General features: G+C 44.0%; 2 protein-coding genes across 3 annotated transcripts; one reads left to right on the forward strand and one right to left on the reverse strand.

Moving 5' to 3' along the window:
- The first annotated feature begins 34,480 nt into the window (after positions 1–34,480).
- On the forward strand, positions 34,481–36,809 carry LOC125534106 (desmethyl-deoxy-podophyllotoxin synthase). The gene is made up of 2 exons (XM_048697403.2): positions 34,481–35,402; positions 36,104–36,809. The coding sequence occupies exons 1-2, from the start codon at positions 34,503–34,505 to the stop codon at positions 36,722–36,724; spliced, it is 1,521 nt and encodes a 506-aa protein (XP_048553360.2). The 5' UTR covers positions 34,481–34,502; the 3' UTR covers positions 36,725–36,809.
- A 2,493-nt stretch (positions 36,810–39,302) lies between these two features.
- Positions 39,303–52,064, reverse strand: LOC125528618 (ABC transporter C family member 2). Of its 2 annotated transcripts, none has more exons than XM_087544929.1 (29): positions 51,810–52,064; positions 50,451–50,838; positions 49,872–50,053; positions 49,738–49,777; positions 49,235–49,397; positions 49,001–49,115; positions 48,839–48,919; positions 48,712–48,736; positions 48,528–48,584; positions 48,293–48,358; positions 48,083–48,157; positions 47,404–47,511; positions 47,137–47,271; positions 46,437–46,543; positions 46,254–46,347; positions 45,816–45,983; positions 45,402–45,542; positions 44,867–45,073; positions 44,685–44,783; positions 44,361–44,513; positions 43,419–43,813; positions 42,956–43,136; positions 42,534–42,857; positions 41,691–42,447; positions 41,397–41,518; positions 40,816–41,061; positions 40,342–40,443; positions 39,842–40,163; positions 39,303–39,729 (listed from the first exon to the last, which is right to left on the reverse strand). In XM_087544929.1, exons 2-29 carry the CDS (start codon positions 50,781–50,783, stop codon positions 39,635–39,637), a joined length of 4,893 nt encoding a protein of 1,630 aa, XP_087401055.1. In that variant the 5' UTR covers positions 50,784–50,838; positions 51,810–52,064; the 3' UTR covers positions 39,303–39,634. The 2 variants fall into 2 exon arrangements, with proteins under 2 accessions (XP_087401055.1, XP_048549023.2); XM_048693066.2 differs by lacking the exon at positions 51,810–52,064 and adding an exon at positions 51,440–51,622.
- Positions 52,065–71,415: the final 19,351 nt, after the last annotated feature.

Consider the following 71,415-nt stretch of genomic DNA (forward strand, 5'->3'; position numbering starts at 1 on the left):
AACGTGGTTCACTTGTCCCCTGTTGAAAGGGTTCGGCTTATTCCCAGAGCTTCCATTGCCATTACCATTCTGGGATTCAGGACATTCATTGGCAAAATTTCCGGTCTTCTGGCACTTAAACCAATTGACTTGGCTCAGGTCTCTCTTGGCTGGGGTCGATGGGTTGGTGCGGTTCTGGCCGTTGCTTCCTCCATTCCCATTACCATTCTTGGTGCTGTTGTGATTGTGCAAACTACCTCCTCCATGGGTATGCTGAAAATGTCCTCCCGGTTTAGGGGTAAAACGTGGCTTCTGCTGGGCTCCTGAATTGTGCTTTCCTTGTCCATACTTCCTCTTGCGGTTCTCAATCTGCTGCTGCTTCCCTTCAATCATGAGAGCACGATCAACCAACTCCTGGTAGTTGTTGAAGGTGGCTACCATCAACTGCATGCTCAACTCATCATTCAGTCCTTCCAAAAACTTCTCCTGCTTAGCTGCATCCGTAGCAACGTTGTCTGGGGCATAATGTGCTAATTTACTAAAGTCCTCCACATACTGGCCAACAGTCCGTCCTCCTTGGCGCAAGTTGCGAAACTCTCGCTTCTTTATGGCCATAGCTCCTGCTGAAACATGGGAAGTTCGAAAAGCCTGCTGAAACTGGTCCCACGTGACAGTGAAATTCTCCCACCATGATGCTGCGGGTCCTTCAAGCTGATGTGCGGCAAACTTCACCTTTTCCGCATCTGTGCATCCTGCTGTGGTCAACTCTCTAGCTATCTTGCGGAGCCAATCATCTGCTACTATCGGCTCGGTGCTACTGGAAAACACCGGCGGATTCAGCCTAAGAAAATGGGCTAAGTGATCAACATGTGGTGGTGGGTTGTTGTTGTTGTTCCCCTGATTCTGATTCTAGACTAGCAACTGCATCAACGTGTTCTGCTGCTGGATCAACTGGGTGAGCTCTGGTGGGAAGGTAAATCCGGGGTCACATCTCGGAGGCATCTGAGGGTTTAGAAAAGATGAGATTTAAGAATAGAGAGGGGTCTAGAGAGAAAACACTACCCATATGCACATGAGGCAAAAGCAAACAATCCACTTCATTCAATCAATCAAACAAGGGCATACAAACGATCTAACTATCGCAAAAGTCATCGGACTACTATATTTACATGATGGACTACTACTACTGATGAGGTGGTCTACTAGAAATATTCTTCGGTTGCAGACTCCATGATATCTGCTCCTGCTTCATCAACATAGTCATCATTGCTATCATCTGGATCCGAGTCGGTGTCGTCGATGATGATGTAGTCTTCCGGGCGAATCTCCTTGGGTTCTTCGTCTTCTTCTACTGGTGTAGGGCCTCCCATGAGTATTCCAATCTTCTTGATCAGATCGTCATTTTTCTCCACTAGTACTTCAATTTCCTCTTCATAATCTTCACATGTAGCCTTGAGCTCTTCCTCCAGTTCCTTGATTCTTGTCTTTGCCTTCTTCAGGTCTATCATGTCGGCGCACATCTGGTTCTCCTGACGTCGAATGTGCTGGTTTAACTCCTGGATAAACGATGCGACTGATCAATCCTTTCTGGTGCTGATCATCTCCCAGTGCTCATCTCGGCGCCCACAAATATGGTAAATCGTATCCTTGAGATCATTGCGATAGACTTCTCCAATGCATCCCATGGCGATGTGAGCTGCCATGCTCTTTCCTAGACTCCAAGTTGGTGCATCAAATGAAAACTCTATGGGCTCAGTGACTGGCATGAACGTTCTTCCTGGAACTTGAACTTGAATCATCCAGCGCTCTTCTTCAGGTAAAGTGGCGTTGTAGGTTCCGGTGAAGCTTGGTACTCCTATGTTTAGGTATCTAGTGACTTCCTTCAAGTGACATCCAAAGGGTGTATCTTCATCCGGTTGCGTGAACTTGTTCCTTGCATCCGCCATCCTAAAAGAGTAGAAAAGACGAGAAGTCAGAAAGAGAAGAGAGTGAGTAGTGATCTAGGTCTTTAGCTTAGTGGTCGTGTCCTACAGTCAGCGTGTCCTCTGATACCATCTTGTAGCGACCAGACCTCAAACGGTCCAATCTCTGTGCTCAGGTGTCATCCCTGGATCAGTAATGCTGACACCACACAGTACTTGAAGGATTTATAACAGAGTAGCAATCACACACTTATTACATCGAATGTCTCAAAAGAGAACTTATTACAATAAATATGGCCTAAGGCAATCTAATAACGATAACGGCGGAAGGCTTGGAAGATAAGTGAGTCCATCAACTCCAACGGCATCACTGAGTATAGAACCACGACCTAAAACTTCTTAATCATCGTCTGAAAAGTCTGCAACATTAACGTTGCAGCCCGAAACGGGTCAGCACATGGAATATGCTGGCAAAGTAACACATAGAGAGTAATGGAATGAAACAGCTATTCTATATGCATATTTGGTTGGTGGAAAGCTCTATGGTTACAGTTTTGCGTAAAGCCAATTGTTCCCTACTGCAAAGGAATAAATTTATTTAACTATCATGGTAGTTGTTAAACATTGAGAATGGTTGACAGCATTCTCAATCCCAATTAAGCATCATCATTAAACAAACCCAGCAAAATTAATTTTAGAGTAACATGTTGAGATTCACATGATAATCCAGGTACTAGATACTCAAAATGTCCATAACCGGGGACACGGCTAACCATGATTAGTTTATACACTCTGCAGAGGTTTGCGCACTTTTCCCCACAAGACTCGATCGCCTCCGTTTGGATTCTCGCACTACATGGTGTTTGAGAAACGGATGACCGAGACATAGCCTTTCAGAAGCGCTAGCACCTTACGATCGGGTAGACCGTTACACCTACTTTCCCCTACATCTGCTAGTCCACCACTGTAAGAGTTCGCACAACTTAGTCAACTATGCTAGAGCCCATAATAGCTTGTGGCTGCACACGGAAGTTTCTAGTATGAATAATCTCATGATCCCTTTGAGCCTGGGTGGCGGTCCATAAAAAAAACAGGCAATCCTGGAATACCCAGGTACCTCAATCCACCGAAATGTGTATTTAAGTTGCCACCTTAAGTAAACCATTAATTAACAATCTCACATCTGTCATGAAATATTCTCAAACCCAACCACGTCTACGAGCATAGCATGGCATAAGCATAACGTAAAAGTAACTCCCAAAGATTTGATAATAACAGGTAATAGGTACTACCTCAACTACTTCCCAAACCCACAATTTAATTAGATCCTAATCATGCAATGTGTGAGGATTGATCTAATGCAATAAAACTGGGTAGAGGGAAAACATGATCAAAGTGTTACTTGCCTTGCTAATGGTCCGGAAAACCTAGCGATTCGAAGTAGCAAGTGGCGCACTCCGGGTACTCTATCGCAAACAAACAAGCATACAATAAGTACTCATCTAATGCACAGGTAAAACTCAAATAAGAGATCTAACCAGAAAGTTCAACTTAAGAACTCCGGTTGGCAAAAAGAATCAAATTGAACGAAGCAACGAAAGACAAACGGCAAAAGAAACAGGCTTCATTTACTATTCTGGATCTAAGGCAATTTTTATAGTGGAAAAAACTTGTTTAAGTTGGTAAATCGGAAAGAGGGTTTCGAGATGAAACTCCAGGCACTTGAATCGCCTGATTCCGATAAACGAGCAAAAAGTTAGACTAAAACGAAAATCACATCAGAGATCGCGATCTAAAAAAATCGCGGATTTAATCCGAGAAAAAGAAAAATGATGAACGTTCGTTAAAACGAACGAACGGACGAACGCTCGCTATTTAAATAAACCGGAAAACCGATTTATTTAAAAAAACCGAAACTAAAAAATGAGCAAAACCGTCGGAAACCGAACGTTTTTTCTAGAAAAGCCGGAGGCGAAAAAAAAACTACCTCTGGCAACTCCGGCGACGGCGGCGGCGGCGGTCCGGCGGGTCCGGCGGCGGCAGGGCGGCGAGGCGGCGGCGGGGTGGCTAGGCAGCGACGGGGCGGCGAGTCGGCGGCGCGGCGAGGCGGCGGCGGCGGGGCGGCGGCTAGGGTTAGGGTTTTGGGCTCGGTGACTTGGGCTTCGGCCGGGGCGGGGCGCGGTTTATAAGAGGCCCGGCCGGGAGAGTCCTGGCCGGTTACGGCCCAAGGTCGGTTCGGATGTTTTTTTTTAAATAGTTACGCTCGGAAAAAAACAAAAGAAATAATAAACGGACTCCAAAAATCCCGAAATAAATTTTCCCCGGCTTCTAAAATCAAGCCGCACTGGATGAACATTTATTTGGGGCCTAAATGCGACTTTGAAAAACGCGCATTTTTCCTAAATTCAAATAAAATAGCAAATAAAACCAAATAAAATCTTAAATGATTTTTTATTAAATCCTCAATATTTCTTTATTTTGGGAAAGTCATTTTATTACCTCTCTCTTATTTTTGTAATAGAAATAATTGAAGATAAAATAAATAAAATCAAATGATCCTATTTTCAAAATTCGAGACAACTCAAATATGAAAATAACGAAATCCCCAACTCTCTCCGAGGGTCCTTGAGTTGCGTGAAATTTCTAGGATCAATCAAAATGCAATAAATATGATATGCAATGATGATCTAGTGTATAACATTCCAAATTGAAAATTTGGGATGTTACAGCTGTCCAGTGTTCCATGTCGGGATTACTTTGGTACCTTCCTACCAAACTTACGGCAAGGTTTACATCAGGTCTGGTACACAGCATGGCATACATGATAGACCCTATGGCCGAGGCATAGGGGACGACACTCATCTTTTCTCTATCTTCTACCGTGGTCGGGCATTGAGCCGTGCTCAATCTCACACCTTGCAATACAGGCAAGAACCCCTTCTTGGACTGATCCATATTGAACTTCTTCAATATCTTGTCAAGGTATGTACTTTGTGAAAGACCAATGAGGCATCTCGATCTATCTCTATAGATCTTGATGCCTAATATATAAGCAGCTTCTCCAAGGTCCTTCATTGAAAAACACTTGTTCAAGTAGGCCTTTATGCTTTCCAAGAATTCTATATCATTTCCCATCGATAGTATGTCATACACATACAATATGAGAAATGCTACAGAGCTCCCACTCACTTTCTCGTAAACGTAGGCTTCTCCATAAGTCTGCGTAAACCCAAACGCTTTACTCATCTCATCAAAACGAATGTTCCAACTCCGAGATGCTTGCACCAGCCCATAGATTGAGCGTTGGAGCTTGTACACCTTGTCAGCATTCTTAGGATCGACAAAACCTTCTGGCTGCATCATATACAATTCTTCCTTAAGGAAACCATTAAGGAATGCCGTTTTGACGTCCATTTGCCATATCTCATAATCATAGAATGCGGCAATTGCTAACATGATTCGGACGGACTTCAGCTTCGCTACAGGTGAGAAAGTCTCATCGTAGTCAACCCCTTGAACTTGTCGATAACCCTTAGCGACAAGCCGAGCCTTATAGATGGTCACATTACCATCCGCGTCTGTCTTCTTCTTAAAGATCCATTTATTTTCTATGGCTCGCTGATCATCGGGCAAGTCAGTCATTGTCCATACTTCGTTTTCATACATGGATCCTATCTCGGATTTCATGGCTTCCAGCCATTTGTCGGAATCTAGGCCTGCCATCGCTTCTTCATAGTTCGAAGGTTCACCATTATCTACCAACATAATTTCCAGGACAGGGTTGCCGTACCACTCTGGTGCGGAACGCGTCCTTGTGGACCTTCGAAGTTCAGTAGCAACTTGATCCGAAGTTTCATGACCATCATCATTAACTTCCTCCCTAGTCGATGCAGACACCTCATGAACAATTTCTTGAGCTGTGCCACTCTCCGGTTCAAGAGGCAATACTTCATCAAGTTCTACTTTCCTCCCACTTACTTCTTTCGAGAGAAACTCTTTCTCTAGAAAGGATCCATTCTTGGCAATAAAGGTCTTGCCTTCGGATCTAAGATAGAAGGTATACCCAATAGTTTCTTTAGGGTATCCTATGAAGACGCATTTTTCTGATTTGGGTTCGAGCTTTTCAGGTTGAAGTTTCTTGACATAAGCATCGCATCCCCAAACTTTCAGCGACAGCTTAGGTTTCTTGCCAAACCACAATTCATACGGTGTCGTCTCAACGGATTTCGACGGAGCCCTATTTAAAGTGAATGCGGCAGTCTCTATAGCATAACCCCAAAATGACAGCGGTAGATCGGTAAGAGACATCATAGATCGTACCATATCCAATAGGGTGCGATTACAACGTTCGGACACACCATTACGCTGTGGTGTTCCAGGCGGCGTGAGTTGTGAAACTATTCCACATTTCCTTAAGTGTGTGCCAAATTCGTGACTCAAATATTCTCCCCCATGATCTGATCGTAAGAACTTGATTTTCCTGTCACATTGATTCTCAACCTCACTCCGAAATTCCTTGAACTTTTCAAAGGTCTCAGACTTGTGTTTCATTAAGTAGACATACCCATATCTACTTAAGTCATCAGTGAGGGTGAGGACATAACGATAGCCACTGCGAGCCTCAACGCTCATTGGACCGCACACATCAGTATGTATGATTTCCAATAAGTTGGTTGCTCGCTCCATTGTTCCGGAGAACGGAGTCTTGGTCATTTTACCCATGAGGCATGGTTCGCACGTGTCAAATGATTCATAATCAAGAGACTCCAAAAGTCCATCTGCATGGAGTTTCTTCATGCGTTTGACACCAATGTGACCAAGGCGGCAGTGCCACAAGTATGTGGGACTATCATTATCAACCTTACATCTTTTGGTATTCACACTATGAATGTGTGTAACATCATGTTCGAGATTAAATAAGAATAAACCATTGACCAGCGGGGCATGACCATAAAATATGTCTCTCATATAAATAGAACAACCATTATTCTCAGATTTAAATGAGTAGCCATCTCACATTAAACGAGATCCAGATACAATGTTCATGCTCAAAGCTGGTACTAAATAACAATTATTGAGGTTTAAAACTAATCCCGTAGGTAAATGCAGAGGTAGCATGCCGACGGCGATCACATCGACCTTGGAACCATTCCCGACGCGCATCGTCACCTCGTCCTTCGCCACTCTCCGTTTATTCCGCAGTTCCTGTTTTGAGTTACAAATATGAGCAACTGCACCGGTATCAAATACCCAGGAGCTACTACGAGCGCTAGTAAGGTACACATCAATAACATGTATATCACATATACCTTTGGTATTGTCGGCCTTCTTTTATGCTAAGTACTTGGGGCAGTTCCGCTTCCAGTGACTGTTTCCCTTGCAATAAAAGCACTTACTCTCAGGCTTGGATCCATTCTTTGACTTCTTCCCAGCAGCTTGCTTACCGGGCGCGGCAACTCCCTTGCCGTCCTTCTTGAAGTTCTTTTTACCCTTGCCTTTCTTGAACTTAGTGGTTTTATTCACCCTCAACACTTGATGTTCCTTTTTGATTTCCACCTCCGCTGATTTCAGCATGGAATATACCTTGGGAATGGTCTTTTCCATCCCCTGCATATTGAAGTTCATCACAAAGCTCTTGTAGCTAGGTGGGAGCGACTGAAGGATTCTGTCAACGACCGCATCATCCGGGAAATTAACTCCTAGCTGAGACAAGCGGTTATGCAGCCCAGACATTTTGAGTATGTGCTCGCTGACAGAACTGTTTTCCTCCATCTTACAATTGTAGAACTTGTCGGAGACTTCATATCTCTCGACCCGGGTGTGAGCTTGGAAAACCATTTTCAGCTCTTGGAACATCTCATATGCTCCGTGTTGCTCAAAACGCTTTTGGAGCCCCGGTTCTAAGCTGTAAAGCATGCCGCACTGAACCAGGGAGTAATCATCACTACATGTCTGCCAAGTGTTCATAACGTCTTGTTCTGCAGGGAAAATAGGTGCTTCACCTAGCGGTGCATCAAGGACATATGCTTTCCTGGCAGCTATGAGGATAATCCTTAGGTTACGGACTCAGTCCGTGTAGTTGCTGCCATCGTCATTCGGCTTGGTTTTCTCTAGGAACGCGTTGAAGTTGAGGGCAGCATTAGCGTGGGCCATTTGATCTACAAGACATATTGCAAAGATTTTAGACTATGTTCATGATAATTAAGTTCATCTAATTAAATTATTAATGAACTCCCACTCAGATAGACATCCCTCTAGTCATCTAAGTGATACATGATCCGAGTCAACTAGGCCGTGTCCGATCATCACGTGAGACGGACTAGTCATCATCGGTGAACATTTTCATGTTGATCATATCTTCTATACGACTCATGTTCGACCTTTCGGTCTCCCGTGTTCCAAGGCCATGTCTGTACATGCTAGGCTCGTCAAGTCAACCTAAGTGTATTGCGTGTGTAAATCTGGCTTGCACCCGTTGTATGCGAACGTTAGAACCTATCACACCCGATCATCACGTGGTGCTTCGGAACAACGGACCTTAGCAACGGTGCACAGTTAGGGGGAACACTTTCTTGAAATTACTGCGAGGGATCATCTTATTTATGCTACCGTCGTTCTAAGCAAATAAGATGTAAAACATGATAAACATCACATGCAATCAAATAGTGACATGATATGGCCAATATCATTTTGCTCCTTTTGATCTCCATCTTCGAGGCGCCATGATCATCGTCGTCACCGGCATGACACCATGATCTCCATCATCATGATCTCCATCATCGTATCTTCATGAAATTGTCTCGTCAACTATTACTTCTACGACTATGGCTAACGGTTAGCGATAAAGTAAAGTAATTACATGACGTTTATGTTGACACGCAGGTCATAAATAAATTAAGACAACTCCTATGGCTCCTGCCGGTTGTCATACTCATCGACATGCAAGTCGTGATTCCTATTACAAGAACATGATCAATCTCATACATCACATATATCATTCATCACATCCTTTTGGCCATATCACATCACACGGCATATGCTGCAAAAACAAGTTAGACGTCCTCTAATTGTTGTTGCAAGTTTTTACGTGGCTGCTATAGGTTTCTAGCAAGAACGTTTCTTAATTACGCCAAAACCACAATGTGATATGTTAATTTCTATTTACCCTTCATAAGGACCCTTTTCATCGAATCCGATCGGACTAAAGTGGGAGAGACAGACACCCGCTAGCCACCTTATGCAACTAGTGCATGTCAATCGGTGGAACCAGTCTCACGTAAGGGTACGTGTAAGGTCGGTCCGGGCCGCTTCATCCCACGATGCCGCCGAATCAAGATAAGACTAGTAACGGCAAGTAAATTGACAAAATCAACGCCCACAACAACTTGTGTTCTACTCGTGCATAGAAACTACGCATAGACCTAGCTCTGATACCACTGTTGGGGAATGTAGCAGAATTTTAAAATTTTCTACGCATCACCAAGATCAATCTATGGAGTCATCTAGCAACGAGGGAGAGGCGAGTGCATATACATACCCTTGTAGATCGCGAGCGGAAGCGTTCAAGAGAACGGGGTTGATGGAGTCGTACTCGTCGTGATCCAAATCACCGATGACCAAGCGCCGAACGGACGGCACCTCCGCGTTCAACACACGTATGGTTGGGAGAGACGTCTCCTCCTTCTTGATCCAGTAAGGGGAGAGGAGAGGTTGATGGAGATCCAGCAGCACAACGGCGTGGTGGTGGAAGCTGCGGGATCTCGGCAGGGCTTCGCCAAGCACCAACGAGAGGGAGAGGTGTCACGGGGGGAGAGGGAGGCGCCAAGGACTTGGGTGCGGCTGCCCTCCCTCCCCACCACTATATATAGGGGCCAGGGGGCGCCGGCCCCTCTAGATCCCATCTAGATGGGGGGCGGCGGCCAAGGGTGTGGCTTGGCCCCCAAGCCAGGTGGAGGCGCCCCCCACCCCTAGGGTTTCTAACCCTAGGCGCAGGAGGAGGCCCATGGGGGGTGCACCAGCCCACTAGGGGCTGGTTCCCTTCCCACTTCAGCCCATGGGGCCCTCCGGGATAGGTGGCCCTACCCGGTGGACCCCCGGGATCCTTCCGGTGGTCCCGGTACAATACCAATGACCCCGAAACCTTCCCGGTGGCCGAAACTGGACTTCCTACAAACAAATCTTTACCTCCGGACCATTCCGGAACTCCTCGTGACGTCCAGGATCTCATCCGGGAGTACGAACAACTTTCGGATTACTGCATACTAATATCTCTACAACCCTAGCGTCACCGAACCTTAAGTGTGTAGACCCTACGGGTTCGGGAACCATGCAGACATGACCGAGACAACTCTCCGGCCAATAGCCAATAGCGGGATCTGGATACCCATGTTGGCTCCCACATATTCCACGATGATCTCATCGGATGAACCACGATATCGAGGATTCAATCAATCCCGTATTCAATTCCCTTTGTCAATCGGTACGTTACTTGCCCGAGATTCGATCGTCGGTATCCCAATACCTTGTTCAATCTCATTACCGGCAAGTCACTTTACTCATTCTGTAACACATCATCCCGTGACCAACCCTTAGTCACATTGAGCTCATTACGATGATGTTTTACCGAGTGGGCCCAGAGATACCTCTCCGTCATGCGGAGTGACAAATCCCAGTCTCGATTCATGCCAACCCAACAAACACTTTCGGGGATACCCGTAGTGCACCTTTATAGTCACCCAGTTACGTTGTGACGTTTGGCACACCCAAAGTATTCCTACAGTATCCAGGAGTTGCACAATCTCATGGTCTAAGGAAAAGATACTTGACATTAGAAAAGCTCTAGCAGATGAACTACACAATCTTGTGCTATGCTTAAGATTGGGTCTTGTCCATCACATCATTCTTCTAATGATGTGATCCCGTTATCAATGACATCTAATGTCCATAGTCAGGAAACCATGACTATCTGTTGATTAACGAGCTAGTCAACTAGAGGCTTACTAGGGACATTTTGTGGTCTATATATTCACACATGTATTACGATTTCTGGATAACACAATTATAGCATGAACAATAGACAATTATCATGAACAAGGAAATATAATAATAACCATTTTATTATTGCCTCTAGGGCATATTTCCAACACCAATAAGTTCTACAGCTGCAAGATGGAGGAGAATAGTTCTGTCAGTGAGCATATACTCAGAATGTCTGGGTATAACAATCACTTGATTCAACTGGGAGTTAATCTTCCGAATGATAGCGTCATTGACAGAATTCTTGAATCACTGCCACCAAGCTACAAGAGCTTCATGATGAACTATAACATGCAAGGGATGCATAAGACGATTCCCGAGCTCTTCACAATGCTAAAGGCTATGGAGGTAGAAATCAAGAAGGAGCATCAAGTGTTGATGGTCAATAAGACCACCAGTTTCAAGAAAAAGGGCAAAGGGAAGAAGAAGGGGAACTTCAAGAAGAACAGCAAGCAAGTTGCTGCTCAAGAGAAGAAACCCAAGTCTGGACCTAAGCCTGAGACTGAGTGCTTCTACTACAAGCAGACTGGTCACTGGAAGCGGAACTGCCCCAAGTATTTGGCGGATAAGAAGGATGGCGAGGTGAACAAAGGTATGTGTGATATACATGTTATTGATTTGTACCTTACCAGAGCTCGCAGTAGCACCTGGGTATTTGATACTGGTTCTGATGCTAATATTTGCAACTCAAATAGGGACTATGGATTAAGCGAACACTGGCCAAGGACGAGGTGACGATGCGCGTGGGAAACGGTTCCAAAGTCGTTGTGATCGCCGTCGGCACGCTACCTCTACATCTACCTTCGGGATTAGTATTAGACCTAAATAATTGTTATTTGGTGCCAGCGTTGAGCATGAACATTATATCTGGATCTTGTTTGATGCGAGACGGTTATTCATTTAAATCAGAGGATAATGGTTGTTCTATTTATATGAGTAATATCTTTTATGGTCATGCACCCTTCAAGAGTGGTCTATTTTTGATGAATCTCGATAGTAGTGATGCACATATTCATAATGTTGAAGCCAAAAGATGCAGAGTTGATAATGATAGTGCAACTTATTTGTGGCACTGCCGTTTAGGTCATATCGGTGTAAAGCGCATGAAGAAACTCCATACTGATGGACTTTTGGAACCACTTGATTACGAATCACTTGGTACTTGCGAACCGTGCCTCATGGGCAAGATGACTAAAACGTGGTTCTCTGGTACTATGGAGAGAGCAACATATTTGTTAGAAATCATACATACAGATGTATGTGGTCCGATGAATGTTGAGGCTCACGGCGGGTATCGTTATTTTCTCACCTTCATAGATGACTTAAGCAGATATGGGTATATCTACTTAATGAAACATAAGTCTGAAACATTTGAAAAGTTCAAAGAATTTCAGAGTGAAATTGAAAATCATCGTAACAAAAAAATAAAGTTTCTACGATCTGATCGTGGAGGAGAATATTTGAGTTACGAGTTTGGTCTACATTTGAAACAATGCGGAATAGTTTCGCAACTCACGCCACCCGGAACACCACAGCGTAATTGTGTGTCCAAATGTCGTAATCGTACTTTACTAGATATGGTGCGATCTATGATATCTCTTACTGATTTACCGCTATCATTTTGGGGTTATGCTTTAGAGACGGCTGCATTCACATTAAATAGGGCACCATCGAAATCCGTTGAGACGACGCCTTATGAACTGTGGTTTGGCAAGAAATCAAAGTTGTCGTTTCTTAAAGTTTGGGGCTGCGATGCTTATGTGAAAAAGCTTCAACCTGATAAGCTCGAACCCAATTGGAGAAATGTGAAGGAAATATGCCCTAGAGGCAATAATAAAGTTATTATTTATTTCCTTATATCATGATAAATGTTTATTATTCATGCTAGAATTGTATTAACCGGAAACATAATACATGTGTGAATACATAGACAAACAGAGTGTCACTAGTATGCCTCTACTTGACTAGCTCGTTAATCAAAGATGGTTATGTTTCCTAACCATGAACAAAGAGTTGTTATTTGATTAACGAGGTCACATCATTAGTTGAATGATCTGATTGACATGACCCATTCCATTAGCTTAGCACCCGATCGTTTAGTATGTTGCTATTGCTTTCTTCATGACTTATACATGTTCCTATAACTATGAGATTATGCAACTCCCGTTTACCGGAGGAACACTTTGGGTACTACCAAACGTCACAACGTAACTGGGTGATTATAAAGGAGTACTACAGGTGTCTCCAAAGGTACATGTTGGGTTGGCGTATTTCGAGATTAGGTTTTGTCACTCCGATTGTCGGAGAGGTATCTCTGGGGCCCTCTCGGTAATACACATCACATAAGCCTTGCAAGCATTGTAACTAAGATGTTAGTTGTGAGATGATGTATTACGGAACGAGTAAAGAGACTTGCCGGTAACGATATTGAACTAGGTATTGGATACCGACGATCGAATCTCGGGCAAGTAACATACCGATGACAAAGGGAACAACGTATGTTGTTATGCGGTCTGACCGATAAAGATCTTCGTAGAATATGTAGGAGCCAATATGGGCATCCAGGTCCCGCTATTGGTTATTGACCGGAGACGTGTCTCGGTCATGTCTACATTGTTCTCGAACCCGTAGGGTCCGCACGCTTAAGGTTACGATGACAGTTATATTATGAGTTTATGCATTTTGATGTACCGAAGGTTGTTCGGAGTCCCGGATGTGATCATGGACATGACGAGGAGTCTCGAAATGGTCGAGACGTAAAGATTGATATATTGGAAGCCTATGTTTGGATATCGGAAGTGTTCCGGGTGAAATCGGGATTTTACCGGAGTACCGGGAGGTTACCGGAACCCCCCGGGAGCCATATGGGCCTTAATGGGCTTTAGTGGAAAGGAGAAAGGGGCAGCCCAAGGTGGCTGCGCACCTCCCCCCTCCCCTAGTCCTATTAGGACTAGGAAAAGGTGGCCGGCCCCCCTCTCCCTCTTTCCCCCTCGGGGAATCCTAGTCCAACTAGGATTGGGGGGGGGAGTCCTACTCCCGGAAGGAGTAGGACTCCTCCTGCGCCCTCCTCCTGGCCGGCGCCCCCCTCCCCCTTGGCTCCTTTATATACTGAGGCAGAGGCACCCCAGAAACACACAAGTTGATCCACGTGATCTATTCCTTAGCCGTGTGCGGTGCCCCCAGCCACCATAGTCCTCGATAATACTGTAGCGGAGTTTAGGCAAAGCCCTGCTGCTGTAGTACATCAAGATCGTCACCACGCCGTCGTGCTGACAGAACTCTTCCCCGACACTTTGCTGGATCGGAGTCCGGGGATCGTCATCGAGCTGAACGTGTGCTCGAACTCGGAGGTGCCGTAGTTTCGGTGCTTGATCGGTTGGATCGTGAAGACGTACGACTACTTCCTCTACGTTGCGTTATCGCTTCCGCAGTCGGTCTGCGTGGGTACGTAGACAACACTCTCCCCTCTCATTGCTATGCATCACATGATCTTGCGTGTGCGTAGGAAATTTTTTTGAAATTACTACGAAACCCAACAGTGGCATCCGAGCCTAGGTTATTTATGTTGATGTTATATGCATGAGTAGAACACAAGTGAGTTGTGGGCGATATAAGTCATACTGCCTACCAGCATGTCATACTTTGGTTCGGCGGTATTGTTGGACGAGACGACCCGGACCAACCTTACGCGTACGCTTACGCGAGACCGGTTCCCCCGACGTGCTTTGCACACAGGTGGCTTGCGGGCGACTGTCTCTCCAACTTTAGTTGAACCAAGTATGGCTACGCCCGGTCCTTGCGAAGGTTAAAACGGAGTCTATTTGACAAACTATCGTTGTGGTTTTGATGTGTAGGTGAGATTGGTTCTTACTTAAGCCCGTAGCAGCCACGTAAAACTTGCAACAACAAAGTAGAGGACGTCTAACTTGTTTTTGCAGGGCATGTTGTGATGTGATATGGTCAAGGCATGATGCTGAATTTTATTGTATGAGATGATCATGTTTTGTAACCGAGTTATCGGCAACTGGCAGGAGCCATATGGTTGTCGCTTTATTGTATGCAATGAAATCGCGATGTAATGCTTTACTTTATTACTAAGCGGTAGTGATAGTCGTGGAAGCATAAGATTGGCGAGACGACAACGATGCTACGATGGAGATCAATGTGTCGCGCCGGTGACGATGGTGATCATAACGGTGCTTCGGAGATGGAGATCACAAGCACAAGATGATGATGGCCATATCATATCACTTATATTGATTGCATGTGATGTTTATCCTTTTATGCATCTTATCTTGCTTTGATTGACGGTAGCATTATAAGATGATCTCTCACTAAATTATCAAGATGTGTTCTCCCTGAGTATGCACCGTTGCCAAAGTTCGTCGTGCCCAGACACCACGTGATGATCGGGTGTGATAAGCTCTACGTCCATCTACAACGGGTGCAAGCCAGTTTTGCACATGCAGAATACTCAGGTTAAACTTGACGAGCCTAGCATATGCATATATGGCCTCGGAACACGGAGACCGAAAGGTCGAGCGTGAATCATATAGTAGATATGATCAACATAATGATGTTCACCATTGAAAACTACTCCATCTCACGTGATGATCGGTTATGGTTTAGTTGATTTGGATCACGTAATCACTTAGAAGATTAGAGGGATGTCTATCTAAGTGGGAGTTCTTAAGTAATTTGATTAATTGAACTTAAACTTATCATGAACTTAGTACCTGATAGTATCTTGCTTGTTTATGTTGATTGTAGATAGATGGCTCGTGCTGTTGTTCCGTTAAATTTTAATGCGTTCCTTGAGAAAGCAAAGTTGAAAGATGATGGTAGCAATTACACGGACTGGGTCCGTAACTTGAGGATTATCCTCATTGCTGCACAGAAGAATTACGTCCTGGAAGCACCGCTGGGTGCCAGGCCTGCTGCTGGAGCAACACCAGATGTTATGAACGTCTGGCAGAGCAAAGCTGATGACTACTCGATAGTTCGGTGTGCCATGCTTTACGGCTTAGAATCGGGACTTCAACGACGTTTTGAACGTCATGGAGCATATGAGATGTTCCAGGAGTTGAAGTCAATATTTCAAGCAAATGCCCGGATTGAGAGATATGAAGTCTCCAATAAGTTCTATAGCTGCAAGATGGAGGAGAACAGTTCTGTCAGTGAGCATATACTCAAAATGTCTGGGTATAATAATCACTTGATTCAGATGGGAGTTAATCTTCCAGATGATCGCGTCATTGACAGAATTCTCCAATCACTGCCACCAAGCTACAAGAGCTTCGTGATGAACTATAATATGCAAGGGATGAACAAGACTATTCCCGAGCTCTTCGCGATGCTGAAAGCTGCGGAGGTAGAAATCAAGAAGGAGCATCAAGTGTTGATGGTTAACAAAACCACTAGTTTCAAGAAAAAGGGCAAAGGGAAGAAGAAGGGGAACTTCAAGAAGAACGACAAACAAGTTGATGCTCAGTAGAAGAAACACAAGTCTGGACCTAAGCCTGAAACTGAGTGCTTCTACTGCAAGCAGACTGGTCACTGGAAGCGGAACTGCCCCAAGTATTTGGCGGATAAGAAGGATGGCAAGGTGATCAAAGGTATATGTGATATACATGATATTGATGTGTACCTTACTAGAGCTCGCAGTAGCACCTGGGTATTTGATACTGGTTCTGTTGCTAATATTTGCAACTCGAAACAGGGACTACGGAATAAGCGGGCACTGGCAAAGGACGAGGTGACGATGCGCGTGGCAAACGGTTCCAAAGTCGATGTGATCGCGGTCGGCACGCTACCTCTACATCTACCTTCGGGATTAATATTAGACCTATATAATTGTTATTTGGTGCCAGCGTTGAGCATGAACATTATATCTGGATCTTGTTTAATGCGAGACGGTTATTCATTTAAATCAGAGAATAATGGTTGTTCTATTTATATGAGTAATATCTTTTATGGTCATGCACCTTTGAAGAGTGGTCTATTTTTGATGAATCTCGATAGTAGTGATATGCATATTCATAATGTTGAAGCCAAAAGATGCAGAGTTGATAATGAAAGTGCAACTTATTTGTGGCACTGTCGTTTAGGTCATATCGGTGTAAAGCGCATGAAGAAACTCCATACTGATGGACTTTTGGAACCACTTGATTATGAATCACTTGGTACTTGCGAACCGTGCCTCTTGGGCAAGATGACTAAAACACCGTTCTCCGGTACTATGGAGAGAGCAACAGACTTGCTGGAAATCATACATACCGATGTATGTGGTCCGATGAATATTGAGGCTCGTGGCGGATATCGTTATTTTCTCACCTTCACAGATGACTTAAGCAGATATGGGTATATCTACTTAATGAAACATAAGTCTGAAACATTTGAAAAGTTCAAAGAATTTCAGAGTGAAGTGGAAAATCATCGTAACAAGAAAATAAAGTTTCTACGATCTGATCGTGGAGGAGAATATTTGAGTTACGAGTTTGGTGTACATTTGAAAAATTGTGGAATAGTTTCGCAACTCACGCCACCCGGAACACCACAGCGTAATGGTGTGTCCGAACGTCGTAATCGTACTTTACTAGATATGGTGCGATCTATGATGTCTCTTACTGATTTACCGCTATCGTTTTGGGGTTATGCTTTAGAGACGGCCGCATTCACATTAAATAGGGCACCATCAAAATCCGTTGAGACGACGCCTTATGAACTATGGTTTGGCAAGAAACCAAAGTTGTCGTTTCTTAAAGTTTGGGGCTGCGATGCTTATGTGAAAAAGCTTCAACCTGATAAGCTCGAACCCAAATCGGAGAAATGTGTCTTCATAGGATACCCAAAGGAGACTGTTGGGTACACCTTCTATCACAGATCCGAAGGCAAGACATTCGTTGCTAAGAATGGATCCTTTCTAGAGAAGGAGTTTCTCTCGAAAGAAGTGAGTGGGAGGAAAGTAGAACTTGACGAGGTAACTGTACCTGCTCCCTTATTGGAAAATAGTACATCACAGAAAACTGTTTCTGCGACATCTATACCTATTAGTGAGGAAGCTAATGATGTTGATCATGAAACTTCAGGTCAAGATACTACTGAACCTCGTAGATCGACCAGAGCGAGATCTGCACCAGTGTGGTACGGTAATCCTGTTCTGGAAATCATGCTACTAGATCATGATGAACCTACGAACTATGAAGAAGCGATGGTGAGCCCAGATTCCGCAAAGTGGCTTGAAGCCATGAAATCTGAGATGGGATCCATGTATGAGAACAAAGTATGGACTTTGGTTGACTTGCCCGATGATCGGCAAGCGATTGAGAATAAATGGATCTTCAAGAAGAAGACTGACGCTGATGGTAATGTTACTGTCTACAAAGCTCGACTTTGTCGCAAAAGGTTTTCGACAAGTTCAAGGGGTTGACTACGATGAGACCTTCTCACCCGTAGCGATGCTTAAGCCTGTCCGAATCATGTTAGCAATTGCCGCATTTTATGATTATGAAATTTGGCAGATGGATGTCAAAACTGCATTCCTGAATGGATTTCTGGAAGAAGAGTTGTATATGATACAACCGGAAGGTTTTGTCGATCCAAAGGGAGCTAACAAAGTGTGCAAGCTCCAGCGATCCATTTATGGACTGGTGCAAGCCTCTCGGAGTTGGAATAAACGCTTTGATAGTGTGATCAAAGCATTTGGTTTTATACAGACTTTCGGAGAAGCCTGTATTTACAAGAAAGTGAGTGGGAGCTCTGTAGCATTTCTGATATTATATGTGGATGACATATTGCTGATTGGAAATGATATAGAATTTCTGGATAGCATAAAGGGATACTTGAATAAGAGTTTTTCAATGAAAGACCTCGGTGAAGCTGCTTACATATTAGGCATTAAGATCTATAGAGATAGATCAAGACGCTTAATTGGACTTTCACAAAGCACATACCTTGACAAGATTTTGAAAAAATTCAAAATGGATCAAGCAAAGAAAGGGTTCTTGCCTGTGTTACAAGGTGTGAAGTTGAGTCAGACTCAATGCCCGACCACTGCAGAAGATAGAGAGAAAATGAAAGATGTTCCCTATGCTTCAGCCATAGGCTCTATCATGTATGCAATGCTGTGTACCAGACCTGATGTGTGCCTTGCTATAAGTTTAGCAGGGAGGTACCAAAGTAATCCAGGAGTGGATCACTGGACAGCGGTCAAGAACATCCTGAAATACCTGAAAAGGACTAAGGATATGTTTCTCGCATATGGAGGTGACAAAGAGCTCACCATAAAAGGTTACGTGGATGCAAGCTTTGACACTGATCTGGACGATTCTAAATCGCAAACCGGATACGTGTTTACATTAAACGGTGGAGCTGTCAGTTGGTGCAGTTCTAAACAAAGCGTCGTAGCGGGATCTACATGTGAAGCGGAGTACATAGCTGCTTCGAAAGCAGCAAACGAAGGAGTCTGGATGAAGGAGTTCATATCCGATCTAGGTGTCATACCTAGTGCATCGGGACCAATGAAAATCTTTTGTGACAATACTGGTGCAATTGCCTTGGCAAAGGAATCCAGATTTCACAAAAGGACCAAGCACATCAAGAGACGCTTCAATTCCATCCGGGATCTAGTCCAGGTGGGAGACATAGAGATTTGCAAGATACATACGGATCTGAATGTTGCAGACCCGTTGACTAAGCCTCTTCCACGAGCAAAACATGATCAGCACCAAAGCTCCATGGGTGTTAGAATCATTACAGTGTAATCTAGATTATTGACTCTAGTGCAAGTGGGAGACTGAAGGAAATATGCCCTAGAGGCAATAATAAAGTTATTATTTATTTCCTTATATCATGATAAATGTTTATTATTCATGCTAGAATTGTATTAACCGGAAACATAATACATGTGTGAATACATAGACAAACAGAGTGTCACTAGTATGCCTCTACTTGACTAGCTCGTTAATCAAAGATGGTTATGTTTCCTAACCATGAACAAAGAGTTGTTATTTGATTAACGAGGTCACATCATTAGTTGAATGATCTGATTGACATGACCCATTCCATTAGCTTAGCACCCGATCATTTAGTATGTTGCTATTGCTTTCTTCATGACTTATACATGTTCCTATAACTATGAGATTATGCAACTCCCGTTTACCGGAGGAACACTTTGGGTACTACCAAACGTCACAACGTAACTGGGTGATTATAAAGGAGTACTACAGGTGTCTCCAAAGGTACATGTTGGGTTGGCGTATTTCGAGATTAGGTTTTGTCACTCCGATTGTCGGAGAGGTATCTCTGGGGCCCTCTCGGTAATACACATCACATAAGCCTTGCAAGCATTGTAACTAAGATGTTAGTTGTGAGATGATGTATTACGGAACGAGTAAAGAGACTTGCCGGTAATGAGATTGAACTAGGTATTGGATACCGACGATCGAATCTCGGGCAAGTAACATACCGATGACAAAGGGAACAACGTATGTTGTTATGCGGTCTGACCGATAAAGATCTTCGTAGAATATGTAGGAGCCAATATGGGCATCCAGGTCCCGCTATTGGTTATTGACCGGAGACGTGTCTCGGTCATGTCTACATTGTTCTCGAACCCGTAGGGTCCGCACGCTTAAGGTTACGATGACAGTTATATTATGAGTTTATGCATTTTGATGTACCGAAGGTTGTTCGGAGTCCCGGATGTGATCATGGACATGACGAGGAGTCTCGAAATGGTCGAGACGTAAAGATTGATATATTGGAAGCCTATGTTTGGATATCGGAAGTGTTCCGGGTGAAATCGGGATTTTACCGGAGTACCGGGAGGTTACCGGAACCCCCCGGGAGCCATATGGGCCTTAATGGGCTTTAGTGGAAAGGAGAAAGGGGCAGCCCAAGGTGGCTGCGCACCTCCCCCCTCCCCTAGTCCTATTAGGACTAGGAAAAGGTGGCCGGCCCCCCTCTCCCTCTTTCCCCCTCGGGGAATCCTAGTCCAACTAGGATTGGGGGGGGGAGTCCTACTCCCGGAAGGAGTAGGACTCCTCCTGCGCCCTCCTCCTGGCCGGCGCCCCCCTCCCCCTTGGCTCCTTTATATACTGAGGCAGAGGCACCCCAGAAACACACAAGTTGATCCACGTGATCTATTCCTTAGCCGTGTGCGGTGCCCCCAGCCACCATAGTCCTCGATAATACTGTAGCGGAGTTTAGGCGAAGCCCTGCTGCTGTAGTACATCAAGATCGTCACCACGCCGTCGTGCTGACGGAACTCTTCCCCGACACTTTGCTGGATCGGAGTCCGGGGATCGTCATCGAGCTGAACGTGTGCTCGAACTCGGAGGTGCCGTAGTTTCGGTGCTTGATCGGTTGGATCGTGAAGACGTATGACTACTTCCTCTACGTTGCGTCATCGCTTCCGCAGTCGGTCTGCGTGGGTACGTAGACAACACTCTCCCCTCTCGTTGCTATGCATCACATGATCTTGCGTGTGCGTAGGAAAAATTTTGAAATTACTACGAAACCCAACAAAATGTGTCTTCATAGGATACCCAAAGGAGACTGTTGGGTACACCTTCTATCACAGATCCGAAGGCAAGACATTCGTTGCTAAGAATGGATACTTTCTAGAGAAGGAGTTTCTCTCGAAAGAAGTGAGTGGGAGGAAAGTAGAACTTGATGAGGTAACTGCACCTGCTCCCTTATTGGGAAGTAGTTCATCACAGAAACTGGTTCCTGTGACGCCTACACCAATTAGTGAGGAAGTTAATGATGATGATCATGAAACTTCAGATCAAGTTATTACTAAGCCTCGTCGATCAACCAGAGTAAGATCCGCACCAGAGTGGTACGGTAGTCCTATTCTGGAAGTCGTGTTACTAGACCATGATGAACCTACGAACTATGAAGAAGCGATGGTGAGCCCAGATTCCGCAAAATGGCTTGAAGCCATGAAATCTGAGATGGGATCCATGTATGAGAACAAAGTGTGGACTTTGGTTGACTTGCCCGATGATCGGCAAGCCATTGAGAATAAATGGATCTTCAAGAAGAAGACTGACGCTGACGGTAATGTTACTGTCTATAAAGCTCGACTTGTTGTGAAAGGTTTTCAACAAGTTCAAGGGATTGACTACGATGAGACCTTCTCACCCGTAGCGATGCTTAAGTCTGTCCGAATCATGTTAACAAGTGCCGCATTTTATGATTATGAAATTTGGCAAATGGATGTCAAAACTGCATTCCTGAATGGATTTCTGGAAGAAGAGTTGTATATGATGCAACCAGAAGGTTTTGTCGATCCAAAGGGAGCTAACAAAGTGTGCAAGCTCCAGTGATCCATTTATGGACTGGTGCAAGCCTCTCGGAGTTGGAATAAACGCTTTGATAGTGTGATCAAAGCATTTGGTTTTATACAGACTTTTGGAGAAGCCTGTATTTACAAAAAAGTGAGTGGGAGCTCTGTAGAATTTCTGATATTATATGTGGATGACATATTATTGATTGGAAATGATGTAGAATTTATGGATAGCATAAAGGGTACTTGAATAAGAGTTTCTCAATGAAAGACCTTGGTGAAGCTGCTTATATATTGGGCATCAAGATCTATAGAGATAGATCAAGACGCTTAATTGGACTTTCACAAAGCACATACCTTGACAAAGTTTTGAAGAAGTTCAAAACGGATCAAGCAAAGAAAGGGTTCTTGCCTGTGTTACAAGGTGTGAAGTTGAGTAAGACTCAATGCCCGACCACGGCAGAAGATAGAGAGAAGATGAAAGATGTTCCCTATGCTTCAGCCATAGGCTCTATCATGTATGCAATGCTGTGTACCAGACCTGATGTGTGCCTTGCTATAAGTTTAGCAGAGAGGTACCAAAGTAATCCAAGAGTGGATCACTGGACAGCAGTCAAGAACATCCTGAAATACCTGAAAAGGACTAAGGATATGTTTCTCGTTTATGGAGGTGACAAAGAGCTAGTCGTAAATGGTTACGTCGATGCAAGCTTTGACACTGATCCGGACGATTCTAAATCGCAAACCGGATACGTGTTTACATTGAACGATGGAGCTGTCAGTTGGTGCAGTTCTAAACAAAGCTTCGTGGCGGGATCTACGTGTGAAGCGGAGTACATAGCTGCTTCGGAAGCAGCAAATGAAGGAGTCTGGATGAAGGAGTTCATATCCGATCTAGGTGTCATACCTAGTGCATCGGGTCCAATGAAAATCTTTTGGGACAATACTGGTGCAATTGCCTTGGCGAAGGAATCCAAATTTCACAAGAGAACAAAGCACATCAAGAGACGCTTCAATTCCATCTGGGATCTAGTCCAGGTGGGAGACATAGAAATTTGCAAGATACATACGGATCTGAATGTTGCAGACCCGTTGACTAAGCCTCTTCCACGAGCAAAACATGATCAGCACCAAGGCTCCATGGGTGTTAGAATCATTACTGTGTAATCTAGATTATTGACTCTAGTGCAAGTGGGAGACTGAAGGAAATATGCCCTAGAGGCAATAATGACGTTATTATTTATTTCCTTATATCATGATAAATGTTTATTATTCATGCTAGAATTGTATTAACCGGAAACATAATACTTGTGTGAATACATAGACAAACAGAGTGTCACTAGTATGCCTCTACTTGACTAGCTCGTTGATCAAAGATGGTTATGTTTCCTAGCCATTGACATGAGTTGTCATTTGATTAACGGGATCACATCATTAGGAGAATGATGTGATTGACTTGACCCATTCCGTGATCTTAGCACTCGATCGTTTAGTATGTTGATATTGCTTTCTTCATGATTTATACATGTTCCTATGACTATGAGATTATGCAACTCCCGTTTACCGGAGGAATGCTTTGTGTGCTACCAAACGTCACAACTTAACTAGGTGATTATAAAGGTGCTCTATAGGTGTCTCCGAAGGTACTTGTTGGGTTGGCGTATTTCGAGATTAGAATTTGTCACTCCGATTGTCGGGGAGGTATCTCTGGGCCCTCTCGGTAATGCACATCACTTAAGCCTTGCAAGCATTGCAACTAATGAGTTAGTTGCGGGATAATGCATTACAGAACGAGTAAAGATACTTGCCGGTAACGAGATTGAACTAGGTATTGAGATACCGACGATCGAATCTCGGGCAAGTAACATACCGATGACAAAGGGAACAACGTATGTTGTTATGCGGTCTGACCGATAAAGATCTTCGTAGAATATGTGGGAGCCAATATGAGCATCCAGGTTCCGCTATTGGTTATTGACATGAGACGTGTCTCGGTCATGTCTACATAGTTCTCGAACCCATAGGGTCCGCACGCTTAAAGTTTCGATGACGGTTATATTATGAGTTTATGGTTTTTGATGTACCAAAGGTTGTTTGGAGTCCCGGATGTGATCACGGAAATGATGAGGAGTCTCAAAATGGTCGAGACATGAAGATTGATATATTGGAAGCCTATATTTGGATATCGGAAGTGTTCCGGGTGAAATCGTGATTTTACCGGAGTATCGAGGGGTTACCCGACCCCCCCGGGGGCTTAATGGGCCATAGTGGGCCTTTGTGGAGAAGAGGAGAGGCGGCCAGGGCAGGGCCGCGCGCCCCTCCCCCTAGTCCGAATAGGACAAGGAGAGGGGGGCGGCGCCCCCCCCCTTTCCTTCCTCTCTCCCTCCTCTTTCCCCCTCCACTCCTAATCCAACAAGGAAAAGGGAGGGAGTCCTACTCACGGTGGGAATAGGACTCCTCCTGGCGCGCCCCTCCTGGCCGGCCGCACCTCCCCCCTTGCACCTTTATATACGGGGGCAGGGGGCACCCTAGATACAATAATTGATCTTTTGATCTTTTAGCCGTGTGCGGTGCCCCCCTCCACCATAGTCCACCTCGATAATACTGTAGCGGTGCTTAGGCGAAGCCCTGCGTCGGTAGAACATCATCATCGTCACCACACCGTCGTGCTGACGAAACTCTCCCTCAGCACTCGGCTGGATCGGAGTTCGATGGACGTCATCGGGCTGAACGTGTGCTGAACTCGGAGGTGTCGTACGTTCGGTACTTGATCGGTCAGATCGTGGAGACGTACGACTACATCAACCGTGTTGTGCTAACGCTTCCGCTTTCGGTCTACGAGGGTACGTGGACAACACTCTCCTCTCTCGTTGATATGCATCACCATGATCTTGCGTGAGCGTAGGAAAAATTTTGAAATTACTACGTTCCCCAACAGATACGTCTCCAACGTATCTATAATTTTTTATTGTTCCATGCTATTATATTATCTATTTTGGATGTTAATGGGCTTTATTTTACACTTTTATATTATTTTTGGGACTAACCTATTAACCCAAGGCCCAGTGCAAATTGTTGTTTTTTTGCCTATTTCAGTGTTTCGCAGAAAAGGAATATCAAACGGAATCCAAACGGAATAAAACCTTTGGGAACGTGATTTTTGGAACAAACGTGATCCAGAGGACTTGGAGTGGACGTCAAGAAAAAACGAGGATTCCACGAGGCAGGGGGCGCGCCTACCCCCCCTGGGCGCGCCCTCCCCCCTCCTGGGCCCCTCGTGGCTCAACCGACCTACTTCTTCCTCCTATATATACTCATATACCCTGAAAACATCCAGGAGCACCACAAAACCCTATTTCCACCGCCGCAACCTTCTGTACCGAAGAGATCCCATCTTGGGGCCTTTTTCGAAGCTCCGCCAGAGGGGACATCGATCACGGAGGGCCTCTACATCAACTCCATGGCCCCTCCGATGATGTGTGAGTAGTTTACTTCAGACCTTCGGGTCCATAGTTATTAGCTAGGTGGCTTCTTCTCTCTCTTTGGATCTCAATACAAAGTTCTCCTCGATCTTCTTGGATATCTATTTGATATAACTCTTTTTGCGGTGTGTTTGTCGAGATCCGATGAATTGTGGGTTTATGATCAAGTCTATCTATGAACAATATTTGATTCTTCTCTGAAATCTTTTATGTCTGATTGGTTTATCTTTGCAAGTCTCTTTGAATATCAGTTTGGTTTGGCCTACTAGATTGATCTTTCTTGCAATGGGAGAAATGCTTAGCTTTGGGTTCAATCTTGCGGTGCTCGATCCCAGTGACAGAAAGGAAAATGACATGTATCGTATTGTTGCCATCGAGGATAAAAATATGGGGTTTATATCATATTGCTTGAGTTTATCCCTCTACATCATGTCATCTTACCTAATGTGTTACTCTGTTCTTATGAACTTAATACTCTAGATGCATGTTGGATAGCGGTCGATGTGTGGAGTAATAGTAGTAGATGCAGGCAGGAGTCGGTCTACTTGTCACGGACGTGATGCCTAAATACATGATCATGCCTAGATATTCTCATAATTATTTGCTTTTCTATCAATTGCTCGACAATAATTTGTTCACCCACCGTAATACTTATGCTATCTTGAGAGAAGCCACTAGTGAAACCTATGTCCCCCGGGTCTATTCTCCATCATATTAATCTTCCGTCAACAAGCTATTTGTATTACCTTTTATTTTGCAATCTTTAATTTAAATCTTTATCATAAAAATACCAAAAATATTATTTTATCATCTCTATCAGATCTCACTCTCGTAAGTGACCGTGAAGGGATTGACGACCTCTTTATTGCGTTGGTTGCGAGGTTCTTATTTGTTTGTGTAGGTACAAGTGACTTGCGTGTGGCCTCCTACTGGATTGATACCTTGTTTCTCAAAAACTGAGGGAAATACTTATGCTACTTTGCTACATCACGCTTTCCTCTTCAAGGGAAAACCAACGCAGTGCTCAAGAGGTAGCAAAGATATTTACGAGATCGCGCTGCACGGTGATACGTCTCCAACGTATCTATAATTTTTGATTGCTCCATGCTATATTATCTACTGTTTTGGACATTATTGGGCTTTATTATCCACTTTTATATTATTTGGGGGACTAACCTATTAACCGGAGGCCCAGCCCAGAATTGCTGTTTTTTGCCTGTTTTAGGGTTTCGAAGAAAAGGAATATCAAACGGAGTCCAAACGGAATGAAACCTTCGGGAACGTGATTTTCTCAACGAACAAGACCAGGGAGACTTGGACCCTACGTCAAGAAAGAAAAGAGGAGGCCACGAGGTAGGGGCGCACCTACCCCCCCCCCCCAGGCGCGCCCTCCACCCTCGTGGGCCCCCTGTTGCTCCACCGACGTACTCCTTCCTCCTATATATACCTACGTACCCCCAAACGATCAGATATAGAGCCAAAAACCTAATTCCACCGCTGCAACTTTCTGTGTCCACGAGATCCCATCTTGGGGCCTGTTCTGGAGCTCCGTCGGAGGGGGCATCGATCACAGAGGGCTTCTACATCAACACCATAGCCCCTCCGATGAAGTGTGAGTAGTTTACCTCAAACCTACAGGTCCATAGTTAGTAGCTAGATGACTTCTTCTCTCTTTTTGGATCTCAATACAATGTTCTCCCCCTCTCTTGTGGAGAACTATTCGATGTAATCTTCTTTTTGCGGTGTGTTTGTTGAGACCGATGAATTGTGGGTTTATGATCAAGTCTATCTATGAATAATATTTGAATCTTCTCTGAATTCTTTTATGTATGATTGTTTATCTTTGCAAGTCTCTTCGAATTATCAGTTTGGTTTGGCCTACTAGATTGATCTTTCTTGCAATGGGAGAAGTGCTTAACTTTGGGTTCAATCTTGCGGTGTCCTTTCCCAGTGACAGTAGGGGCAGCAAGGCACGTATTGTATTGTTGCCATCGAGGATAACAAGATTGGGTTTTCTTCATATTGCATGAGTCTATCCCTCTACATGATGTCATCTTGCTTAAGGTGTTACTCTGTTTTTAACTTAATACTCTAGATGCATGCTGGATAGCGGTCGATGAGTGGAGTAATAGTAGTAGATGCAGGGAGGAGTCGGTCTACTTGTCTCGGACGTGATGCCTATATACATGATCATGCCTAGATATTCTCATAACTATGCTCGATTTTGTTAATTGCTCAATAGTAATTTGTTCACCCATCGTAGAATACTTATGCTCTCGAGAGAAGCCACTAGTGAAACCTATGGCCCCCGGGTCTATCTTCATCATATTAATCTCCTACTACTTAGTTATTTCCTTTGCTATTTACTTTGCCTTTATTTTACTTTGCATCTTTATCATAAAAATACCAAAAATATTATCTTATCATATCTATCAGATCTCACTCTCGTAAGTGGTCTTATAGGGATTGACAACCCCTATTTGCGTTGGTTGCGAGGATTTATTTGTTTTGTGTGGGTACGAGGGACTCGCGCATAGCCTCCTACTGGATTGATACCTTGGTTCTCAAAAACTGAGGGAAATACTTACGCTACTTTGCTGCATCATCCCTTCCTCTTCGGGGAAAACCAACGCAGTGCTCAAGAGGTAGCACACGGATGGGGCAGATCGTGGACGGACAGGTGATCAATCCAATCGTGCGTGAGATCAGAGAGACCGCTTGGTGATGAAGGGGCCGAGACATGGAGGCGCCGCCCGAACAAACGCATGCATGGCCGGTGTGTGCGCGCGGCCCACGCTTGAGTGGGGCGCATTGTTGCGCATCATACATGCAACTGGCCAGCGCATCATGTGTGTGGCGGCACTAGGGCCCAGCGGCCTAATGCAGCCATGTGGGATGAAGGTCGATGGAGGATCCCGATCCAATCATGGCGATGATGGACGGTGCAGAGCGACAGGCGGATGAACGCGTGGACGCCGCCGCGTGTCGCGTGAGGCCGCCGTGTCGATGAAGAGGCCGGTGGAGTCGACCCTGAAGTCGGAATAGAGGTGTGCGAGGGTTGACGGGCGGTTGTGGACGACGGAACCGATCTTAGATCAGAAAACAAAAAAAAAGCACCGATCAAAACGACCGACGTGATAAAGAAAAAATACCAGATCAAGGATCAGGAAAAGTCTCTCTAGGGCAGTAGATCAACACGACCGGCGGACGAACACTAGGTACAAGCGATGCGGCCTGGTGGCGATCATGGATATCGACCGCCCTTGGGGCGGCGTGGTGTGGAAGCAGCGGCGGCGGCTAGGGTTTTGGATCAGGGTTAGGCTGATACCATGTAAGAGGAATAGAGAAGGATTGGTGAAATCAGTGATTTATTGCTTGAGCCTCCTGGACGTATATATAGGAGTATATGATTAACTTGAAGTACATGACAAGATAGAAATAAATCCTATGCTGCCCTATGTGTTCTAACTAATCACAATACTCAACAGTATATGTATCAATAGAAGTTGCGAATCATTATATGGTTGGATGAAAGATATATGTATACGCATATACATGAGCGCTTGCATCTGTACCGTGTTAAAAGACTGTATCAATAGAAGTTCAGAATTCCCAGCATGACGTCCTCTTACCCTTGGCCTTTGGGGTACTGGGTATTCCAAGCAAAATGTGCTACATCGGCGAAAAAAGGATCACACCTAGTTTACGACATCTTTAACACGGACCTTAAACCGTCTGTAACCGCGTGGACGACATGGTCGAGACGTGTTGTTCCATTCAATGCAGTCCTGTATCGATGCGCTCGGCGGTTCGGGCGCACTTTGCCCCGCAAAATAGGGGGAATGGAGTTGCGGGACTCCGGACAGCAACCATATAAGACTTTGATACGTGAGGCCCACTAAATCCCCTCTCCCGGTCCCATTTTCTTCCAATCTGCCCCTTCTCCCCTTTGCTTTGCATCTGCACCCTCCACCTCCCTATGGTCGGTGTACCTCTCCAGTCGCCATAGAAGCATTGGTGTACGTCCGCAACCAGCACCGATGCGCCCGCTCTCTTTTTATGATGGTGTTGTCCATCCTGAAGCCATTTATACACAGGTACACTCTTGCCCCTGTCGACGACCTCCATGGCGGACACCACGCCCGGCAAGTGTTTCGTTAAATGTCAGCTTAATTTCGGACGCCATGTCGTTTTTTCAGAGTATGAAGGATGGCAGGGCACTCGACCATGGAGGATGAGCTGTTGTGCGATGCGTGGTTAGCCGTATCCGTGTATTTCGTAGGCAGGAGTAGAGAGGGGACCTTCTGGTAGCAAGTGCATGAATTGTTTTATGCATGAAAGTATATTGCACCCTATGACATGCACATCGTTCAAGAACGCAATGTGAGATCGTTATCATATCACTGGTACATCACCCAAACCATCGTCACCAAGTTTTGCCACATGGTTGGTCAGCTAGAGGCAAGGTGGTCATTGCACGCGGCAGAGGAGGAGATCGTAAGTTTTTCTTCTTCTTACTCAACTTGTTTAAATCATTCATCCACTTAATGTTGGTCTGCACATTACATAGTCCGCATGCACTGTCGTGATGTACCACAGGACAAGGGGATGACCATTGACGTACACACATTGTTGGATGAAACTGAAGGGGCAGTATGTGTGGGACGATAAGATCCGTTATGTAAAACTTGTTGGACATCCGGTTAATCTCGTCGAATTTGGGACACTGTTGTACTAGACTTATTTATGTGCTATGTATGGATGATTTATACTATTTTCTATCCGAACTTTGATGAATATCGGCTGATTTGCATGAATTTCGTCTGGATAGTTTGAACCGTGTTTGAAATGTATGTGTGCAACGTTGGATGGCGGCCTCCGGCATCATGCGGAAGAAAATTTGTGGGTCCGCGTTGAAGATGCCCTTAGAAACTAAATCCGCCCTACTAATATTCCAATTCCATCTTGTTAGAGATACGACGGGCAAAACAAAATGACAAAGAACGAAATCAAACATATAGGAGACATAAGATTTAACATCGAAAACCCCTCCAACATGAAAGGGGGAAAAACCACGGACGCCAACCAGCGAAACTTCACTGTATCGGAAGATATTACAAACGACAGAGGTTTACAATTGACCAACTTATCTCATGCGCCGGCTTACAAGAGGTATATATAAGAGTTAAATACACTAAAGGTCTTAAAAGTTTCTGGGCAGTGTTAAATTAGTCCTAGTTCTTTTAAAATGCACGTTCAGGTCCTAATATTATAGCAAGTGGTTCACCCCAGGTCTTCTTATGCATGAGCGGGCACTGACCTGCTCACGTGACGCATTGATCCATGTCACATCCACTTATAGGCCCATGTGGTTGCTCTTTTTATAGAAAGCCCCTTGTAAACCCCCTCCCCCCTCTTGACATTCCTCAATCCCTACCAAAATCCTCTCTCTCTTTCTCCCTCCCTCTCTCTTTCTCTCTCTCTCTCTCTCTCTCTCTCTCTTGCACGCGCCCGAGCGCACCCATACCGTCCCCATGGCTCAGACAACAAGCTCCTTGGCGGGGAAGCAGGTGATGAAGAGGAGTGTTGCAGCATCGTCGTCGACTCCGCCTCCTCCACAAGCTCCTTCCCCAACCTCAAATCAGAGCAAGCGGATTGAGAAACTTAATGAGACAGTGCAAATCGAACTAAATCAATGCCTACAACTAGTGAGTGTGGCAAAGTTGAGGAAATCACATAGCTACGGGACGATAGTGGCAAAATTAGGTTTTTTTTTTTTGCAATGTTCCTCATCTGCTAGTGGCCATAAGTCGACGTGGCGTGGGTCAATGCGCCACATGAGAAGATCAGTAAGCGATTGTGTAGGAAAAAAAAACCTTGGGTGAACCACTTACTATAGAATTAGGGCCTAAACATGTGTTTTTGAAAGTAGGACTAAATGACACTGCCCAGAAACTTTTTAGGATCTCCAATGTATTTAACTCTACTTATAATAACGGTGACTTAACCCCAGACATCCCTGACGGGGGCGGTCCATGTGAGCTAACTTCATACTGTAGGGATGTAAATGGTAATAAATGGTGTCCGCAAGTCCCGTTTAGTTAGCTATACCTAGCTCCATAGTTCATTTTCCTGAAAAAAAACAAAAATTTAGACTGTTCGATTATATAGTGGGTTTAAACGGAACCCTGTTGACATCCCTTTCAAACTTTGTATCGCGCCATTTATCATAAGTTAGCCGTTATACTTATATACGAATTTAGATCATAACATAACATGTACATCTTACCAAGCAGGTCGGGGTATGCTCGGTCCGGGAATTCAGGCCACATGTGTGTGTGCTTGAGTGAAAAGGGGGCTGGTTTTGATGAAATGTCGACATTGCCCTTGCATTAGCATGAAGATGTTTAATATACTCTACTAATTAAATGGAGTATTCATTTGTACTACCATGTACTATTACTAGGGATACAACTCTCTACTACCTTCTTCTGCAACAAAGACTGATTCTCCCTAGTCCCTAAACATAACCTTGCAAGGCAATGTTGTTTCTATACTAAAGATGAAAGAAATTTTTTTTTGCAGGGCTAAAGATGAAACAATTAGACACCTTTTCTTTCCATGGAACTTCGCTTGCGCTACATGGTCAATCATTCAGGTGGTTTCCAACCTGTATCGAGCACATAGCATACCAACTATATTGAAACTTTGGCTACATGGTCTAGTTCGTAAGGGCATCTCCAGCCGCGCCTCCAAGAAGGCCCCTCAGGCGTCTTTTCGTCCGTCGGCGTCAGAAAATCGGCCCAGTCGCGCCTTCAAGAGCCCAGTTTTCGCCGGCTCGGGCCGAAATTGGCGCGGGCGGACCCAACCCGAACCCGGCGTGCTGGGGTCGCTCGGGGCCCCCGGGCGAATCGTTTTTGGCGCAAAGAGCCGCGGGCCCGCCGCGTCAGCGACTCTACCCTCTTCTCGCCCCATCGTCGTCCTCATCGCCTCGTTTCCCGCGGCGAATCGATGCCAAAATTGCCGCGCGCTGCCGCGCCGGTCAGCCTCCATTGATGCCTCACGGGCGGCGCAGTGAAGGCTGGACGGCTCGGCCGCCACGCAATGACGCCACGCGTAACGCGCCGGCCAAGCCTACCACGCGGTGTCTCCGCCTATAAAAGCCGACTGCAAGCGCGCCGGAGAGACTCACCCCGATCATCCACCGACGACGCGCTCATTTCTCCCCCTTTTCTCCTCTCGCCGTCACCAGTTGAGAAAGCATGGCCGAGCGTTTCCCAGGCGACGGTGCGGCGGCGAACGGATTCGGGCGCCGTCATCTGCACGAGGACGAGGCTCGCCTCCTTTTCGAGGCCGAGTACCCAGTCCCGCCGGACATGCGGGTGCCCGGGGCTTGGAGGATCAGCGCCGGCGGCGTGCCGGTGCCACCACCACCCACCGGGGCGACGCGGCGTGCGGAGATCGCATGCATCCGCGCGTCCCTGCCGCGGGCGGCGAGGGAGGGGCCACGGTACGTCCCCGACAGCCCGCTCTAGGAGCCCTACTTCCGCCGCCGTCACGCCGAGCAGCTCGAGGCCACCAACGGCATCGTGCCCTCCGGCAGGCTCAACTCCGATGGTCGGCGCCGGTGGTGGGACGTGCCCGGCCGCACGTTGGAGGCCGTCCTCGATTACATCGAGGGCGGCAACACGCCGCGCCTCGAGTACCCCACTCCCCCGTCCTTCTCACGCCGCCGGGGAAGCTCCTGGACGCCGAGGCGCATGCAGACCGGGGCGTCCTCCTCCTCGTCCGGCGGCTTTCCCTGCCTCCACCTCCGCCCCGTCAAGCCGGAGCCCCAGGACACGCCTGTCAGCGCGCGTACCCGCAGCTCCGGCGGCTCTCCCTGCCTCCACCTCTGTCCCGTCAAGCCGGAGCCCCAGGACACGCCTGTCCGCGCGCGTACCCGCAGCTCCGGCGCCCTCGTCGAGCCCAAGGTGGAGTCCAGCCTCCCCCCGGAGTACGAGGAGATAGCCCGGTGCGGCTTCTCTGACGAGGACGCCATGCGGTGGTCGCGCGACGACTACGTGTGCGAGGAGATGGTACGGCGGCGCCCGGCCCTGGAGGAGATCGCCGCCCGCAAACGTGGGCGCGAGGACGAGGACGGTGTCGTCGTCCTCGATAGCTCCGACGACGACGCCCCCGGACCGTCCAACCCGCCGCGCCAACCGGGGGAGGGATGCAGCAGGGACGGCGGAGGCGTAGGCGGGGGCGACGACGACGACGGCGGCGGCGGTGACTACACGCGGTTCTACAGCCTCCTCGGCATGTAGAACCGCGTGGGCGGGCGGCGAGGCGGGCGGCGAGGGAGACGGCGGGGGTAGCCCGCGGTAGTTTTTTTTTTTGTAAAATATGTTTAAATTTGAACGAGCTCGCCCGTGTTTGCGTTGTGTTTGCGCCGAATTTAAACATTTTAAAAATCCGTGGGGGGCCGCGACTGGGGGGCATCACGCCCCCATTGCGCGGTTTAGCGCCGGTGCGCCCCCAGGGGACGATTTTTCGCCCCTTCTGGAGGGCCAACGGCTGGAGATGCCCTAAGATTAGAGATCTTGGCGAGGGTGATGGCCTTGGTTTGGCCGCTTCGGCTATGTAGCTAGAAATGATATATATGGTTTTTAACAAAAGTAGCATCAAGCAACCACCACAAACGTTGCCTATATAATGTGATTACTTGAGCTCTCCATCCAGAAACCCAATCTTGTACAATTCGGCATTGATCAGACATCGTCCACACTAGTTGTCTAGTAGCCAGTCATGGACGGTGATGCATGCTACTATCTCCTAGCTCTTCTTCCACTTGTGTACACCATCATTCGCTTCTCCAGAGCGTTCTTTGGCTCCGGCAACCGCGGTCTACGGCTCCCTCCGGGCCCATGGCAGCTTCCTGTCATCGGCAGCCTCCACCACCTTTTCGGCGCCCTCCCACACCGTGCCTTACGGGACCTCTCCCGACGCCATGGGCCTCTGATGCTCCTCAAGTTCGGCAAGGTCCCAGTGATCATCGCCTCCAGCGCCGAGGCTGCCAAGGAGATCATGAAGACGCACGACCACGTCTTCTGCACCAGGCCGCTGAGCGCATCTGCCAAGGTGTTGAACGAGCATGGCCCCGGGATCTCCTTTGCCCCGTACGGCGAGCACTTGCGGCAGCTCCGCAAGATTTGCATCGTCGCGCTGCTGAACGCCAAGCGCATCAACTCTTTCCGTCCCACCCGTGAGCAGGAGGTGAGCGTGCTCATCCGCTCCATCTCATCCGCATCAAAGTCGGAGCCACTTGTGAACCTGAGTAAGATGCTCACCATCCACGGGACGGACACAACGGTGCACTCAATCATGGGTACCCGGTTCAAGGACAGCGACGTTGGCACCTTGCTCGGTCATGTGAAAGAGGCGGTGCGGCTGATAGGTAGCCTCACCATATCTGACTTGTTCCCGTCGTCGTGGCTAGCGCGCACTCTGAGCAGCACGCTGCACAGGGCTGCGGTCTGCCGGGACTCGTCGCTATTGTTCCTGGAACGCGTCATCTGTGAGCATCTTGAGAGAAGGTCCTCCAAGGATGTGCACCAGGAAATCCTGATCGATGTCCTCTTGAGGATCAAACGAGAAGGCAACCTTCAGTTCCCCCTCACCATGGACAATATCAAAGCAGTGATTTTCGTAAGTTATTTTGTTCCTAGCTACTAATTTTCTGCACTCCTAACTACTGCCTCTGTCCTGGTTTATTGATTCCCATTGTAATATGTGTCAAATTTTAACCATAAATTTAACTAACAGAATATTCATGCATGTCACCAAAAATAATATCATTAAAAACTATGTTTAAATATAAATTCAACGATATAATTTTTCATAACATGCACTAACATTTTGTGAGTTGAATCTTTGGTCAAAATTGAGCACAAATTATAAAGGGGACTAATAAAACAGGACAGAGGTAGTAGAAGTATATATATACTCTCATGCTATACCACCTAAACAAACTTATTATAATGCTCAAAAAAAAACTTATTATACATCTTTATCATTCTTATTATACTTTATTAATTATTCTAAGATATATAAGTACAAGTTTTACGAAAAAATATCATCGAAGCCTTTACTTTATTCACTGTGCCATTTTTACATAGAAAAATAGTTTATGTGCAAATAGTATGAAATATATAATCTCAAACTGATTCGTTTCATTAGACTCACTTTGTGGCATCTGAAGTATATTAAAAATGAATTCATGTGTGTGTGTGTGTGTGTGTGTGTGTGTGTGTGTGTGTGTGTGTGTGTGTGTGTGTGTGTGTGTGTGTGTGTTTACGCACTAGTTTTTCTTTCAATCCACGGTTTCACCAACTAGAAAAAGAACATAGGATGTTTTTGCAGGAGGGGTTGAGGCACCAGTAACAACGCTACTGTGGGCCATGGCAGAGTTGATGCAAAACCCTAGCGTGATGTCTAGAGCACAAGCTGAGGTCAGGGGTGCCTTCATGGGACAAATGGAGGTAACCGAGGAGGGTCTAGGCCAGCTAAGCTACTTGCATTGTGTCATCAAGGAGACCATGCGATTGCACACACCTGGTCCATTATTATTGCCAAGGGAATGCCAAGAACAATGCAATATACTTGGCTATGATGTTCCCAAAGGTGCTACTGTTCTTGTGAATGCTTGGGCTATCTCAAGGGACCCGGAATACTGGGACGAACCAGAAGCATTCGTGCCAGATAGATTTATGGGTAGTAAGATAGATTACAAAGGCAACGACTTTGAGTTCACACCTTTCGGTGCCGGACGTCGGATTTGCCCCGGGATGCATTTTGGGATCGCGAATATTGAGCTAGCACTCGCAAGTCTCCTATTTTGTTTTGACTGGGCTCTCCCAGATGGCATTCTTCCCGGTGATCTTGACATGACAGAAACCATGGGAATCACTGCTAGGAAGAAGGAGGATCTGTGGTTGCGTGCAACTCTCCACGTACAGCTGCCCCGCTGAACCGTCGTTTCCCTATCCGGGTCTTTGCATGGTCTTGTTTGTTGTCAAAGCCATATGTGTGGGGTGTGAGCCTTCGAATTCGGTATCTGCAGCAACTTTATTTATGTGTCCTTAAATTCTAATTGTACATGTTGTGTTTTAAATTCAAATAAGCTACTTGTGATGTGATCTTCATGTATTACATAGAGATATGAAAAGTCATGTACTTATGTGGAACTTTGTGTGTCTGGACTGTGTGCATCTTCATATGTAGCCGAGTGTTAAACTCTTTTGTGGTTGGATCTTTTTGATACGGAAAGATGATATTATTAATGACAGTTCATAGAATTATGCTTGCATGTGAATGGTCAACAATGATTAAAACGTAGACGCACACACGCGCACACTCACACCACCACACACAATGCCTAATGAAGGCCAGGTCGGAGTTGGGAAACTTCAAGATTTACAAAGTCATCGCGGGCACCTCGCTATCGACCGGAACATCGTCTCCCACTAAAAGAATAATCTGCATTGCACAAATTAAGAATGATAAAGACGTACAAGGCAAATATCTGCCACCTTAAGAATGATCAAGAACATCGTCTCCCACCTTATCTGCTTCGAGTTCTTGCCTAGAATATGGCAAATATTATCATAGTTTTCTTTACCCTCTGTTCCTAAATATAGGGTGTATAGTTTTTGGCGCAAAAATTAAAGAACGCACGTGGAGAAAATTTCACAAGTTTGGGCGGGATTACAGCTTACTAATTGACATGATAAAATAGAGGAGCTTGCTTGATATAAGAAAATGTAATCAAATCCCTAAAAAATCCAAACGAGTGGTGCAACGTAATACACCTTATATTTCGGATTTTTTTTCTCAAAAATCTATACACATTATATCAAGGAACGGAGGGAGTATTTACCAGTAAGCCCGACAATAGTAAGTGGAACTATGGTTGTAACAGGAAAACTAAAACCAAGCTGGGGAAGTCTCTAAAAAACTATGTTGGGACCAAGTTTTTTAAGCCTTGTTAGACTCTCCAACTAAGTTTTTATGCCTTGTCAGGTCCTTTGGACTCGGTGGGACAATTTACTAGGGGCCCACGCGAGAGGTTTCACGAGTTGCTAAGAGATCTTACTTGAGATCCAAATTTTCCGTTGATTTCAATCTCATGAAATGTGTTATTTGTTTCAGTGACAACCATGGCATACACCTAATTCTTCAAGAAAGTGCATGTGTTTTTACACATTGTTGCTTTTCAATTCGTAGGATTCAACATGCCATGACATACAATTCCTAAAAAAATCTCACGTTCCCACATTTTAGAAATCCTGTAAACTAAAGAGGATCTAACTAATTTTGCTTGACACGGGTTTCCGATACTTGAATCGATGCAATTCCAGTTTTGGATATCTCCCCCTTGATCCAGTCAAAAGGCACCCGTCAACTACAAGGCACTTGAGATTGACTTCATGTTGTGTTAGTATCTCGAAGGTGTCTATAGGGTAAGGTGTGCAGGTGTCCATTTATAGAGGTGGATAAATGTGCATGTATGTTAGTATCTACGATTGTGTTGTGTTAAAAAGGCATGATGGTGTGGCATAGGTAGAGGGTTCTCATCTTGATTCACTTCGTGTGCGCATTGCAACTCTTGGATTAAGGTCGATTTACTGCACTCGCTAAGCGCCAAGCAACACCTTGCTTCGATTTCCCATGTGCTCCCTCTGTAAAGTAATATAAGACCTTTTAGATCATTTTTTAAAAAATCCCGAGCTCTTCTACATGAAAATATGGGCCTCTGAGTAGGGAAATCCAAAAATTATGTTCTTCTTAATGTCTCCTCCCCATCCGCATACGAGGGACCTTTAGGTTGAATTTTTGTCAGATAAAACCACATACGCTTTCATATTGACAGAAAAGACCACCTGCAATCGGAATTGACAGAAAAGATTATAACAGGCGGAGGTGGCAGCACCTGCCGCCACGGGCAACGGCGACAGCTCGCCTGCCACAGGATTTTGAGCGAACGCGCGAGCTGGAACGAAACGGCGACGCGGTGGCGGGCCATGTCGTCACTCCCTCAGGCTGTCGCCTGTGATGTGGAAGCTGCCGCTACTGACATGTCGCCATTCCGTTCCAGCTCTCACACTCGCTTGAAATTCAGTGGCAGGCAAGTTGCCGCCGTTGCCCGTGGCGGCAGGTGCCACATGGCGGTGGGCGGATCTGCCACCACAGCGTACGTGGTCTTCTCTATCAATATAGATTGCAGGTGGTCTTTTCTGTCAATACAAAAGCATAGGTGGTCTTATCTGACAATTGGCTCATCAATGCGACAGCCTAAGCTGCTCAGGAAGTGACATTCTCCAAGTAGCAAGAAATAATTTCGAGATCAGTATTCCAGTGTGTACTCCCTCTGGGAGAGTGATTTTTCTGTCGTCTAATTCAAGAATATGAGCCTATCCGAACAACTACACAAGCCATTGAGGATATTCCCGTTCTGTGACTAGGAAAAATCTCAAACTCGATATTCCGAGGCAGACAAACGTGTTATTTATATCAAGCAAAGAAAGACTGGACATAACCATCAGGACATAAAGAATCCACGTACACTCGTATTGCAATATTATCAAAATTTCGGGTACGCTGATTACCGAGATTGGGCACAAGAAATGTAACCCATGCGGACGACATTACAAGACTGCCACTGCTACAAAATCCCCTTGTTATTCGCCTTCAGATAGGCATCAAGACGGCGTTTCTACTGAGTAACTCCCGACTTGCACGTCAATGCACTGGCAATGAAATGTACAAAAATGTACTACAATACTGTAGAAATTAAACCGTGCCTGATTAATGCACACCCCCAAACTATTCCACGATGCGGTTCCAGGGATTCGGTAGCGCAGCAATGCAGTGTTCTACACCTAAATTTGATCCCAGTCAATAGACCCGTGGTTTTCAAAACTATAACCAGGTTGCCGTAGACGGTTGCGCCCCAGTTTGCTCATCGTGCCGAGGCCTGAAAGCAACACGTAACAGATTTTTAGCATGGGGTCGGATTACTAGGGATACAGCTGAATACCGAAGGGAAAGTGTGAAAGCATGTCAGAAAGTGAAACTAAAGCAGTTACCTTCGATGACTTTGTAAAGTGACGACCACCACCTATCAGATGGAACCTGATACTCGGTGAGTGACTCCTCGATTTCGGTGTTGTGCTTCCCTTCAAGGACGCCCTGCAGGGTGATTACTGCGTCCTTTGTTTTCCTGAGGATGTTGTTTCCCTCAGCAACCTCCAATGAGAGAAGGTCGCTGTGGGATGACGCGAGGCTAGCAGCAAGCGCAAACTGGGCAGCAACAGCCCATCGGTTCGACGCGGCCCATTTCCTCTGAATATCTTGCAGCTTACTTTCTTCCTTTCGCAGCCTCTCTTCACCATTCCCAAGCACAAGAGACTGTTTGATTTTTCATAGAAAAAATGGATCAAAATACATATCAATGTTCGCACTGAAAGTAGGCCAACTATGTGTACTTGAGCCAAGTTAATGACGATAGGCATTATTAGCTCTATTCTATAAAGAAGTGCATATGACAAGATTATAGAAAATAAACATGGTAGCAGCTGCACATTACCTTAAGATATTCTGCATTGCTAGGCCCTGTGCTCTGAACCATCTTGGAGAAAGCACCATCCTCATTGCTCAGAAGGTTCTCGGGGGTGTCAAATTCCGAAATCTGAAACAAAATATTACTTTAAACAAGTTTGGGGTACCAAGAGTTGTGCAGTTGAGGAAAAAAGAATATGTGTGATTAAACATAAAAAATAGTATAAACTTCTTCGGGTGGAGTGCACGGATCTACTTACAGCAATCTATTTCACAGCTGTAAAAAGTAAATCGATAATGCACCCTTGGACTCTTGTTAGAATCCAAAAAACACTCAAAAACCATCCACACCAAGCTAGTAAATCCCAGCTTTGACCAGCTCGAAATAAACAGGACTACTCATTACTTCAGAAAATCAGCGCATGACATGAATATACTAGCACCAATTCAAATGAGACGCATGTCCAGGAATGAAAGAACAAAGCTCTATCCATTATCATACCTTCCCAGAACTTAGAATAAGCAACCTGTCACAGTCGATAACAGTGTTCAAGCGGTGAGCGATTATAAGCATTGTACAACTCTTGAATTCTTCTCTGATTGTCTTCTGTATAAGAGCATCAGTTCGAACATCAACTGCTGCTGTTGCCTCATCAAGAACAAGTATCTTTGCCCTTCGTAGCAATGCACGAGCTAAACTCAGCAGCTGCCGCTGTCCAACGCTAAAATTTTCACCGGCCTCAGAAACCTGTTAACAGAGTGAATGAGTGATGTTCAGCAAGAACTTTCCATATGATTATTCTCAAAAGAACAAGGGATCTACTGTAAAGGTGGTAAAAAGGGCCAAAGTCTGGTTATTCGGCATTAAATTCTCTACTATGTCAAAAGCAGCAGTAGTCTATTGTTTTGCAACCCCTTTCTAACATTCTAAACAAACTCCTAGAACTTCATAGATTGGCAAATGCTTACCAGTTCCATGTGCTACAGTTAGTCTGGTACAACAAACTGGTAAATTTGTGCAAGAATTTATCGTTTGTCAAAAAAAGACAGGATAAGATAAATAAAGGTAAACATGCAGCTTACCTCAGCATCTAGCCCTAGAGCATTCCTCCTTATGACATCTTTTAGATGAGCCCTTTCAAGAGCCTCCCATAGATCCGCATCATTATGCTCGCTGAAAGGATCCAGATTAAATCGAATAGTACCTGGATAGCCATACATAAAACAATCATTGAAGCAAATAATTGAAGTCGTCGGAAGAACAGACTAGAGCCACATATTTGGATTTCTGTACATAACTACTGTACTAATTTACATAAAGCATCCGTAAAAAAATTACATAAAGCACACATGAAGATCTTATGTATAGTAACAAACCTGAAAAGAGGACCGGTGCCTGTGGTATTATTCCTAACACTTTTCGCAAATCCCAAATTCCAAACTTAGAAGTATCACAATCATCAATCAATATTCTCCCTCGCTCCAGCTCCACAATACGGAACAAAGCATTAAGCATGCTAGATTTACCAGCACCTGTTCTGCCAACTATTCCTACCTTCTCACTTCCATTAATAATGAATGATATTCCATGAAGAACAGGAGGAAGTTCTGGTCGGTACCGAAGCACAACATCTTCAAACTTGATGATACCAGATGATGGCCAACCAGGAGGTGGCCTGTTATCCTCAATGACAGGAGGAGCCTCAGAAGGCAACTCAATGTATGTTCCCACACGTTCAACAGCATTCATGCTGTTTTCAGCAAGACTAGCAAGACGAAGAACAGCTGTGAGCAGATTGGTGATATTGAGGGTATAGGTAAGAAGAAGACCCATCGTGGAAGCAAAGGCCTTCTGATTCTCTGCTCGTTGGTTTTGCATGACAGCAAATGTTGCCGTGAACCATATCATGATGCCACCCAATGTTTCCAGCCGGATGGCTAGCCACCTATTTGAACTCATGTTAACGAGTGTGAACCTGATGTTGTTGTCCATTGATTTCCCATTGATGTTTGACATTCTATCATAGGCTTTGTAGGCACGGATTGTGGACAGACCATTTAATGCCTCTGAAAACTGAGCATACACAGGAGACCTAGTAATAGAATCCATGCGCTTTACCTCGCGTGATGTGGCCTGAGCAAACAAGGTTATAAAGTGTCAAGAAGGTACATGTAAAAGCAAAATTACAGTTGTTTAGTAGTCATCTCACATGAAATTACCTGGTAATAAAGGTAGGCTGCATAAAATAAAATCAGAAGTGGCATGATAGCCCAAAGAGACATAGTGCTGACAACACCGATGAGAACAAATGTTGAGAGCAACTGAGATATTTGTGCCATAAACATGTTGACGAAGACAGCAAGATTCCTGTCAATGTCACCCAAATCCTTCGAAAATCTGTTGATGATCCGTCCAAGTGGATTGGTGTGAAAAAATACCATGGGAGCTCTTAATATAGACCGGAGCATGTAGTCATGCAACCTCTTGGCAGCTCGAAGACTTGACGTGATCAGCCAATAAGAATTCGTGAGAGTGACTAGAACCTGAACCAAGATTTTGTCAATTTGTCAGCTTGCATGTGATCAATCAGACACACACACCAAAAGAAAGTGGGAAAAGAAAAGGTAATGAGTGTAAATACCTGCCCAAAAGAAAGAATGCCATAGATTAAGTTGTAGTAACCAGGGCCATGGATATTCAGAGAACCCTCATCAGTCCAAATGCTCAACCATGTGCTACTTGAAATTCGTAGAGTTTCAGTCAGTGTATAGCACAAGAAGAGGACGGACACCGCCCAAATACCTCCCATTGCATTTTTGTAGCTGCAAAATAAACATAGTAAGTATATTTTCTAGGGCTTTATGATCCATTAAGTCTTATAGAATATTTAAAGCTACTAAAGACACTAAAAATCTAATTGATATCCATATATGGATAAAGATAATTTAAAAATCACCAAGCTTTAGGGCAACATAGAGAATGCTAACATAGATATATATGCACAATCATCAGCCTACTTTACACCTTTTTTCTACATTGCATTATACATCAAATATGATATATATTATACATCAAATATGATATTGCACGGTAGTAGCTTTTACCGTGAAAGGACCTTCGTACTGACAACTCCAGTTTCACGTTCCTCTTGCTTAATAAGAACAGATTTTCCCTGCTTTGTTTTACTCGAACTATCCTGGCTCTTTTGCAGACCACCATCAGCTATTACTACGTCCCCATTTTCAGTGTGCTTTATGTCATCCTGTGACTTGTTTTCGTCTTGTTTCTCTTCTGTTTGTTCCTCCATCTTTCCAGCATTTTCCATAAGTTTTTTGAACTGCTCCCCAGTATTACTAAGTTCATCAAATGTACCCTCCTCTTTAACTACTCCATCATGGATTAGCAGTATTTTATCCACATATGGCAGAAAATGCAGCTGATTAGTAACGAGGACCCGAGTTTTGTGCCGTAGCTCTTCTTTGATACATTTATCAAATACCTGCATTCATAAAGGGTAATTAAATAAGATTATGTAGTAGTATTAACACTGAGAAAAGGCCATGGATGAATATATCCACAAGCACCAAAACATGGCTCTGATACATGCCTAAACAATGCCACAAAACCTCCCTGATGGTTTTATTTATTTTTCATATCCAAAATCTGGAATAAATTAGGGTAAGTTGTCCAACATTCTTCTCTCTTTCAAGAATTAAGTTCTATACACTATAAAGTGGGGAGTTCAAAGAACTACATGAATAGTGTATCAATTACATATTATCAAGCGAGGATGTTATATCTTGTATATCTGTTGAAATCAAGTTAAATTTGCACAGCATTGCACATGTCTTGAACTGTTTCTGAAGGAAGAATGTCAATGTTTAAAACGCTCAATACTCTTTCTGCCACCTAGGTATGAAGAGATCACGACAAAAGGATGACTAATATCAACCAAAGAAACACCATCACCAACTCCTAATCATCGAGTCTGAGTACGGAAAGATTAAAAAATAGAAAGCATCACAAAGGAAGCAAGACGAATGCACCTGTCGACCAACATGGGCATCTAATGCACTCAGTGGATCATCAAATAGGTAAACATCTGAATCAGAATAAACAGCTCTTGCCATTGAAACTCTTTGTTTTTGCCCCCCACTAATATTCACTCCCCTTTCTCCAATCTCTGTGAGATCGCCACCCTGAAACAAGGACAAGAAAATCCATTCTTTGTCAGTTGGTAGGTGAAAGAAACAAAGCAGACTGCACAAAGGCACAACTTGAATATAACCAGCCCAACTAAAAAACTAGAAACCTGTTCTCTAGCAAGGTCACTTCGTCAAATAACAGCATATTTGGACATTGGAACTTACTGGGAGTAGGTCAAGGTCATGTCGTAATGCAGTAGAATCTATTGCTCTCCCGTAGCGTGAAGGTTGGAATGGAGACCCAAACAATATGTTATCCCGGACCTGTAGATATCACAGATATTTCTCCGTACAGTCATAAAGGGTTCAATTAGCAGAATGATAGCAATAAAGATATTGTATCTTACGGTAGCATTGAAGATCCATGAAACTTGAGGAACATATGCCACTGAACCACGAATGACCACTGAGGTATCTGATCCTGATACTGGTGCTATTTCACCAAGCATTGCAGAAATAAGAGAAGTCTTCCCCTCCCCAGTGCTTCCTACTATTGCAACTAAACTGCCGACAGGCACGTCCAGATTGACATTTGATAGTGTTGGTCGCTCAGCCTGCCAATGTTTGAAAATTTAATTCTCAAGGAACGTCATAAAAAAAGAGAACTGGCAAAATGGAAATATCTTCGTATCACAACTAATGGGGAATGGCACCCTCAAGATAACCACCAATTCATTATGAACTAAAACACGTCTTCGCCTATTCATTAATTAGCTGCTCTTTTGCAGTTGTCATTCCCATTAACAAAGCATGCTAGGCTGCTAGATTATGACTACTATTCCAGTGTATGTTTGCCAATAAATAATATCTAGGCCACAGAATCAGAAGATTAGTGTTTAATGTAAAGCTGCATGTGCAATAGTAAAAAAGAACTTCATATACCTGCAACTCCCATGAAAAGTTTCCATTCTTGATAGAAATGGCTGGAAGCTCAGGATCAATAGGTGGATTTGGCATAAGTATTCTCTCATCAGCCAAGAGGAGATCTTCCAGTCGTTTCAACGAAACCTTACAGTTAACAACCTGTTGAATTTAAAAGAAGAACGAGTAGTAAGGCAACAACACAAAAGAATTCCTGAGGAAAGAAAAATAGGAAACCAAGTCGAGACATCATTTGTTTACAATAAAAATGCTAACTACAGAAATTAACTAACTATGTCTGCCACAGGCAAGTGAAATTTCAGATTGAAGGAATAGAAAAATCATCAATGCATAATAATCCAAAGATACTTGTTAACTTGTTAGTATTCTTGCAAAATAACTTCATGAAAACAAGAATTGCATCCTTTTGCTCACCTGAGTTATCAGATTTGGCAGCATAAAAAGTGGGAACCTTAACACTGCAAATAGTGAAAGAGAGGTAAACGCCTTTGCTGCCGTCAGCTCACCCCCCAACAGAGAGTAAACGCCAAATGAAACCACCGTGACAACGACAGGAATACTGTTGAGGATAAAGCTATTCAGCTGCAACAAGCAAGGAAAAGGGTAACAGGCAAAGATTAGTGAATGTAAAAACTCTCAGTTCTATTTTGAAGTCAAGTAACAGCCCTAATTTAAAGTAAATCCCATAGGATTAAGAACCACCAATAGAGTTGGTGCTATAGCACGGAACTCCGATTCTCATATGGCAACAAAAAAGTCCATGTGACAACCAACATACAAAAGAACAGACGAATACACCGCACAATGAAGCTTGAAACAACTGAACCTTATGCAAGTAAAAGAGGAACATACCGCGGCCAGCAATTGAGCACTGCGAAACCAGGAAAGCTCATCGTCACGGATGTCCTGCACCTTTGACTGGAAACTTTGCTCCCAAGCATAACATCTAAACAGGGAAACAGTTGGGACAGTTTATACCAAAATACATTATACAAATATTACTACTAATGAAAGTGTAAGTAGATGTAAGCATACTTGACTGTATCCATCGCAGCTAATATTTCATTCATGAGACTGATTCGTTTGTCAGTCCTTTGCAACCCTTCTTTGGTAAGCTTTTGCATTTTGCCTATGATAACTGTCTGATAAAATGAATACACAAAAAATTCAGCCAAAACAGCCAATGCTGAAAGCATAAAATGTGTATTTTAAATTGAAAGAAGAGTAAAACTACTGTAATTTAACGGAGATATATCATTCTTATGAATATATGCTAATTATATCCAACTGCCAACTATCCAACCGGCATTATTGGCTTAAAGGGAAAAATATAAGCAGTAAAATGGACTGAACCATGATTAAGGATTTCAATTGTGACACCAAGTGAGATAACTACTTGTCTACTTCAACCACTGCCCCTTCTGGATATTAGTTATTGCAGTTTTGGTCAACTAAAATCTACATATTGCGATAAATAGATAGGAAAAACATAACCAGGAGTTTCTGGGAGGAACTCAGTAGGTTCACAGTTACATGATCACATGAAGGCTCTAATATGAACTCTAGGCTATGCACAAGAATCTATATATGAAAAACATCCTTCTAACACATGTAGCAGCCAATGCCAACATCAATCACAATTAGTAATGTTTGGGACTAGGACAGAGGGCATAGACACACTTCAAGATGCAACGCAAGAGTTTTCATGATTGCAAGTGCTTAAAGAGAGATATACCTGAATAGGGATCAAAAGAGCCAACATGAGGGCACCGAGAAGTGCTGCAGGACCTAGTTGCGCATATAGCAGGACCATGGCAATAACAATGCGAAAAGGAGCAGACCATAGACTGTGAAGTTGCTGGCATACTTGCTGCAAATTTAAGGATAAAATTATAAGTGTGCAAAGTGAGACAAATTACCCGCATGTACGGTATGTAATGTACGCACTACATTTCTCCCTCCTCTCTAACATAGAAACAATAACTGAGTCTTAACGACGTACCTGAAGGGACTCCGCATCGGTTGAAATCAAATTTGTAATCCTCCCAGAAGCAAACTTCTTACGACTATCATTGGTCAATCGCAAGGACTTGCGGAAAACAGCAGCAATCTGTGGGCCAACAAAAAACCACAAACTTTTCTAAAAATGATGAAGTGATTCCTGAAACATTGGGGGTGGTCCATATGTCTAGTGTGTTCTTTGGACTTGTTCTCTGAGTCTGTAATATAAATTATAATTTCTTGTGACTGAAAGGAAGTGCTCTTGCCAGCTTCTCCGACAGAAGTAACATTTGTCTATACCTAAAGTAGTGTAACAAAAATATAAGGTAGAAATTAGAAGTTTGGAACAGGGTCTCTATTGTTGCACACTAGATATATTATAATCCTTTGCTGTCAGTACTAAATTTTATTAGTGCATGACAACTAACCATGTGTTTTTTAGGGCAGCTGAGACAGGTTATCTAGTTTATATGAGGAAAAGTAAACTAGTAAGTCACGAGGTAAGACATGTGCGTGTTGCACGAATCAGGAGGTGCAAGCCCCATATCAATCGTAAGTAGAAATGAGAGTGACAACAAAGCAAAGTGGGACCAGGTATTCTGTGGTTGCATATTGACTCTCTTAACAGAAAGCTAAAAAGCATGTGATGCACTTTTTAGGCTTTGATAGATAAAACTTACCAATGTAGACCTCAATCTGAAACCGGTCCGCATGACATTCTGAAAGTACTGTGCTTCAGCAAGAACTCCCAGTGACTGGAGAATGGTACAGAAAGTTAACAAGGATAAAGGGTTTTTTAAATCCCAAGCAGCATTGCTTACAAGTTCAAGCATGCGTCATTAGCAAAGAAATATAATGTACAGCATGCAAGAGATGAAAATAGTCCATACCACTCCAGCAAAGATTGAGAAAGCGTAGATGTACCCATTCCAAGAAGGATCACCTTTTTGCATAGACTGCCAAAGAACACCAAACTTTTAGTGGTACACAGAACTAAACAATATGCAAGGTTTCTCAGTGTGTTCAAAGTCACTGTTGTAGTTTGAGTATGATGAAAATAAATAACTAATAAAACAGAGCATTTTGCCATTGTGACTCTGAAATTTCATGAAAGGAGAAGCATACCTCTAACAAGAGGCTCAATACGGTTGGGCCAACAAATTGAGAAGCATCATTGCCAATCTACAAATTTGGGAGGGGAGATGATTACCAGATTAAACAAATTAATTGTGATCAAATCGGACTAACATAAAGACTGAACTGAAAGGCAGATCTTCTAAATTAACAGCCTAGATATTTATACACACACCTTAAAAAATCCTCCTAGCCAGAACCTTGAAAGTTAAGAAAAATACCGAATGTTAGCACAAACCAAATAGCAAGTAGCCGCACTGTGGAGATTTTGAGAAATATAGGTTCCATATGTACAAATTTACCTTCCACCGAGGCTACTATGGAGAGCTCGTAGCAGCCAAGGTTTGGGTTTTTGAAGTTCTTTGTTCCAGCATTCCTGAAATCTGAGACAAGATCCCAATGTTTAATTAGTGTGTACAAATATCCTCATTTCAGTCAAAACTCAAAACTGTGGTAGAACATACCGGCTATATAATGTTTCAGTCTCATCCCAATCATCTAGTTTCCAAATATCACTATCAGTGATAGGCCTTTTGTATCCTTGTTGCATTAGAGGGGTCATCCATGAAAAGAATATCCCTATGAAAAAGCAGCAACAAGGCAAGTAGATTTACATCAATAAACTTCTAGAGGTCATGAGAGTAGAGAAGGGTATTATGTGAGTATCTGATACTGTGCAATGATTTATATCTACTCACTCGAAAAGATATTGGCATGCCTTTCAGGGCAAATCTGCTCTCCTCCTGGAAGAGGTTCATAATCAGTATTGTCATCAACAAGCAACTCGCTCCTGATTGGAGTATAACCCGGGTAGGGATCCAAGCTAGGCAGATACACCACCATGAGAATTCCAAAAACGCACTGCAGAAAAATGTGTTCAATATACAGCAGAGGTCTTGGGAATTCGATTATTGTTACTATTTGAAATGTATGGCATATTTTTTACTGAGTATGAATATACCAGGATTTTTTTGTAAAATAGTGTATGATTTTTTACCATTAATTTCTTGTAAAATATTTTGTTAATGGTTACAAAAACACAATCATAAGAAAGTGCTTCCCAAGAAAAAAAACGGTAGTATCAAATTGTGTACCATAATGCATATATTCATAGATTAACTGTTGGTCAAAGCTTGAATTTGAGCAGTTAAAATACACCTTTCATGAAGGAATGGAGATAGTAGACAACAAAGGGGCAAACCTGGCATATTATCTCGCTGCAGTACAGGTAGAATATTGAACTGCATAATAAGCAAAATAAAGAAGTTAGCCTACATATACAGAGCTCTAAACAGGGTAGCTCTACCATCGAATAAGTTTCATTAAGTAATATACCTTGAACTATAGTACTGCCTCACTGGAAGCACAACATTGAACATAGCAGCTTTCCCAACCAATACGTAAATTACCACAAACCGGATGTACCATCTAAATTCAGTGATGTAAATTTTTGTCTCCAGCAAAATCATTGTAAGCATACAGCACCAGGCAGCAATCTCGATGACCAAGGAAGTAACCTGTAGACAGGTAGAGCTTCAAGCGACTGAAAAGGCTAAAGGGAACAAGTACTTGGTAGAAGTAAAGGTCTGAAAGAAGTGCATGTAACGCCACTGACAAACTATTGTCAAAGCTAAAGTCTAGGTAATTGGTTGTATACTCCTTCAGATTTTATCTGCATACTGTAGGTGGCACGTAACTATACCCCATAACAGTTTGCTGCAGCGAAATAAAATCAGTCTAGTCACTTGTGAGTGAGATGCATACCAAACATAATATTTATTCACTGCAAAACTACAGGTAGCCCTAGAATCTATTGCTACACAGTTCCCGGGAAATATACTCATCAAGCAGGAATAGCATACCAGCATACAAATCAAACCAAGATTTGACAACGACGATATGAAGCATTCTCACCTCAAATGGAGCAAGGCCAGACTGGCCATCCAAGTTCATGATGGAGGTACCGGTGGCGATCTTGTAGAGCGGCTCCGCTATGCAGTACACCACAAGCAGCCCAAGCAGATAGTTGTAGTACGGCGAGCGTATCTTGTACCGCTGCACCTTGTAGTCTTTGGTCGTCCTCCATATCCGATAGAAGCAAACGCCAAAGAGTGCGAGGTACGAGATGCACACCACCAAGGAGTCAATGCTACAGGGTGTGTATGCGCCAAATGCACTCTCCATAGCGCGAGACCACGCCCCATCCTTCACGGGCTGACAGTACCATTCCAGTGGCTTGAACCCCATCTCGACGCCTCCCTCTTAGCAATCCCCCCAGTCCTCGCTCAGTTCCGATCTTCCCCTGAACTCAAGAAACAAAACCAAGGAAACCAGAGAGGATTCAGCCAATGACCTGCAGTATCCTACAAACGAAGGTACTAGCAATAAAATGGGCAACGACCAACAAAGATTTCGGTGCCAACCAATCAATCAATCACTGTAATGTTTGCAGCATCAATGTGCCCACAAAGTTCTGCACTAACTGATCAGTTAACGGGTAGCAGAGTCTTTGGTAGCTAACCAATAAATGCACTCGCAGGTTGCAGCATCAGTATACTACTACTACTACACCAATGTCTTCACTCGATAAATGGTCAACGGAAACGGTAGCAATGAAGAGTTCGGGCAGCTAATCAATCTATCACTCTATCACATACAGATTCGTTGCACACAGATTAAGCGTAATCCTCGCTAAACCTCTACCCGTTGACCAGCGCATGAAGCGCAAGGCATGTCGCGCACGATCGACTCCACGGTCCGCAAACCGGATTCTAAGCAGAAAAAAAGTGAATAATAAAACAGAGAGGAGAAAAGCAAATCGCAGGAAGTTGGACATATTTTTCACCTCCTGAATCCATGGGAAAGCAGTCAAGCAGATACAAGTATTATGGGATGAAACATGCCTACTGCGAGTTAAATAGGAATAGATGAAGGAAAAAGGTTCATCATCCCGAGAGAATGCATGCCCGGCCGGTCCAAAACTCGCAGGAATTCCCGCGAGCCTTTGCAGCTTTACGCACTAATCAGAAGGAGAGGGAACCTTTCTGCGGCAAACGGCGCCGAGTTATCTTCTTCTCCCCCTGCCCGGGGAGATGAGACGAAGGAGAGCCACCCAAAGGGCCCGAGGGGCTACGCGACAAGGCAACCAATCCAAATCAGGAGAGCCAACGCCCCCGGAAAAACCTCAGAAAAATCCAACCGAGAAACCCATCGCGCCGAGATGGGCCGCCTCGCGGCGGAGCAGGAGAGCGGGACGGCGGCGGCGGAGCTCACCTCGCGGGGGCGGGATCAGGCGGAGAGGAGGCGGCGGCGGCGCACCCGAAGCAGCGCCAGCATCTCGCGCGGTCTGCAGCAGGTCGCGGGCGGGGCGCTCTCTCTCCCTCTGTGGCTCGTTGGGAGGTGGGAGGGAGGATGGGGAGAGGTTGGGAGGGAGGGATTATTTATGGGTTTGGATTCGGGGCGATTGCCATGGTAGGGGGTTAAAAGTGAGACGGGAAGCTGCACTCGCTGTTTTTTCCTCTCCTTTTGGAGGAAGGGGCAGTAGGAGTACTTGTTCCGATTTTCTTTCTATTTTTCTCTCGGCGCCTTTTTTTTTAGGTGGAAAAATATGTTGCACGGTCCCGCTTTGCCCTTTTTGTACGTAGCTTTGTACGCATATAATATAATCCGGCGCTGTGTAGGGTAGGCCAGCGTGACACGTGACCCCTAGAGATCGAGCCACCAGTGTCCTCGTAATGTGCTGCTGTATCAACTGCCGCGTCTCCCAGACACAGGTGAAGATTTGCGTCCCGTTTTGACGAACGTCACTGCAAATGTCACCACAAAAAACACACACAGAAAAGCGCAGGAATTTCAGATGCTGTTTCTGTTCCACGTAGCGGCATACACCTCCCAGAAAGGGCTCAGGGCACGAAACTGCACCAGCGGTCTAGTTTTTGACTGGTACGCATACTACTTCTGTGGAATCTTTTTTGCTGCGAACGAACAGACTGTGGAATCCAAGCGGCACTTGGCCGTGCACTCCAGTGATTTTCTTAAGCAGCGGTTCCTAATCCCAGGCGGCTAACAAAAGCTCCCTTTCCCCATGATTGATTTTTGAGGATTTTTAAACACAATCTGACCGGATTTGGTGTCCGCTGTGCTGCGAGGTTTGGTGAGGCACGAGGAGGAGGACGTCACCGCTGACGGCCCACCGGGAGGAGAGAGAGGACGGGCAAGTCAAAAGGAAAGATCCCCACGTCCTACCGGTGCGATTCGCGCCTCGCTGTCGGAGCTGAATCGTTCCGCTGCGAATAACAGTGACGCTCAATGGAGTGTAGGGTGTGTTTGGATTAGTACAACCAATTACTACCAATCATGCCCAAAAAAATGTTGGCAAGCACATAAACATGTGTTGGGATTAGGGTTGACGCCAAGATCTCTGGTCGTGCCCACACGCGCCATTTCGTTTCGTTTCTAATCCTCGCCAGCCCAAGGGCGCGGCGATGGCCCTGGACCGCACATCTCACCAGTTCCCTGATCTTTTAGGTGGTACATGCCCTCTCTTTTTTGGCTCAACTAACCTGCACGTGCATCGGCGCATGCAGCGAGAGCTACTACAAACTCCAGGCTTGCGTGCCATTCTGCTAGCTTAAAAGCTATTTTCGCTTTCACCGCATTTCTATCTAACTTTATTAAAATATCTTACCAATCGTGTTTAATATATTTGGGGTTAGCATCATGGTAAAAATGGAAAATGAGAACTTATTACTCCAACCAAATAGTTCAAGTTTTTCACAGCCTTCCACCTTATTGTTGGCTTTGTCATGGAAAATGGAACGGAACTAAATCACAGACACTAGCCAATCCAAACTATATATCAGCTCGGTGGGTTACAAATCAAACGGACAATTTTGCTATAATTTAAACAAAAACAACAATTTACCAAAATTTTGGTCATTCCTTTTCTTTTCTCAACCATTCCTTTTACAAACACAACCATTACAGAAAACCTTCTGAAGAAAAAGGAAAAGGACGGTAAGAGGGAAATATGGAAGGAGTTATAGAGAGACAAAAGGGCGAGTAAACACCCCCCCCCCCCCAGCACCACCACCACCAGCAGCAGCACCACGGAAACAACAGAAAAAAGTCAAGTTACATCAATCGGAAGTTTGATCTTCATGCCAAAAAATTGGTTGGGCTAGCTGCGGCTCAAACCAAATACACCCATAGTGTTTTTCCTTTCAAAAAGAAAGGACCTAACGATTCCAAGGTCAAAAAGAAAGATCCAAAGGTCCCATTGTTTGATTCACACCTCATTGTCGTAGTTGAATCATGGCGATGCAAGGACTATACAGTATACAGTGACACACAATGGAGTCTAGTGTGTTCATTTTCTCGTTGTTTTAAAACGCATCAAAATAATTAACCAAAGTCCAACATTGCAAAGCACACCTAAAAAATGAAAATGAAATACATTTAAACCGTTGGGGAGTAATTCGTCTTCTACCTCCAAAACGAGCTGATGTTGCTCTCGTTCTACTGTAGGAGTAGGGCTAACTTTATTGCCTATGAGCGGTAAGTCATCAAGGCAATGATACGGCTGAATCAACACCCCCAAGGAGAAGTTTTTTTTTGAAAATGACCTAGATCTATTATCAAAGTTAAACGAAAGTGCAAAGCATCTCAAACATAACAAAAATTGCATCTAGATTCCAAGACCACCGAACAACCACTATTGTCGTCAGAACGAGCCACTGACGTTCCACTATCGCCGGCTTGACCTTGTCGATGACAGTCTGAAATTCTTTGTGCATGTGCCCCTAAGGACCAGCGCCCTGGAACCGCAGTCATCGCCGCTAAACCCTTGTATAGGTCTAAAGCACCTTACACCAAATCTCACCACATGACAAGAAATCCTAACCTCAGCGCCCTAAGAAGACGACATGAATCTACGCCGGAGCTCTATTGACTACGTCCAGATGGACGAACTCAAGGAGGATCGGACCTTAAAAGACAAACTCGAAGAAGTAGCACCGCCACCTACCCGAGCACTAAAAAACCTAACCTAAACTACTAACCGGAGTGGAGGCACCGGGATTCCCCTCCCCATAACCGGTCGTCAAAGCAGCAGGTGAAGGGAAGGCGAATCCACGAGCTCGTCGGTGAAGTATGGAGGGGAGAGTTTGCCCTAGCCGCCTAGGGTTAGGGGAGGAAACAAGAGCCAAGTCTGTGAAGGGTCCAAGCGTCAACCACGTACCAGTGGCACAATGAACCTACTCATATACTTCCTCTCTGGTGTTCATCAACGTTATAAGAGCAATCGCCACTAAAATGGGGCTTGAGCCGGAGAAGAAAAAAACTAGGCTAAGGTACACCCAAACCGCCATTCCAAATGAGCATGGGGGGATAATCCCCAGAGGCTCCTCGGCCCCGTTGTTTAGAGCGCCGCCGGGATGGAGCCGAGATCGAGGGGAATTTATTGCAAAGACCAACCCGGCATCCAAACACCACGGGAGGAGACACAAAGCTAACCCTAAGCTATTGACCACACAATGAGCAAGGGCCAGAGATTCCCCTCCCTCCCCCTTGCCGCCATAACATCAGTCAACGGAGGTGATGAAGGAAACCCTAGGTTCGTCGATGGCTCGAAGAAAGAAGCGGTCACCATCCCTGTCCCTTTCTCTAGATCACTATTGCTCCCTTTCTTTTTTACATCGTTTTGCGGCCTGTAAGGAGTATAGTATGTATTGCTGAGTTGCAAAAAAAGTAATGTATAATATATAATGTCTTCTTGACAACCTATAGGAGTATATTTGAGATATCCAATAACTCAACACTCTACACACTGGGTACAAATATTCGATAAAAATGATGGTCAACTCCAAGACCATAATACCCGCACAAAAAACATGTGACACATGTTAGACACCGCAGACTACAAAGTGGAGTAGTGTGGTGGCATATGGACGTGTAGTTTTTGCACCCGAGCTCATATGCTCCTTCATGGACAGTAAAATTAAAAAAAACTGAATTTTTTGTGATAAACATTGATGAATGTTTTCATTGCATGCTAAAATTTGTGACAAAATGGCATTCGTGGAAATGTGGGCAAAAAAACAAAAGTGATGCTTCAAAAAGATTATTGCTGGAAGCATTTTGGACTATTGATTTTGTTTATTTTTTCACATTTCCATGGATGTCATTTATCACAATTTTTTTGTACGGAGTGAAAACTTTCATCAATGTTTACTACAAAAAAAGAATCATAATTTTTTTTACTTTTTTTTCACTGTACATGAGGGAGCATATGAGCTTGGGATGAAAAGAGCACTTTCGGGTGGCATATTTACTTCTTTCCCTGGTACACACTTGTGCTTGTGGAATGAAAAGAAGGGCAACTGGACTTCTATTCCCAATGACCAAAAAAGTTGCTCATAAGGATAGGATTGCAGGTGTGTATTCACATGGGTGAAATGTGTGTGCTCATCGTGAGCGTCTCTGTGCTATGTTTCTATAAAGAAGAATATAGTTTATTGACCGACTGTGAGAAAAAAAAATGTCCCCAATGTGATTCAACGCATGTGTATGTGTACTTAAAAAAAACGCCTGTGCATGTTGTCTACAAATATTTCCTGCTGTGTAAACTACGCCTCCAACATCTCTCCTTGGCTACATTTCCAGCATCACCGGTGTGACCACGGTAGCTGCTGCACAATTTTTTGCCACACATTGTTTACCATACTTGTCTAAGGTTAGTTCTTCAAAATAAAAGTCACAAGTCAACAAGCCTAAAGTAATCTTACCACACTTTTTAAATGTATATCATGTGAGAACTTAGTGTGGCAAAAAAATATATTGCCTAAGGTAAGGCTTGAACCAAACACCCTTCTAAATTGATCAAAGTTGCCTAACCTTAGGTGTGGCAACAATGTGGCATCACAAACCAAACAGCCCTAAAATATTTCCAGCAAGAATCGTGCTGACGATAAATCACAAAAGCTCAGTCCTGTCCAAATAGGAAAAAAAATACAACGATTTGACTAGTCAATCTAAAAAAATAGCAATGATCGTCAGCATGGATGTCATGATCTGTCACTAAAGGCCTAGTTTTCAACTAAAAAAAGGGGGTCAATTCCTCGGCAAGCTCAAAGTCACTTCTCTTCTGTACCGAAAAACCACAAAAACCATGGCATATTTTTGTTGTTATGTTGAGCTTTTCAACAATAATTACACATCAGCGTAAAATTTGTCAGATATAAATTAATGTCATTAAATTTATTTCATTTTCTTTGTTTTCTCCTAAAACAAGGCACATAGTCATTTGTTTGGACCAACCACAAGTTGAGTTGAGTGGGTGAGCACCGATGAAAATGCCTTGCTATGTGTGCATCAACACGTATGGTCTCTTCCAATGCATTTAGGTGAGGTGCCGAGTACATTAAAAATCTTAGCAACTAATCTCCTCAATGCACCGGTGCTTCGCTTTTGTAACTAATCTTTTTTCATATAAAATTGTTTAATAATTAAACTTATGCATGTATTGGTTGGTAAGAATTTTGCATAGGTCCACGTGTTTAGTATCGTTTCTTCTTGGGGTCATCATAATGCTCTCTCTCTTTAATTACATTGCCACATTATTATTTTTTACTTATGTGACGCTCTTAGGACGTGTACATCGTGGAGCACTGGAAGTGGAAGGGGCCTCATAGAGTATCCGTTACATAATACTGCTCCATAAAAAAAAGTAAGCCTCGGCTTCTAAAGGTAGCATTGAGGAAAAGAGATGAGATATTTAAGGCGGTAAGAAGGGATTTTGTTGGTCAGTTTAAATCCGAATTCTTAGAAAAGCTCTACATGGGTAAATGATATTTTTGAGATGAGCCTAAAACTCGAATCAAAGTGAGAAATAACGTAATTATTGATCAAAGACTAATCCTAACGAAACAAAATACACAATGTAATTTAAACTGGCGGAGTATTGGTTTTCGAGCTTATTGTCTAGTTTGCTTAAAATTCAGCTTAAGATTATCTGCACTGCAATCTAGCACCATTTGTTCTTGTTTACATGGCCTCTTGTATTTTGAGCCTCACTTTGACCACTAATTTAACAAATAAAATGTGAGTTATTTGCCATATAAATTATACCACCCAAACTTATTTTGGCAGGCGATTCATATGGTACTCTTTTCAGAGCATATAACTTTTAAAATTATCCCAAATTGGTTTCCAGTTTATTTAAGCTTAAAATAGGATGGGGACTTGTCAACCGAAACATAACAGATCGACTTTCCGAATAAACAAAAACATAACGAGCACTGTGAGCATTGAGAAAATGGAGGTCAACTTCAAGATAATTAATACTACAGCTTAGACACAGTACAAATGTACTTGGGCAGCAGCATATATGCATGTCCCCTCTTCTCCTTATTTTCTTCTTTCCCCGGAATAGGACTGCTGGTCTTGACGAACGTACGTGTACCTTTTCTGCAGAATTATGAAAGAAAACAGGGAAAATGATTGTCCAACGCCTGAGTATGACGGACGAGACTTGCCTGCGCCCAGCGCGTGCGTCCATCCGTGCTCCCGCTTACGTGGTTTGATTTGATTGTAACAAAATAAGGCCCGGATCCACTCCTTTAAATCAAGGAGGGTGATTAGATTAGAAAGGAAAAAGAAAAGAAAAAACAGCCGTAGGATGAAGTGAAAGCACAAATGAAAGCATGGGGAGAAAGCAGGCAAGCCGAATCCGAGTACGACATCCGACACAAATGTTTCTCCGCAGAAAATCCGCCTCCGCCATCTATCAAGGCGATCGGTGTGATGACATCCCTTCCCTTTCAAAGCTCTCATCACAGACACAGGCCTCGGTCGTCGCCTACCTGCTGAACCTCTCGGATCAGTTGTGGCTGGCTGCTGCACATGTCATTGCTTACCTGAACCTCTCGGACTACATTATATAAGTACAAGGTTGTTAACGAGCCGCTAATACAGAGGAATCATGCAGCTGACGATGAATCACTGACTATGTTCAGTCCTGTCGATCAAAGTCAAGAGAATAGGGATCGTCAGCATGGATGTGTCCCAAGGGAGCCAATTCTTCGATAATTAAGCTTTTTAAATGTCATTGACTTTGGATCTTATTGTCTGTTTTACGTAGTCAAAGCCTGAGTTTGACGTCGCCACAAATGTTTCTCCCGTGTTCCTCCAAAAAAATGTTCTCCCGCGGAAAATCCACGTCCAGCATACATCAAAAGCGCTCTGGTGCTTCGCCATGTCTTCACAGACCTCAGCCGTTGCGTACCCCACCTCAACCTCTCGGATCAGCTGTGGCTGCTGCATTTGTCTGGGCTTTTCTTCCCAAGTACTACTCCATCATTTCCTAAATATAAGTCTTTGTAGTGACTTTACCAAAAAAACTTATATTTAGAAACGGAGGAAGTAGTACTTCGTAGGAGTACTAACCAACAGGAATCATGCAGCTGGCGATAAATCGCAAAGCTCGGTCCTGTCCGTAGAATATACTACTTGCATACTCAAGTGTCAAGTGACAACACCATGGATGTCAGGATGAGCAAGCAGTTCCTCGGCAAGCTCGAAGTTGCATTGATTCTGGAGCTTCTTGTCTAATGTCTAGTTAACCAAAATTCAGCTTAAGATTAAGTAATACAAGCCTCAAAATCAGATCCGGCTCCACGAGCACAGATCCGCGAAGACACGGACATGTTCCGATCACCCAAACAGCCCGGCCGGTAAAGCGTTTGCATGGATTATTCTAAGCCGGCGCCCCCCTTAATCAATGACAGATCAAGATCGCACGTACGTACTAGCATCGTGTTTTTGTTTTGTTTTGCAGGTTGGGTGCCGATCGATCTGGGAATTTAGCAGCTATTTGTATTTTGCTATTTTGTGCTTGTGCTTTCGATATAAACCAGAACCATATGGCTTCGGTAATACAGTTTAGCTGCTAGTGAACCGTCTGATTAAATTAAAGCTAATTAAGATGGCTGTGACAGGTCAAAAGGGAGTACTTGCATTCCTTAGCGAACCGTGCACGCGCATCTCACGACACAGCCACGATGCCGATGATAACTAGCACAATCAAAAAGTGCATCATGGCTAGATTTGTGGGCAGTGGTGGAATCAAATGATGCCCTAAATATAGTACCTATCACGTGGTGCTCCAAGAATCATTTCAGCTCGACGAATCAGGTAATCCAGAATCACAGCGAGAGGGTCGTAAAAAGAGTCAACAAAACATAATGGCTTTTGGATTAGAGCAAGTACAATAGCAGCCTTATAGCCTGTTTACATGGCAATTTTGCCTATGTAAAGGAGAGAAACAAACATGAAAAAGTAAGGGAAGTGGGCTCTCATTCAAGAGTCTAACTATATGCGTGCTCCTAGGCAGATGCAATAAATATGAAGAAAGAGATAGCGAGAAGATGAGAAAAAGTACTAATCTTATAGCTAACCTTGTTGTATGAGATTATATGTATTGGCTATACATGATATGAGAACATCTTATAGCCAGCAATTGGCTGTATAATTGAGAGTAAATTGCAAAAAACCACCACATTTGGGGACGCTAAAACAGAAAGCCACCAGGTTCCGTAATTTTTTCAAAAAACCACCACGTTTGCGCTGACAGTTTTCAAAAAACGCCGATTGAACGGTTTGGCGCGTCTGAGTGAAAAACTGACCAGTTGGGCCCGCTGTCAGGCGCCACGTGGCCAGGGGGAGACGGCGCCCGTGACGCGCGCCGTTAGACGGCGCCGCACCTGTCTTAACGAGCCGGCCCGACCCAGCCCGACCCATTCGTCCATTCCCCTCTGTCTCGCCTTCTTCTCTGCCTGCCTCCGCCGCCGCCTCCGCCGTCCATTTGTCGCCGCCGGCCGCCGCAGCGATGGTGTCCTGGAAGGACGGCGAAACTAGTAGCGAAGATTCTGTGTCCCCCCTCTTCAACTCGCACGAGGAGGAGACCTATGTGAGTATCATTTCTCTTTGACTTAGGGTTAGGGTTTTCTTCGATTTGAGCTTAGTTTTCACGAATTTGAGTTGGGATATTGAGCACTGTTCCACTAATGTAGATCCCACATACCATTGTTGACCCGGAGTGGTGCGGTATTGTTGCCGGAGGACCGATGTGCTGTCACAACCTTCCGTTCATAGGGCTGTTGTGTTTCAAGGAATCAACACTGGCTGTAGGTTTTATGGATGCGCTAATCAGGTTAGTTGCAGGTCCTCTTTGGTAGTCATAGATTATACAGATCCTTGTTTGGTGCTCAGTGAACTGAATATATGTATTTTTGCCTGTTAACTGAATATAGTTCTGTATATAGTTTTGTGAAGATGTTGTTTTATCAGGTGTTTTGAGGAAACAATGTGTCAATGCTTATCTGAATGTGTGTGCTGTTAAATGAGCTAAGTTAACTGAATGTATGTAGTTGTTAACTGAATATATATAGCTGTTAACTGAATATAGGTGTTAACTGACTTATCTGAATCTGTGGTGCTGCTGTTAACTTTTGTTTTGTCTGAATTATTATAGGAAGGTGACAATTGTTGTCTGGTTCAATGGGTTGACCCAGAATGGCCAGAACCCATGAAAAATGCACTACGCAAACTTTGGGACATGTATGAGCAGAGTAGCAAAGAGAATGATGCTAAAGAAAAGCTCATAGTCAAGCTTGGAGAAGAGAAGAAGCTAATCCAAGAGAAGCACCACAACCACATCAAAGAAACAAGCAATTTTTTTCAACAATTCACAAGAATGTGATGAGGGAGAACTATCAGAAGATTATGCAGGATGGTGATGTAGAGAATGCTGTACTTCAAGCCCAGGAAGAGAAGGCTAAGCTTGAGAAAGACAATATTGAGCTGAGGACATCACTACAAGTCATTAAGCAGAGCAATGATGAACTTGTTAGCAATTGGAAGAAACATGTAGCAGATGAAGGTCTTCAACAGATTGAACAGATGAAGAAGGAGAAGAAAAAGTTAGAGTATATCATAGCTGATTTGCTGAAGGATGGGGAGGCAAACAAGGTTAAGTTGAGGAAAATCAAAGAACTCTGTGATGAGTGATTATTAAGTTGATTATTATGTTGTTCCTGTGAGGCAAATCTGTTGTGAACTTGTTAGCAAATTATGTTGTTTCTGTTGAACTAAGTATCCTAATCTGTTGAACTAAGTATCCTAAAATGTTTCTGTTGGCACAATGTATGAGGCCAACAAGGTTGAACTATGCTGTTTCTGAACCTTAGTCATGTGATGTTTAGTTGTAATGGATTATTATGTCATATTTGAACACTAAGATGTTTGTTGGATGTGAGCATATGGATTTATGTTGATCATATGAACTGTGTTCTAGGTTTCTCATATTGATAGAGGAGCAAAAGTTTGTAATACTATTGTTAGGCTATAGAGGTAGGTTCCTTTCGTCGACGGTTGTCGAGAGGCTACGGTTAGGCTAGAGAGGTAGGTTCCTTTCGTCGACGGTTGTCGAGAGGCTACGGTTAGGCTAGAGAGGTAGGTTCCTTTCGTCGACGGTTGTCGAGAGGCTACGGTTAGGCTAGAGAGGTAGGTTCCTTTCGTCGACGGTTGTCGAGAGGCTACGGTTAGGCTAGAAAGGTAGGTTACTAACCTAGCCTATCGACAACCGTCGACAAAATGAACCAACAACTTTATTGGCTAACCCAGCCTATCGACAACCGTCGACAAGATGAACCAACAACTTTATGGGCTAACCTAGCCTATCGACAACCGTCGACAAGATGAACCAACAACTTTATGGGCTAACCATAGGCTAGAAGTTGACAAACAGCAAGTTATCATAACCCATGTAGACACTAAAATTAACTTGCCAACATATCAAGTTATCACAGCAAGTTCATCATATCAAGTTACCATAGCTTGCCAACATCACAGCAAGTTATCTTGCTACCACAGCAAGTACAAAATACAGCAAGTTTTGCCAACATCACAGCAGTTTTGCCCAAAATACAGAATTAGTCTCTGAACTAATGGTCTGACTAATTGCCACTAGCATAGAAATAGTCTTTGAACTTACTTGGCTTCTTCCTGACCCTTGTAGAACCAGAAGCACTAGCAGCAGCAGGCCTTGGAGGAGCAAATGAAGAAGTATCACCTCTTCTTGGAGCAGATGAGGAAGCACCTCTTCTTGGAGCAGATGAGGAAGCACCTCTTCCTGGAGCATATGAGGAAGCAACAGTTCTTCCAGCAGAAGCAGCAGCAGCTCTTGCACCAGAAGCTTCAGAGACTGCAGCTGTAGCTCTTGCACCAGATGATGATGCTGCTGCTTTTCTGGTACCACTAGCTGCACCAGTAGCTCTTGCACCAGATGATGATGCTGCTGCTTTTCTGGTACCACTAGCTGCAGCATTAGGTGTTGATGGAGGGGCAGTTCTTGTTTCCTACACATGTAAAGTATTTGCATTACTTTTATAGTACAAAACTAAACATTGCAAAGAAAACATGTCAAGGATTTGCATTGTAATACCTTGTGATTGTTCTTCCTAGCAGCAAGGGATGGCTTCAATTGATCACCACAGTTTGTGTATCTATGCCCTTGCTTCCCACAGTTGCTGCATGTGATGGTTCCAACTCTTGAAGTATCCTTGGGTTTTGGCACTTCAAATTGGCCCTTCCTTCTTTGAGTTTGGTTTCTACCCTTTTTCTTATGAAACACAGGGGGATCTATGTCTCTATTGTCTGTTCTTGTCCATAGGTCAGGTCCAGTAACTGGGTATATCATTGGCTTGTAAGCTTCTAGGTACATAGGCTTCTTAAAGAACTCATGGACAAAATCTTCGGGTTGTTGTTTTGACTTATAGATTGCACATACAGCATGGTTACATGGTACACCTCTCATGTCCCATTTTCTGCAACCACATGTCCACTCCTTCAAGTTCACAGCATATAATTTCTCACCACTATTCACTTGATATAGATCAGGCCCTGCCATCAACGCTCTGCAATTCCTAGCCCATTCCTTTGACTCCTCTAGCATCTCCATATATGTTGGGGTAATTGTCCATCTGGCTGATTCCCCTCCAGTTCTTTTTTCATTGAACTTCACCATTAATTTGGACCTAGCCCCTTCAACCATAGTTTTAATGGGTTTGCCCCTAATATCCAAGATCATCCTATTGAACACCTTACTTATGTTGTTGACTACTAAGTCAGTTTTACAAGTGGTATCCATAGCATATCTAGACCATGTTTCTACAGGTATTTTCTTAAGCCAGACCCAAGCATCCTCACTTTCCTTTCTTATTTCTTCCATTGCCTCATCAAACCCATACTTTGTGTATGAATAAGCTGCTGCATCCATATATTGCTTAAGTTCTTCTCCTCTAAATCCAGCACTTTGGAAATTTGCATATATACGCCTTAAACAATATCTTTGAGGACAATTGGGAAATACTTGGTCAATGGCATTTAGCAGACCCTGGTTACATGTATGATACACCTAATTTAGATTGGTACATCTATGTTGTGCAATACACTACATCTATGTTATGCAATACACTACTAAGGAAACTAAAGAAACAGATATCAACATTACATACCTTCTGCCTGTCTGAAATTATTGTGTACTTTCCAAATTGTCCTGATTCTCCACCAAGAACTATCTTCAGTTGTGTTAAAAACCAACACCAAGTTGGTGTATCCTCCTTCTCTACAACTCCAAATGCCAAAGGGTATATATTATTATTTCCATCTCTGCTAGATGCAGCTAAGATTTGTTGCCCTGTGTTTAGTTTCACAAAACACCCATCTAGACCTGAAACAAGTACTTCATAAGAGATGCAACAATGTATATGTGAGTGTAAAATTTCTGTAGAGAAAGACATACCTATGAATGGTCTACATCCTTTAAGAAAACCCTCCCTTTGGGCTGCAAGACAAATGAAGAGTCTATGAAATCTGGGATTTTTGCTGGGATGCTCTCTAACAACTCTAGTTGTTACAATGCATCTGCTACCAGGGTTTGTGTCCAAAACAGCTTGAAGATAGTCTCTAATCCTAGTGTATTGGGCTTCCTGATCACCCTGAACAACACTGAGAGCTTGCTGCCTTGCCCTGTATGCCATCATCTTACCAACCTCCACCCATACTTCTCCTTTGTCTTGTCTATGAGTGTCTGAATTCCTGCTTTAGGATCTGTCCTGAAGCATTCTTCAACTGCTTTGGCCACAAACCTAGCAGGAACCTTGCAGTTCTCACCACTTGGAGCACATGTATGCTCTAATTGCAGCTTCCTAATACAGAATGTTTTTTCTTGCCCAACTACAGATGCACTCATGAGAAAGGGGCAACCTTTCTCCACACAATCAACAATGATCCTATCTTTGTTGTTTCTGTGGTAATGGAAGTTCCTTCTCTGTGTCACATGCAAGTTAACCAATGCTCTTCTGAACTGGTAACCATCAACAAAACACATGTGCCAGCAAATTTGTTCCTGTGGCATAAGCCTATTTTCATCATACCATATCCTGGCTTTCTTCTTTTTTGCCCTGGACTTTCTCCCAGATGAGGAACAATACAACACTACTTCTTCATCAGAATCATTTTGAAGTTCATCATCTATATCTTCATCAGATAAGGGAATGTAGTCTGCCTCAAGTTTGGCCTTGGAACTGCAGTGTGATCTACTTGTTGGACCTCTTCTAACAGGTAATTTCTCCACTAGTGGTGCATCAACAAACCCCTCTACTTCATCCTCCTCCTCAGCCTCACAAAACAGATCTTCTGGCTCTGAATCACCTTCATATACCCTCTTCCTCTTGAGATCTTTTAATTTCTGGTGCAAATCTGCATCATCACTCTGCTCCTCTTCCTCCTCTTCAGAGCTATCCATATCAATGTCCTCTGTCACCATCAACTCATCCTCTTCCATTCTTTCTTCTCCTTATACTACTGGACTGTCATCTGCAAACTCTTTAAGAAAATCATCTAACTCTTTCACACCAGCTATGTCCCTCCCCTTTTTAACATTGCAACTCTCCTGAGTGAAGAGATATTGTCCATAGGAGTCCTCTGTGTGAACACTAACAACTGGAGCACATGTATCTGCTTCATTTCCACTGGTCTGACTTTGGTAGAGCACACCTGCATCATCTATATTGTACACCTTTGGAGAACCAATCTCAGATATTGGAATCTGCTTTTCACATCCATCTCCAATGTTGATCTGCAACTTTGCCATCTCTGACTCTCTTCCTTTCATTACTGTGATAGTAACGCACCTCTTCTCATCATACAATTCCAACATTTCTTCTACATCTTCCTCAGATCTGATTAGCTGCATGCCTGCCATTCCTACACCCTCTTGCTTCACATAGTACATTGAATCCTTTTGATCATACCCCTCTATCCCAATAATAGCTAACATGTTGATATATGTGATATCTGATTCACATAAGGTCCTTTCCAGATTGTCACAGCCTTGGAAATGAAACCTCATATCCCATGGTTCATCATCATCCAAACTGCAAGTTCAGTTAGCATTACATTCAGTTAACACCATTAACTGAACAACAGATTCAGATAACAGTCAAGATTACATTAAGAGAAACAACAAAGTGAAGAGAAAATTCAGTTAACAGTAAATTCAGATAACAGTCAATTCAGATAACAGTAAATTCAGTTAACAGTCAATTCAGTTAACCACAATTAAGCTCGTATTCAGTTAACAGTCAAAATCTGCTTTAAGTTAAAACTGAGCTAAGTTAAAACTAAATTAAAACTAAGTTAACAGTGAAATTCAGTAAATTCAGTTATCCACAATTCAGTTACAATTGAGCTATGTAAACACAACTGAGCTAAGATAAAACTAAATTCAGTTATCCACAAATAAGCTCATATTCACTTAACAGCTCATATTCACTTAACAGTACATTCACTCAAAGTAAGATAAAACTTAATTCAGCTAAGATGAACCCTAATTCCTAAATTGAGATTCATACAGAGGAAAGAGTCTAGCTACACTAGCAAAATCACTCAAACTATGCAACTACAGTAGCATAATCACTCAAATTGTTCAACTACACAGGCATAATCAAAAAGAGAATTTTGGAAACACTCACTCCACGCCGCCGAGGCCGGATGTGAAGTGGTGGCTCCGCCCTGGATTGGCCTTCCAGACCTGGGCCAGTTTGGCGGTCGCACGTGCCTCCACGTCGTCGGAGTTGAAGATGTTGCGCTCGTCTCCGACGTGCTCATCTCCGCCGACGCCGGCGGATCGAGAGGCGCCAAACGTACCAGGGAGCGCCATCGGAGAGCCAGGAAGGACGGGGCGGCCACCAGCATCAGCGATGGCGAGGTCGCGGTCGTCCCTACCGTCACCGGATGCGCCTCCTTCGTCAACACCGCCGCCGTCGTCAACGCCGCCGCCGCCACCACCGGTCGCCATGCGGGAAGTGACCTAGGACGACTAGATGGGATATGGGGGAAATGGATGGATGGGTCGGGCCACTCGTTAGGTCACGGGCGCCGTCTCCCCCTGGCCACGTGGCGCCTGACAGCGGGCCCAACCGGTCAGTTTTCCACTCAGACGCGCCAAACCGTGCGATCAGCGTTTTTTGAAAACTGTCAGCGCAAACGTGGTGGTTTTTTGAAAAAATTACGGAACCTGGTGGCTTTCTGTTTTAGCGTCCCCAAATGTGGTGGTTTTTTGCAATTTACTCGTATAATTGACCATGTTCTTAAGCAAAACAGGACGAGTAAGAGTATATGATAAATGATAGTCAACTTCAAGACAAAAGTTTATGCTGCAGCAGCATGTGTTTTCCCTCTTTATTGCTTCTTTCGCCAGAATATGACTTCTTCTCTTCATTGCTTGGCGAGCGAACACAAGTGTATTTATTTCCTGCAGAAAAAGAGAGCGAACACAAGAATGGCTCTCTGCGGTGCTTCAAAAGGGAGATGATTGCCGAATCTGATCCAACGCCTGAGTGTGACACCCGACACGAATGATTCTCCCGTGGAAAAACCCTCCACCATTCGCCTAAGGCGTTCGGTGTGACGACATTTCTTGCATAGCTCTCTCTTCACAGGCGTCAGCTGTTGCATACCTGAACCTGAGCCTCTGGGATCAGTTGTGGCTGCTCTGCTGGCTGCTGCACAAGCCATTGCTTACCTGAACTTCTCCCTCGGAGCCAGTATATTCTACTAGTAACAGAAATCACTCTTGCAGCTGACGATGGATCTCAGACTATGTTCAGTCCTCTCGATCTAGAGAGAAACAAACGTACTGCTACTCAATAACTAGTGTGGCAAAGTCAGAGACAAGGACCGTGATTCAAAAAAAGAGAGAGAGACAAGGATCGTCAGCTTTTTTGACAAATGGCGTTTATTTTGACTCATAATGTAGCATCAAGGGTGTACAAAACACGATGAGAACACACCTGACTTCTACATAACAAGGATCGTCAGCTAACTGGACTTCTGCTCTTAAGGTGCAGACATGAGTGTAATTTGCCGCGGAACCACAGAAGGAAAGGAGATGATTGCCCGGTTTGATTCAAAGCCTGAGTTCGACACTTTGACTTTGACGTCGACACAAATATTTCTCCAACATCCAGCAAAGTCACCCACCGTCTTGAGTCAAAAGAACATCCAACAAAGTCGTTTGCTCTCTGTCTTCACTCTTCTTCACAGACCTCAGCCGTTGCGTACCCTGCCCCAGCCTCTCGGATCAGCTGTGGCTGCTGCACAGCTCTGTTGCTTCACTTTCTTGTGTGCACCTTTCCGAGTATAAATATAAGCAACAGGGATCATGCAGCTGACGATAACTCACAAAGCTCAATCCTTCCAAAGAGGAAAAATATAATACTAAAATGTGACTTGATACATCCGTATTTAGACAAATCTAAGACAAAAATTTTGGGACGGAGGAAACATATACTACTAGTACTCATCAATGACTAGTTTAACAAATTATTAGGTGACAGAAATCGTCACCATGGATGCCAGGATTTGTCCCAACTGAGCCAGTTCCTCGGCAAAGCTCGAAGTCATAGTCCACTTCACCTAATTTCAGGTTAAGATTACTACTGCTGCTGCTGTATTCCTTACAAGCCAGCAGTATAATCCAGTAGAGGCCTCAAAATCAGACAGGCTTTTCCGAACAAACAAAGCAGGACGAGCACAGATTCGCGCAGACAGCATGGCAAGCTTTTCGATCATGCCCGGCAAAGCTTTTGCATGGATTATTCTACCTAGCGCCCTCCTTAATCTATGACAGATCGGGATCGCACGTAGTACTAGCATCATGTAGTTTTTTGCAAGTTGGGTGCCACTGCTGATCGATCTGGCAATTTAGTAGTACAGTAGCTGTTTGTAATTTGCTATTTTTGGTGCTTTCAGTATAAGTCAGAAACATTATACGGCTTCAGTATACGCTTTAGCTGCTTGTGATCCTTGTCCCCCGTGTGATTAATGCTACTGTAGTACAATCCTCCCTCTGTTTCTAAATATAAGTCTTTCTAAAAATTTAAATGCGGACTACATACGAATGTATATAGATGTATTTTAGAGGGTAGATTCACTCATTTTGCTTCGTATGTAGTTTTTAATGGAATCTCTAGAAAGACCTATATTTAGGAACATAGGAAGTAATTAAGATGGCTATGACTAGGGCTGCAAGAAAAGCTCGAGGCTCGTGAGCCGTTCGAGATTGACTCGTTTTTTGGCTCGACTCGAGATCGACTAAAAAAGAAATGAGCTGAGTATGAACACTTTCTGTAGCTCGGTCGAGAAACGAGCTGATCTTAAGTCAATACTAGCTCGCTCGATTTTAGCTCGATGGCTCGGCATAAGATAATTATGTTAAATGATCATGTCATATATTAAATGGAAATAGGATAATTTATTACCATATATATGCCCAAGATTTGTCTCCATTTTATTTACAAGTAAACATGGAAGCTTAATTAATTGTACAGAAATTTATTTAGGCCGTATTATGGTACGTGGTCGGCCATGTGTTAAATAGTCTATTGTTTTTGGCATCTCCGGCATGCACTACGCTGCAAGTTTTTATGATTGTTGGCCTATATTTTGTTTTCCCAAATATATATATATATACATATATATATACATACATATATATATATATATATATATATATATATATATATATATAGAATCGTTCTCTTATGTCGATACTAGACTTTCAGTTGTGAGAGAATAAGTCATTCTATGAAATTTATATTATCATTATTTTGATTGGGATAAATATTTAATGTTTCCTATGTCAAGTTGTGCCTTATCTAGTGGGAATAATAGTCATAGACTGTAAAAAATTTGTCGTCTCATTTAGCTCGAAACTAGCTCGAGATCGACTCGAGATCGTTACAAGCTGAGCATGAGTCATGTTCTATAGCTTGATCTTGAGCTTCACTCAATTTGAGCTCGCTCGAATTATAATATGAGTTGAGCTGAGCCAAGTCCAACTCGCTCGAACTCGACTCGTTTGCAGCCCTAGCTGTGACAGGTCGAAAGGGAGTCCTCGCATGCGCATCTCACGACTCGGACACGATGCCGGTACTCATTTGCGTCAAATGATGCCCTAAATATATCTATCACATTTTTTTAGGGGTATATATCTGTCACGTGGCTGCTCCAAGAATCATTTCACTTCAACGAATCAGAAAGTGTAAAATCATGACAAGTGGGCCTTAAAAAGAGCGAGCCATTTATACTGTCAAAAGGCTTTATTATCATCAAACTTGCAACGAACGAACGGGTACATGGACCACCAAATCAGCTGGCATGGGCCAACTACTAACCAGGCCGTCACATGATTGACACGGGCTAAATTTCATGGAAAACCCTATTTGACGCATTTTGCGTCAAACTGCCGGGGTCTAGGTTCAAAAGGAGGTGAAATGTACTGTCTAGGTTTGTCATATCATCATTCCCATTTGGTCAATTTGTCGTTCCCTCTTTTTTGTTTAAGTTTCCTACCTAACTGTATTCACCAAGTGTTTCTATTTGTGTTTGCAGGTTCGGCTCAGATCCAGTAGATCGTCATTGTTCTGCTTGTACTTTTGGTCATAAGCTAGTGCGGATTTCTTTGTTTAGGGTTGGTGCTTGTAGATATAGTGGAATTGTCGTGCTCAGCGTATAGTGCTGGTTTTTGTACATATGGTGCTTGTACATATAGTGCTATTGAGTTTTCATTATGTTTTAAATTGCTCTACTTCCCTAGAGTTGATTCATTCCGTTGGACCTTCTTTTGTGTGAACAATCTGTTTGAAATAATCAATTTCTTCGATTCAGCAAATTGTATCACTCAACGACAAATCAACAAGTTAACGATAAACCTTGTTCGTTTTCTTTCTCCATGGTAGTGACAGAGGCGAGGGGAATGATGCCTTCCGCGTCTGCCCACAAATGTTCCTTGTCTGGTACCATTGTGTGGCCTTTGCTCAAGATCTTCGACGCTGCGCATGGATCATCGTGACAACTGACAAGGTGCAAGCTGCGGCGCCACCATCATCCACCTCGTCGCCCAGGGAGTAACGGAGGTGGGTATGTCAAGATGGATCGAAGGCCAGAGGTTCTACACACTTATACTATGTGAGACTTCTTGATAATGGCGTTGATGTAAGAAGAAAGAAAAAAACTAGATGGGACAAATCGTAAGAAGTTTGCGTGTTGGACATTGGATTTTAGCAGCAGTAATCTCGGCGAGTGGGGCGGCGACACTGGCAGACTTCGCTCTTGGCAGTCTCAGTTTTCGGGTTGAAAACCCTAGGTCTTGTACCTCGCAATGACAACTTTCTAGTCGTTTCTTTATTGAAGGCATTGTTTGGAGACTGTACCTTCTTCAGGTTGAAAACTCAGGAGCTGACTATGATGGTTGGAC

Source organism: Triticum urartu, chromosome 2A (assembly GCF_056163025.1).
Source record: "Triticum urartu cultivar PI428250 chromosome 2A, HENAU_Tu73, whole genome shotgun sequence".
In the NCBI taxonomy this organism is placed as follows: Eukaryota; Viridiplantae; Streptophyta; class Magnoliopsida; order Poales; family Poaceae; genus Triticum; species Triticum urartu.

Bases quoted from the DNA above. Each gene is read 5' to 3' on its own strand.
- LOC125534106 (XM_048697403.2), top strand. From the start codon at position 34,503: ATGGACGGTGATGCATGCTACTATCTCCTAGCTCTTCTTCCACTTGTG. The intron at 35,403-36,103 runs GTAAGTTATTTT...AAAAGAACATAG, and splicing joins ATATCAAAGCAGTGATTTTC to GATGTTTTTGCAGGAGGGGT.
- LOC125528618 (XM_087544929.1), bottom strand. From the start codon at position 50,783: ATGGGGTTCAAGCCACTGGAATGGTACTGTCAGCCCGTGAAGGATGGG. The intron at 48,920-49,000 runs GTATGTTCTACC...ATCTTGTCTCAG, and splicing joins ACTGAAACATTATATAGCCG to ATTTCAGGAATGCTGGAACA. The intron at 40,444-40,815 runs GTATGATAATGG...ATTTTGTTTCAG, and splicing joins TTATTCTAAGTTCTGGGAAG to ATTTCGGAATTTGACACCCC.